Source organism: Leptidea sinapis, chromosome 9 (assembly GCF_905404315.1).
Source record: "Leptidea sinapis chromosome 9, ilLepSina1.1, whole genome shotgun sequence".
Lineage (NCBI taxonomy): Eukaryota > Metazoa > Arthropoda > Insecta > Lepidoptera > Pieridae > Leptidea > Leptidea sinapis.
The window spans coordinates 4,032,192-4,088,047 of record NC_066273.1 but is presented as its reverse complement, the minus strand read 5'-3'; the positions used below and the strand labels follow the sequence as shown (position 1 = coordinate 4,088,047).

The 55,856-nt window shown below is 34.5% G+C and overlaps 4 protein-coding genes across 6 annotated transcripts; 1 reads left to right on the top strand and 3 right to left on the bottom strand.

The window, feature by feature from the left end:
• Positions 1 to 8,758: 8,758 nt before the first annotated feature.
• Positions 8,759 to 23,569, bottom strand: LOC126965950 (ralBP1-associated Eps domain-containing protein 1). Its single transcript, XM_050809771.1, has 5 exons — positions 23,252 to 23,569; positions 22,757 to 23,170; positions 19,827 to 19,983; positions 16,003 to 16,162; positions 8,759 to 13,889 (listed from the first exon to the last, which is right to left on the bottom strand). The coding sequence occupies exons 1-5, from the start codon at positions 23,399 to 23,401 to the stop codon at positions 12,647 to 12,649; spliced, it is 2,124 nt and encodes a 707-aa protein (XP_050665728.1). The 5' UTR covers positions 23,402 to 23,569; the 3' UTR covers positions 8,759 to 12,646.
• A 4,044-nt stretch (positions 23,570 to 27,613) lies between these two features.
• Positions 27,614 to 30,150, bottom strand: LOC126965992 (glyceraldehyde-3-phosphate dehydrogenase 2-like). Its single transcript, XM_050809854.1, has 2 exons — positions 29,983 to 30,150; positions 27,614 to 28,815 (listed from the first exon to the last, which is right to left on the bottom strand). Exon 2 carries the CDS (start codon positions 28,808 to 28,810, stop codon positions 27,812 to 27,814), a length of 999 nt encoding a protein of 332 aa, XP_050665811.1. The 5' UTR covers positions 28,811 to 28,815; positions 29,983 to 30,150; the 3' UTR covers positions 27,614 to 27,811.
• A 2,784-nt stretch (positions 30,151 to 32,934) lies between these two features.
• Positions 32,935 to 45,454, top strand: LOC126965939 (uncharacterized). Of its 2 annotated transcripts, none has more exons than XM_050809748.1 (7): positions 32,935 to 33,058; positions 33,180 to 33,303; positions 35,613 to 35,728; positions 40,166 to 40,268; positions 41,795 to 41,955; positions 42,558 to 42,718; positions 43,625 to 45,454. In XM_050809748.1, exons 1-7 carry the CDS (start codon positions 33,014 to 33,016, stop codon positions 45,429 to 45,431), a joined length of 2,517 nt encoding a protein of 838 aa, XP_050665705.1. In that variant the 5' UTR covers positions 32,935 to 33,013; the 3' UTR covers positions 45,432 to 45,454. The 2 variants fall into 2 exon arrangements, with proteins under 2 accessions (XP_050665705.1, XP_050665704.1); XM_050809747.1 differs by having other exon boundaries at positions 32,949 to 33,097.
• Positions 45,444 to 54,609, bottom strand: LOC126965990 (PI-PLC X domain-containing protein 3). 2 transcript variants are annotated; one of them, XM_050809850.1, is made up of 7 exons: positions 54,440 to 54,609; positions 53,226 to 53,345; positions 51,792 to 51,954; positions 50,892 to 51,021; positions 48,661 to 48,819; positions 47,442 to 47,638; positions 45,444 to 45,865 (listed from the first exon to the last, which is right to left on the bottom strand). In XM_050809850.1, the coding sequence occupies exons 1-7, from the start codon at positions 54,468 to 54,470 to the stop codon at positions 45,631 to 45,633; spliced, it is 1,035 nt and encodes a 344-aa protein (XP_050665807.1). In that variant the 5' UTR covers positions 54,471 to 54,609; the 3' UTR covers positions 45,444 to 45,630. The 2 variants fall into 2 exon arrangements, with proteins under 2 accessions (XP_050665807.1, XP_050665808.1); XM_050809851.1 differs by lacking the exon at positions 54,440 to 54,609 and adding an exon at positions 53,514 to 53,663.
• Positions 54,610 to 55,856: the final 1,247 nt, after the last annotated feature.

Below are 55,856 nucleotides of genomic sequence, written 5' to 3'. Positions count from 1 at the left end.
AATCTTATAACTAACTAGGTATATTTACAATACTATGGTATATTAGGTACATAAAATTAAAACTATCACTACGGGGAAGCCAATTAAGTTAATTAAATAAATTAAGTTGCACAATGACGTTACAGCAAGAACGCCCCTTATTTTACTGTGGAAGTTAATGATAGTTGATATTTGATAATAATTATATTATATAGTTATACGGATACCCAGTAATTTCACTAGATACGGCGCCCTTCAGAACGAAACAATAATGCTTACACTGTACACATTTCTGCTTCACGGCAGAAATGGGCGTCGTTGTGGTACCCATAATCTAGCCGGCATCCTGTTTTTCCACCTCTTCGGCGAGATAGGATACCTAGGCTTCATACTGGATATTGATTACTGGGCTCTAATGTTTATATTATAAATAACAATATAATTATCTAGTTAGGTACATTTTGAATGAGCTACTTATATTAATGTAGGTATTAAGTTACGGACACTTCAGTAATATATTATGTTTGTGCAATATAAAAATAGTTTTTTTTTTGCTCTTTGTATAATATCTATGACGAGACGAGGAGGCCAAAAATATCTAAATTTTACCTACATCAAAGAATATTATAATAGCATACAAGTACTTACATTTTAACTTTGATCACCACGGCAAGAAACTCATTGCCACTTTTTTAATCAAAATTTACAACAATTTTACAATATTATATTGTTATCGTGTTATAGGATCGAGCAGGCACCACTAGCAGCTTCATCAGCAAGAACAGTGAGTACCTACCTACAACATGAATACGTCGATTTCAACACCGACTCACAGTTACGAAATCGATGTATTTCAGATGTCAATAAATTAGAAAAAAGCATAAAAGATTAATAAATGACACTCATAATATTATGTTATGCTCGATAGTCCGTTAAAGAAATTCTGAAAACTGCAACTTGATAGATTGATAGCTGGCATAGGTACTAGACACAGAACGTAAATTTACTTATGTGCTCCAAACAAGCATCTCAACGGCGCCCTTCTAGCGGCAATATATTATAATTACTAAATAGTGACTACCTTATGATAATAATAATATTATTTTTTGCTAGCCTATGTCCATATTTTACATTAAAAAATTAAACATTAAAGAACATAAAAAAGAGTGTGTGTACTTATGTACACGCGTTAGAAGTTATACTTCTTTGGCGTATGGAAAAATAAATAAAATTTTAACAGATAGTATAAACACTCAGCATTTAAGGTAAATATAAACAAGTATAGATTTTTTTTATTTATGCATAAAATTAGTATATATACCAGAAATAAAACAAAACGAAAAAAAAAAAATTTTTTAGATAATGTAATAATTTTTAATTAACGATGTAAATAAATTATACATACCGACAATTTAACTCAAATCTATAAATGCACTCAAAAGAGTTTATTCAAATCGGTTTTATCACTTATATTCAATATATATAGATATACTAATAAATTATTAGTAAATACTATCACCGTCGTATATGAAATTAATTTAATAAAAACACCAAAGTAATATTTATTTATTCCCATTGTTTAATTGTACTGTTACGAAACACGTGTTCTAAATATAAAAATACTAGAATATACAACTTGAACATAGGTATTGATTTTTCATGCCACCTAGAACTAACTTCACGATGTAGAATTCAGGTGTCGGTGTCCGCGCGCATCGTAAAAATTCACTCTCATCATTTTTCTCCATCGCGCCAAAAGAAGTATAACTTCAATAATATTAAAAAAATAACTTTTAAAAAAACCGACTTCAATCTTCGTATAAAATAACTTCATAGAGATTTAATTTAATACACATCTTATGCAAATCTTATTCCTTTAATATCAATAAAATACTATTATTTGTATGTGCTACCTATTAATAGGGTTTAAGTTGGTTAAATAAAAGAGATGACCCCACCCTGTCTGACACCACATGGCAGAGCATAATTGTCGTAAAGTGTATTCTCATAGTGTTTGTAACCAATAAGTAGGAAGGTCGACTCTATCAGAAGAGATGACACTATTAAGCACTTTTCCCCACAGAATGTTGTGATTCAAAGTGTCAAATGCACTGCTTAGATCTAAAAAACACGCGTATACACTAGTTTTGTGTTAATTATAGTAGTCTACAATTTCTTTTAAGGTAACTACAGCCATGCCAGTACCTACTTCAGGTCTGAACCCAAATAGGGCATCATCAAATAATATTAAAACTGGATGTCATTCTAGAATTTGCCTAATATCCTTACAATTATCTTGGCCGCGATCTCCGGTCTAATTTTTAGGAATAGGTACAACAAGAGTTTTAATGAAGTCTTTTGGTAAGAGACAATGTTGCAAGCGAAGATTATAAAGTCGCGCCAGAACTGGGTAGACATTCTGCCCCGCATAGAATATAATATGTTCAATACTTGCATTGTGACCTGGTGACTTGCCCTGTTTAATTTTTGTGACAATTTGAAAGATTTCCTTAGCTGAGAAGTAGTGTTATAGCACCATGTGAAGGATTAATAATCACACTGCGCAGTTGTGTTAGAGTTCAGACATTTATTTAAACCTTTCTTATTACAGTTTAAATCGAGTTTGAAACGTGTCTTAAAATTATTTGCTTTGAATTTTGGTTCTAGTTCACCTTCAATGTTTTTTTTTTATAATTAACTTTATTTTCTCTTGATTAATTTGTACGTATTTTAACGTGGTTTTAATCTATCTGCGAGCACTTGTCATACAGTTGTAATAGTATCCCGAGCACGGTTTACCTTATTACATCCATTCTATAAGGCTTTGTCTGGCTTTTAGATATAAACGTTTTACATGAAACTAATGCCGCATCAGATTTGTGACTTAGCTTATATGTAACAGTTTCATCAAATTTGTTTCAATAGTTTTTGCTTTACCTCTATAGAATTGAAGAATCTTATATATTATGTAAATAGGTTTGTACACAACACAAATACACTCATTAATACAGAGATTTCTTATGTGCATTGTAATAGTTGTTAGTTGCCCCCTCTTTACTATGTATCCCACCTAACATCTTAGGGAGTTGGGGAGCTGAGCCTACCACCCTTTGTCTTAATGTATGTTTATAATAAGTTGATTTTGTATATTAAAATTTTCTTCAAGGCAATAAATTTTATTAGTACTATTAATTTTAACTTTTATTTTTATAAAAATCGGCGCCCCTAGTTTTAGCTCAGGATAATCCAAATTCTGGTGCTTGTGAAACACTGAATCAAAATAAGATATTGTATTTTACTATACTTTATGAATCTACAGTACAAGTATTGATGTTACATGTGGGCATATGTTCTCAATTGTTATCAGCGTTATCTATTGATTTTCAGCTTACAATGATAACGTGCGTGTCTATATTTATATTCTACATTTACTAACCTACGCCTCGCGATGATCGGAAATAAAGAATGGATTACGTAGTAAGTACGCTATTTACCTAAGTTTAATAAACTTGACTTTAGCCTTAAATTTGTTAAGTTAACTTAGAAATAAATAAATAAATGTTAGGTTAGAGATTTGGGAGTCATTTTAGGTACAAAACGATGTACTTACACGTACTTAGATCTACTTACATATTAAAGAAAAACATTGTCACGTGAGCGTATTAGATGTAAGATTTATCACCCGATCACGTGTACAAAACTCGAATTACACACACAATTCGAAATAACTTAAGTCCCAATTAGATTATCTGTGCATATTTTGGGCCCATATACGAAAAATATAAACACGTTATAAACATTACTTTAAGAATTTTTTTGAAAATATCGCACGAAATGTCAAATTGATTGATCGTTTTATTCTCTTCCAATTTTTCGATTTCATTTTTGAATTTGTATTTTAAATATCAGTAGAGTGTATAATTATTGTACCTAGTTGATATTTAAATTTAGTGTATATGTGTAATATTAGTTTTAATATTTTCTTAGAGCCTACTAGAGTAACTAGCACCTCCAAAAGCTGTGTTGATAACATATTTACCAATTATAAACCCATTTCTCAGGCAATAATTAACAAACTGAGTTCAGACCACTTTGGTCAGTTAGCCTCTTTTAATATTGAGGTCAATAAATGTACTAAAATTAAAATGTTTACGTTTGTTCCTGTGAATAATAGGCGAATGGAGAAATATAGAGGCAATGTGTCAGTTAAACTCTCAAATTTGGATTTATTCAAATATAATATTAATCCCAATGAAATGTATGATATGTTATTTAAAATAATTAAAACAGAGTTTGCTTCTATATTTACTTCTAAGACAGTCAAATCAGGTGGTCTCCTGTCATTTAATTATTGGGCAACAGCTGGCATTCATAGGAGCAGACAAAGGCTATATGAACTATATAGTGAGAGATCATTGTATAATCATGATGCATCTTTTCTCGAGTATGTTAAAAAATACTCTAAATTATGTAGAAATGTTTGCTCTGTTGCAAAGTCTATGCATATCAGACAAATGATTAAAAATGCACCAAATAAAATAAAGATGACTTGGAATGTTATTAACTGGGAATCTGGAAGATTGAAAGATCGCAACAATCTATCAATAAACAATACAATAATTCAATCTCAGCAGGAAGTTGCTACTGCTTTTGAGAATTCTTTTTCTGAGATTCCAGTTTCTATCACAAATACTCTTGTCTCCTCCACCAGTGTTGCTGAGTCACTTCTTTTGGAAAATATTATGGAATGTCAACAAAGTTTCAATTTTAGTTTTGTTAGCCCTGAAGAAATAAATGAAACTTTTAAATCTCTAGAAATGAAAAAAACTGCTATGGGGCCATTTCTGTTAAAATACTAAGTTCAATAATTGATGTCATAGCACCATATCTTGCTATAGTCTTCAATAATTGTATTAATCATGACGTGTTTCCTGATCTTCTGAAACATAGTAAAATCACACCAATATTTAAGTCGGGATGCTCTTCTGACCCGAATAACTATCGTCCTGTATCGGTTTTGCCGACCCTTAGTAAAATTTTTGAAATAATAATTTCAAGCCAAATGCTTACTTACTTTAACTCTCATAAGTTACTTCATTTCTAACAATTTGGCTTTACTAGGGGACGTTCAACAACGGATGCTGGGAGGAATCACAGAATGCACTTGGCATTTTCTGTGCTTTATCTAAGGCTTTTGATTGTGTTCAACATTCAACGCTGGTCAGGAAGCTATGTCACTATGGAATAAAGGGAACTGCGCTCGATCTTCTGATTTCATATCTAAACAATAGATTTCAGAAGGTTGACGTGAATGGCAGGAGATCTCCTGGGACTCCTCTCAGTATGGGGGTACCACAAGGACAATTCTCGGACCGTTCCTCTTCCTTATCTATATAAATGATCTTCCTAATCTTATAGAGAAAAAACATAAGGTAGTATTGTTTGCGAACGACACTTCACTGATTTTCAAAGTGAAAAGAAACTAAGCTATGTATGACGAAGTGAACAATATTCTACCTGAAATCGTGTACTGGTTTAGCGCTAATAACCTATTGTTAAATAGCAAAAAAACGAAATATATAAAATTTACCGTACCAAATGTCAAAAATGTTGATGCAAGTGTTTTATTAAACGGAGAGGTGATAAAACCGGTGGAATCTGCTAAATTTCTTGGCATTACTCTGGATTCCAAATTACAATGGGGACCCCATACCCCCATATTGAAGGATTGGCGAACAGACTTAGTTCTGCAGCATACGCGGTTAAAAAGATTAGACAATTAACTGACATAGATAAGACGAGACTTGTATACTTTAGTTACTTCCATAGTTTTATGTCCTATGGTATATTGCTGTGGGGCAGTGCTGCCGATATTAATACAATATTTGTGCTGCAGAAGAGGCCTATTCGCGCTATTTATAACCTAGCCCCTAAGGAATCATTGAGAGCAAAATTCAAAGAAATTAACATCTTAACTGCTGCTTCTTAATATATTCTTGATAATGTAATGTATGTTCATAGGCACTACTACTTACCTACTACTCGGCTAAGTCGAGTTAGCAAGTCTTTTGTGGGGCGATGTATATGCTTTTAGAACAGGATCCCAGAAAATGTTCAAAACAAAAGTATTACGTTATTCAAAAGAATTGTTAAAAAACGTTTGTGTGGTAAAGGTACTATACCTACCATAAATGACTTTCTTAATGATACCACAGATTGGGAATAGAGTGACCGCCCTCAGGCTATTAAATAATAAGTTTAATTGTACAATGTTACTTTGTAAATGTTACTTTAATTGTAAAACATATTTTTGATGAAAAAAAAAGCCCGCTGAGTTTTTTGCGCCCATTTTTCTCAGGCCTGAGGCATTCATTTTGGAATGGGTGGTAGTTTTTTGACTTTCAATAAGTGATGTCCTATTTTCACATCCTATTTTGATATAAAATACATATTTGTTTTTGAATGTATATAGTTAGAGTCTAGGCATGAATAAGATTTTAAGTTTCATTTTAAGTTTCATAATAAGTAGGTATGTATATGAACGAGCCGTCTGACTTACGGGCTTCGGGGGTTGAGATGGTCTCCATCGCGATAAATTTTATTACAGTATGCACTAACAATATTTTATCAAAAGAATCAGAAAAATATACGGAGAGTTAGTCCGTTTCTGTTTAACTTATATACTTATGACTTGGACTCTTTACTTTCGAATTATATTGCTTAATATGTTTAAATACCAAACTATTGCTTAACTCATTATTTCATACTCATATTTAAGTTATTGGATACTCATTTTTAATGATTTCCTGTCAAAATGCAACCCATTGTATTCCTATAATAGCAGACAATTATTTGTCGGTCTCGGTTTTATAACCGAGTGTACTATAAAAGGTTTCTCTGTCAACATTTGTCTGGATACCAATAGCAACTGTGGTATATTAATTGACACTGAAAATTATTAGTCTTGAGAATGAAGCTGTGGTGTGGTGACAAATTCTCTTTTAAAATGTGAACCTATGACTTAACTGTTGACTCAAATGTCTGGGTAGAAATTAGAAACAAATTTCATATGGGTAATCCTTAGTTCTCTATCATAACATTTGATAAAATGATTAGCTACCACCATATTAATGAGAATACAACTTGGACACACCACTTGACCCGCCTAGCTTGATAGGTTTCATATACAAAAGATAATTAGATAGTCCACATTGTGAATGTACAGGTCTCCCACCTCTTTCACACACCTCTTCGAGCATACTCTTTCTCTTTCGTTCCGTAGGTTTCTTTCGCCGTTGTTTGTTCCATGTGGACCCGACCTTATATTGGCCTCTCAGGAACTGTTAGAAATTACGGGAAAATTTACCAACTCTTGTCTGTGTCTGCAGAATTTAATGATGATCGGTGCTGGTGATAGTTCAAAAACTTGAATTGTTACTAATTCATCATCATCATCACCCGCCGGAAGACGTCCACTGCTGAACAAAGGCCTCCTCCAAAGATCTTCACGACGATCGGTCCTGCGCTGCCTTCATCCAACGTATTCCGGCTATATTGACCAGAGCCGACCACTTAACACCAGGTGACCCGTACGCTAGTTTGTCCTGGTATTCCATAAAAAAAATTAAATAAATATTTTCTAAGATTTTACAGATTTCAAATACAGGGACATAGCAGTTCTGGCAGTACCGACCGGGAAAGCATTGGAATGAGTATCATGAAGTTTATAAAGTATTGCAGTTAGGCTCTTATTGTAGAGGAAAATCTTATCGGTTCGCGTCACCGACATGCTCATGACTGGCGCACGCGATAAATAAATAATAAAAATATTGCGTGCGTACAAAGTACACATATCAGAAGTGAAACCTGCAAGGTGCATGAACCTCTAAACTGCATATGAATTCCTGGTACGTGTTGATAGGATGACACATCATTTCAACCTCTATGAAAGACATTCCTACCACCACTAATATATATAATAATATGTTCTCCTGGTGTCTATGTAGTAATATGTCGTGCGCTTGGAGTCAGAATATATTAAGGTATACTCGCGCCATACTTAAGACAATCTCTTCTTTAACTATGATCGCCTGGTACCAAAACATTGTATTATGCTTCCTATCTCATTATCTCCCATGTTAAATATTATGAATTGATGTGACTGCTCTTTTTACTGTCGCGTTTTCGTTTCATCGACTTTCAAATCACAACGTTGATAAAGAAGTTTTCACTTCAATAGTATGCATATTTCTGTCTCATTCTATGCCGGCTTCATCCTACACATTTTTGTATTTGTGTCTCTTACCTGTCGGTTTTACGTTGCATCCGGTTTGAAATCACAACGATTCTAAAGAAGTTTCATTTCAAAAAATTATAATAAGAATATATAAAGTTCTACACTTTTTGGATGGATTAAATCACGTGAGTTCGCGTCACCAAAATGCTATAGCAGTATATCTGTAGCTATACAGCTGACGTATTGCGCAACATTAGTGCTGCATCTTATAAGTGAAATTGAATGAATTTAGTGAAAAGTTCAATGTGTTTATACTATGCATTGTTGTAATAGTGTATTTGTTTGATTAATATAATACTGAAAATAAGTGTTAAAAATAAATTGAGTGTTTTTAAACATTATGACATTTCAATTTTTTATACTAAATATTCTAAATTTCCACATCCATCGGCAGTCTCTAAAAATGCCATTTTATTATAATATGTAGGTTTGAATACTTTTTTATATTATTTAGGTTTCCATAGATAAAGTAAAACGATAATCCTGTTTTTCATATAATTTATTTTACATAGTTTAACTACATACAATAAGTAAAATATGCATTACTGTATAGTATACGAAAACACATAGGTACAGTAAAAGTAATGGTGAAAATTTGTACACACTAATTATTATTACAAAAATTGGACCGAAATATAAATTGTGTGAGAAAGCTTCGTGTTTACAAATCACAAATCATTTTATTATATTTACATTGATATTGTAGACAATCATTTTATACAGTGGAAATGTTTTTTTTTCAAAACAATTTCCATAGCAACCAAAGCTAATTAAATTGCCAGTTTTTTTATTTACTTTGTGTTGTCACATCTAAAAAAAAACATGATTAAACTTAAATACAATGCTCAAAGCATTGTTATTTCGTAATAATTTAATATTATGTGCATGGTTTATATTTCAAAAATAAATTAAACAATGCTTCGGTTGCAGTAAATTATAGGTTAGATAGTCGGGAAGTGTGGGGAGACTTTATACATTGTGTTGCCAGCTTAAAAAAATGAATTCTAACTATTATCATGATTCTTTACATTATATCGCAGCTATCCCAACGGGTCACATCACCTGCAATATTAACAATCCCGCATATAATTTACTTATACCAATACATTTATACAACACTTTACATTCATATAATATACAACATTCATAAAGTACAGGGAAGTCGAAATATTTTTTTAAAGATTTTTATACTTTCCACAGAGCGTTAATATAAAAAGGAATGCAATAAAAGCGACACTACCTCTTAATAAAATCAATAAATATAAAAAATATACAATATAGTATAACATTATACAGTTGTACTCTTCAATTTGATTTACATAAATGCTTCCTTTTGTTGTATTGACAGCATTCCAATTAAAATCTACTAATCAGTACTTTAAAATAATAGAATACGTAAAATTAAATATATTTAAAAACTTTTAATATTTTTTTATCAATGTTCATTACATACAGCCGGAACGTACTTAATTGTTCATGGCTAAAATTGACAACAGAGCATATACTCTGTGGTTAAAGAACTATGTATCCAGGCCTTTAAAAATTAAATATTTCACAATAATATCGAATTTTGAAGATTCCTAAAGTATATTCTAAATATATTACCATTATATCGCTTTTTAAAAAATAGAGTTTTTGACTTCCAATAAGTGATGTCACATCCTATTTTGAATAAAAATATTTGAATTAGAATTTAGAATAATTTCTATAGCAACTATCCGGATACTGGTTAAATAATTTGAGGTGTCTGAATTCGCCTTTAATTGTTAATAATAATTTTTTGAGGTAGATTTGTCGACACGTTTACCACTTTTTTAATATTACAATTGGATTTATTTTTTAATTTTGAATAAAAACGATTATGATTGTTCTGGTTAATGATAAAATAGATAAATAGCCTCTTTTTTCTTTTTTTTAACGTATTATGAGTGAACATTGACATTACGAACTAGTTATATTTGTTTATAGAACATATAGCAACCGGTTTAATGGCGGAATTTTTCCATATTTTGTCTTAAATGTATGAAATGTGCAATACGATTTCAAATAAGCTTACATTAATTTACGCACTTCAAAGCAAACATATATTTTTATGTATGTGATCTACCATCTATATTACACTAAACTAATAATAATAACATAATAATGCAAAAAATAATTTATGAGATTAAGAACTTGATAAAGGCACTTTATATAACCTTCTTTTAGTTGACAATAGCTACGATGACGAACAAACTACTGTTAGATACCAATACCTCGGGTCTAAAGTAACCTTAGCCTGAAATTCAGTAAGTTTTTAGATAAGTATGAGGAATTGTCCTATAAACGATAACCCGCCATTATCACAAAGAAACAAGTCGTTAATGGCTGTAGTTTAGTAGCAATATTTCATCATAAGTCTAGAATATTCTCGTTCCAAACAGCGAAACTCGAGTCGATGTCTTTTGGAACGCTTTTCTGGGTTGTTACTATTTTTTTTATGGAATAGGAGGACAAACGAGCATACGGGTCACCTGGTGTTAAGTGATCACCGCCGCCCACATTCTCTTGCAACAACAGAGGAATCACAGGAGGTGTACGAGCTTTTTTTGAAGGTACCGGAAACACCGCACAAGGAAGCTCATTCCACAGCTTTGTAGAACGTGGAAGAAAGCTCCTTGAAAACCGCACTATGGAGGACCGCCACACATCCAGATGGTGGGTGATCCTAACTTGTGCCGTGTCGTGCGAAGGTGGACTCCTTATGAACTGAGGTATCAATATGTTCTTCCTAAAACTAAAATAAATACAATTTCACAGTCCAGAATTTCGATCTAGATGGTACTGACATCTTTTTTGGAACAGCCCAAACAATCAAGATATCTCCAAACTATCCCATAATAGCCATTTTGACATTCCAAAAAAGTAAACGAGTTAATTTGCAGCACAAAATTGTTGTTGGCAAATAATTAGGGCAACAAACTTGGAAAGAGGGTAGAAAAATACAGGACAAAGTCCAAATACATACATACAGTTTTTAAATCAGACTCAAACTTTTTAAAGCAACACATCATCTACCTACAATCAGTTGAAACTTTGTATAATCTGAAAATATACAGACCATAGACGATCCGATTATAAATAAAAAAAAACTTATACGAGGGTAGTTCTAGATCAGTTGGCTGTTCATCACTACAGCAATTGTACAAATATATCAAAAACACCCAATAAAAAAAAACAAAAATTAACATTAGTTGAAAATCGTTATTTTCAGTATTACAGAATAAAATATAAATCTTTTGGCTCATTTAACAGTTATAAAGCTTTTATCTCATGATATAAATAATAAACTTAATATAAATGAATAATATGAGATTACCTAAACATATGGAACATCAATATCTATACATGAGGGATAATTAAAATATTATAAGGCTCTCAATTAATGATCTAATCATGTGTTTTTTCTCTCTCAGTCCTTATTTAGATAAAATCAAGAAAAAAAGAGATAAAACATTGAATAGCTTTACACTCATTCATATGTAGAATATATTGCCTAACTTCTAGATCTCTCTGAACTGGCTGGTTTTAAAATAGATGAATGACTAATTTATTATTATTTATACATAACTCATATTATGTGCAATAGTTTTAATTAATAATTAGTGGTCTGCTATGATACTTTAGAAAATAAATACTAAATTGTTTCCCCGGGATGTTGAATGCTAAGACGAACTAGGCGTTACTTCGAGGAAATCCATAATTATGCAAATGTTTTGGGTATTCTTTATTCTTAATTCGACACGTGTTTCGCCTCTACATGAGGCATTCTCAGGACATGTTGACTCGTCGAACTCTTGCACGAGACTACGACAAATATTTGCGGAATTAATACTAAAGACAGCTCAAAACATTTGGATGTCTCCATTACAAAGCCAGAATTTAGAAAAAAATACATTTCATTACAGATTTTCATAGAATAAAAACTGTAGAAAAAGATAACTGTTTGTTAACTCGTTGCAAATCACGTTTTACTCATACAAAAAAATTCATTAAATTGTTGTGGCACGTGGCGACTTGCCAAGGGCTTTGACAAAATCTTTGTAATTCAAAGTCAAGTAGTACAAAAAATCAAATCAACAGTCTCACTCCGGTCAAATCTTAACGGTGTCGCCATGACACTTAGTAAAAGGAAAAGTATGCAAACGAACTTTTTTTTTTCAGTTGCAATGTTTAGGTTGTTTTGAATTAGGTTTTTTGTATGTCAATTACTCGAGTATAAGGCGCAGATGGATCGTTTCTATAACGACGCTTATATTATTATAATTAATTTGTTACACTGGGATGTAAGTCAGTGTCGATCTAAAAGATAGGCCGTGCAAAGATGTAAGACTAGACGGGTGTGGAATGCGAGTCGAGTTGCACCCGCAACGTCTCGCGCTCTCGCTGCACGTCCGCGAGTTCGGCGCATAAGGCGCGACACACACGGTGCAACACCGCGTTCTGATCCTGCAGCGATTTGACGTCCGGGTCTGATTCGGACGACTCTCGCGATGGCTTCCTGTACACCTCGAACGCGCCGTGCATTTTCGGAGCGTCTTCTCTGTTATAACCGAAACCTTCCCCGTCGTACTCTCGCGGCGTGAACGCGTCGGGAGGAAACGCGGGCTCACCTTCGCTTCTCTGGTTGATAAGACGCTTGGATTGCGGAGATGTCGCCGATGGTGACATTCTGGGCGGAGGTTGGGGAGGAGGCGCAGCACCTTTGAATCTATTTAAGTCGAGGGAACTAGAGCGTGTGTGGTTACGAAGTGGCCTTGGAGGAGGCGGCGGAGGAGGTTCCTTTTTCGGTGCATATTGTAGGGACTGTGGACCATCATCTGCGTGAACTGATGGCTCCCTGGCGGGTGGAGGAGGGAGAACTCCGGCACTCTTCACCGGTTTCTTTGGCTGCGGTCGTTGAATTGACTTTATTTCACTACCGTTGGGTTGATCGTTCGGTTGTGGAACACGTTTAGGGCTCGTCAGTTCGAACGCATGCGAGAATTCGTCGCGACGCGGAGAGGTACTGGACCGCAAGTCGCCGTCGTGCGGTAATGTATTGCCGTCTGGTGTAACCCTTAGTGCTACAGGATGGAAAATTTTAGGATCTTTATCGAGCGCGGATTTATGGAAATCGAAATTGACCGGTTTTGGACCTGGACTCGAAACGCTCGACGTTGGGGAATCAACGAATTTAGTCCACTCTTTATTGTTGGCTTGTTGTTCAGGTTTCGGCGGGCTGAGTGACGGTTGCCTTTCCTCCGACTTCTTTAAAGGTTTACTTTCGTACGGATCGTTCACTTCTGGTTTAGGTGCGAAATTAAAATCAGCTGATGTGCCAGAATTGAACATGTCGGATCCTATATCAACTAAATCAGTCGTCACAGATTTTTGGGCGAAATGCGAATCCACTTTAGGTAGTAAACAGGCTGGCAACATTTCGGGTACTGGAATGTTATTTCTCCGAAGTATTATAAGATGCATTGCTATGCTAAATTCTTCCAGAGTAAGCATGCCGTCTTTGGTGATGTCAGCCAGTTGCCAGATTTTTCTCAGATCGGGCACGGAGAGGCGAGATTTCTCGAAAAACATCCTGAAATAGTAACATGGAATTGTATTAATGGAATGAAATGAAAGACTTCTTGGCACAATAATGTCGAATAGTTGGGTATAACAGCGTCGCCCTTTACCTCCGCGCTGTGTTTCGGTTCAACAGCGCCGTAACTAGTGAAATTAACATCTTTTATCTCATAGTGACAAGCCCAACTGTGATGCCGCTAAGACTACTACTATTATATTAACTACTATTTTTTCGATGGCTTGTGGCTTCATGCATTTAAATGCATAAGTTCAAGGTATCTTACCACGTTAACCTCACCTCTTTACCTATAGTTGGCAATCATAAAATTACCACATATTTTTTTCAACCGGTCTTCAGGAATTTTTATATTTAATTTCAGGTTAAATCTTTGCAACAACTGCTTTAGCGAAACGAATAAAATATGGCATAACCATAGGTCTTTCGTCTACGTTTATTGTTTTATATAACAAGGGGTAAACGAGCAAGAATCCAATTAGGCCTTTTTTTGACGGAACTATAGTATATGTGTAATATACAGGGTGGATTTTTGAGAAGGATGGCCAAGGCAAATAGAAAAGATTTACATCAAATTTTTTTTTCTCACTTTTTCTTAATTAATAAGTTGCTCAAAATGGTTTCTGTTGACTCCAACACATAAGTCTATACGTCAATCTAATAACCTTACTGCATTTGATACCATGACAGGATTTATCCTCGATAGAATATCAACAAAAAAAGTAAGATTTCTAACAAAAAGTTTGAATAGGAGGTGAGTTTTCTTCCGGGTAAAAATAATAAAACAGAAAATTTTCTATTTCCTCTAATTTTTAGTAACATATTTCTTTATTATCAGCAACAGAGTCCATTGGTCCAATAATACAGGCTATAATTTTTTTTTGAAAAATTATTCGGGTCGATTTCCGTCAAAAAAAACTAAATATGCAGTTATTGGTTTCTTATAAATCGAGGGCATGACTCCCGACTTTAGTCTCGTAGTTTCCGACTTGGCCATCACCACCCTTCTAAAAAAACCACCCTGTATATGTTATCATCGAGCTGTGGACGTATCATAGAATACTCCACATAAGTTAGACGGCCAAAGTGTCTAACGCAGTGGTCCTTGTCCGAATGCAGAAGAACATGGAGTTAATTAACTATCAAACTGCCGTAAGATCTCGTACCTAGGTCATATACTGCGCAACGATCGATACCGCCTGCTGCAAACAATATTGATGGGGAAAATTGCTGGGAAAAGATGTGTTGGAAGAAGTAAGAAGTCTTGGCTCAGAAATATAAGGGAGTGGACTGGCATCAAGAAGTCCAAGAACGATTCCACTAAGCCATGGATAAGGAGAAGTTTAAAAAGCTGACTGCTGACCTCCAGTATGGAGAGGAAGAGGAGGTGGAGGTGAAGAAGATATGTTGTTATGTAATAAAGTGATGGTACAGCAACTAAGCATTTTTCTCTTAGTCAACGTCTTTGCTCCAAATAATAAGTATGAATGACACCATTAATGACACTTATTAAAGCAATGACAATACAATATTGTATATTTGATTAAAAAGAGCGCAAAAAAAATGCTGGAAGAGTTTCTTGCGCCGCTTCTTCTCTCTCAGAGCGCCATTTGTTTCCGAAGCGGTAGTAGTATCTAGTATATTAGAAATGACATCAAAAAGAATTGCTTGCTCCACTATCCGATGACACAAGTCGCGGTTGGTTTGACAAGCGGACAGAGACAACTGATCTTTGCTCGGGCGTGGTCGATAGCACTACATATGTAAACCGTGTTTACCCTGAGTGATAACCAGTGGTCATCAAGTCTAGTAAATACAATATAAACTCTGCAAGCTTGCGATCGCCACCATGACGTTCACCTGGAACACCAGAGTCAGAACCGTTGGGAGCTGCTGCGCCGCCGCCACCTGAGTGACGTGGGAGTGTCCAAAGGTTAGTGGATTGCATTTTACTTCTTTCCTCATGATTCTTGGTTGATTGAAAGTGCCTACATAAATTCATTTATTTAACGAGCCAAAACCGGCGACTATAGAAAACCTTAATACAGTCCCAGATATTATTCCTGAGCCCGAACACATATAAATTATCTAAATACACCATAGCGTTCACCTAGCGGTTTGTCCGGAGAGCAGGCCTCTCTCGGGTCGGAGCTGAGCGAACTGAGATGCATAGTGACGTGCCTGGGCTTCCGTGATGGCGAACACGTCATGCCCCTCCCCTTCACCGTCTTCCTCCGACGAGTGCCGGTCTGAAGACTCCTCTTCGGTACCTGGACAAACAATAATTAATTTGACGATTCAAACTAATCGTTATTTAATAATTAAAATAATTCCACCTTCGCACGACACGCCACAAATTAGGATATCATCCTCACCATCTGGATGTGTGGCGGTCCTCCACAGTGCGGTTTTCAAGGAGCTTTCTTCCTCGTACTACTAAGCTGTGGAATGAGCTTCCTTGTGCGGTGTTTCCGGGACGATACGACATGGGTACCTTCAAAAAAAGCGCGTACACCTTACAACGCCCTTGTGATTCGTCTGGTGTTGCAAGAGAATGCGGGCGGCGGTGATCACGTAACACCAGGTGACCCGTACGCTCTCTTTGTCCTCCATTCCATAACAAAAATATCTCCCTATTAGTGCAATGCTTAAACTACCGTGGCGCTGTAGCACGTCGGGCATGTTTGCGGATAATAGGGTTGACGATTCCTATGCTGTTATTGTACGTATTTCCAGAAAAACGTTCCAAACCATAATCATGTTGATTGTGAAATGAAATTGAGTTAAGAACACAAAACTGGTCACGAGATTCACATTAACGGACTGATTCTTTATATGACATCATGATTTAGTAGCCCAACCCACATGTAATATGTATAATACACTAATATTTATTAAACTTTAAACACGAATTCCTTAAAATGTGATGGTTGTGACTTGGAACGTTTTTCAGGAACTACGTCCAATTAAGTAAAAGAGCAGCTTTATTTATGGACCCGCATTAGAAATTGCAGTAATTCAATAATTACAATTAATCAGACTATATTAATATGTATCTATAATTTATTAATTATCTTTTTAATTGTAATTACGTGAAATGTAATTTAAGATTGTTTGTAGATTTATTGGTGAAATGCCTGAAAATAAATGATTTACTATTATTATTAAGCAACAGATCCCAAGTTAGTTAAAATACAGTATTAAATTCTGGTCTAAAGTTGAATTGTATCTTCAGTTAAAAAACAATACCAACAAAAGAATACGCAGAATAGGCACGCAGCAAGCCCAATTTTTTTTATGGAAAAGTAGAACAAACGAGTGTCAAACTGATTGAAAGTGATCACCGCCACCCAAATTCTCTTGCAGCACCAAAGGAATCACCTGGGCATTAGAAAGGTATACTCGGTTTTTATGAATGTACCCATGTAGTATCGTTTTAAAACACCGTACAAGGAAACTCGTTGCACAGCTTTGCTGTACGTGGGAGGCTCCTTTGCACAGGATGTCGTCTAGATTATGGATACCACAACTGGCCTATTTCTGTCTAAGCATTGATTAATTTCGGTCTAGCTAGTGAAATTACTGGGCAAATGAGACTTAACATCTTATGTCTCAAGGCGACGAGCGCAATGATTGTAGTGCCACATAGAATTGTTGGGTTTATCAAGAATCCTGGGGACCTACCATGAACTCTTATTGCGATTCAAATGACAACCTAAAATGAACTGCTTTGCGAATGAACTATTTCGTACCACGACGTGATTAGAGCTATCTTATTTAGGTTGACGTCAAATCAACTGATTAAATCGCAATGATGTCAATTGAATGTCAAAAATGATGTCAATTGAATTGCAAACTGATTTAGTTCATTCATTCATGAGGTAATATTTCAACCTAAACTGGATAGCTTATGTGTCAAAGTGAGCGATTCGAAAAAAGTTGCTACTTCCTCAGAGGAAAGTAAATCGTGTTGTTAATAACTTTTAAAAAATAGTGAAAACATACAGAAACGGAACATTTTACTGATAAAAGATGAGATGAGAATACTTTATTCGACTTTTTTGTAAAACAATATACTGAAAATAATAGTTAAAAAAAAATAAAGAACACGCTTTATATAAAATTCAACTAAAAAATAAATTTAAATTGAAAATTGTATAAAAAATATTATATATTTCATTATAAAAAAAGCGTGGGATGTAGAAGAATTATTATTTTAATAATATCTTAAAAAGCTGTTGAAGCGCAGTGTGACGTCAGAATCTATCCCAAGCATCTATATTGTACTAATAAATGATTGGCCGGTTTTTTCCTTCGGTTATACTGCGAAAACTACTGAACCGATCAGAATAATTCTTGTACCATTAGATGCAGCGTGTTTCGGTGAACTTTAGTATATAATATGTTGGTGATTACTTATTTAGAACCTTTTTTTTTTACCCAGAAATGCCTATACATTCGCGATAAAACTAATTCAGTCCATGACATTTCATTACATGTGATAATTAGTGTCGGCTCAGCACTTGTCTTGTGTAAACAAATTTGTAGCAATTCTGGTGAAATGTATTAATTTTAATTACATGTTGTGATTTATAAAATAATGTATAGGCATTTCTAGTTAAAAAAAAATAGGTTAAAAAGTTTATTGGAAAAAACCGGCCATACATTTATTAGTAAAATATAGATTCTTGGGATAGACTCTGACGTCACAGAAACCCCGCGCAAAATGGCGCGTTTGAATGGCCGAAATATCTTGCCGGGAAATAATATTTATTTTTTAATTGAACAAGAATGTTTTTATCTATAATTTGATGTGTTTGATAATTTTTAGGATGTAAAAAGTCAAATTTAAGTATTTTTAAAATTCATGCATATGCCTTATTGTAATGGGCAGGCTGTATCAAATTCTATCAAAGAGAAATTGTCATAAAAAAAAGCGGAAAAAACTTCCTTAAAAACCGCACTGTACGGGTATGCCAGATGGTAGGGATGACATCCTAATTTGTGGCGTTTCGAGCGAAGGTGGAATTCGGCGGCAGAAATCCGGTCAAACTCAGTAGAAGACACACAATGAAACGATGTATCTACGCAAACCCAAGTGTTCTAGCTGTTCACAGAGAACTGGATACCCGACAATTCGAGCAGCTCTGTGTTGCACGCAGTCAAATGATACGAAATTTCTATGCTGTATTTATAATGCCAAGCTCCTTTAAAGACAATTTGGCAATTGACAATTTCGCCTTCCAGATAACCGCGGAATTTTTGGCTATTCCTCACCCCACAAGTCTGTGGGCATAGACAAGTGTGAGGAATAGACAACAAAAGAGTTAGTTCTGTTAGTTTTGAATACACATAATTAAGTTTTAATTACCTTGTTAGAATTTAAGCAAAATTGGAAGAAGTTGGGTAGAAAGTATGGAGGATAAAAACTAAAATTTTAAACTATTGTGGGAAATAAATTTGTAGTGAATGTTTATTTTCAAAGTTGATCAATTATTTAGATATTAATGTTTTTCCTTTGCCAGCCATTAAGTAGTAACTGGCCATCTTGATAGAAATAATAAATTTAATAGAAACCCTATCCAATATAGCAGTTATACATTGCCATTTGAGTTTATCATAACAATGAGATGTTGCAAGAGAGTATACATATTATATAAAATTAAATCCAATATTCCTATTTATCATGATATTCCATAAAAAAAATTGAGAATTCAGGATTAGTTTACACTGAAATGTGACATCAAAACTTCACAATCATGTATTTGTAAACATTGTGCATTATCATGTTGGAATTAGTAATTGATAGAATTAAAAAATAATACTTGATATTTTTGTATTAGCAACGTAATGTGCAAGCCATGGTTTGATTGTCACTGTGTGACCTCTAAAAGAACATAACTAATAACACATTAACTAATGAAATGTTTATACCAAGTAGTCTAGTATGTTCTTCTGTAGTATTTACAGGCCAGACCCCCCTGCCTGTAGCACTGTGCTCCCAAACCGGGTGAACTCTCTCTGCAACACTGTTGGTCGGAGTTGGACTCTCACTAGCTGTACTCCATGGTGAACCACTTTTTACTCGTCTCTGTAAAATATTACAAAAATGTGAGATAGTTATAATTGATTTTACAAAGTGTTGTCGGTAGAATAGATAGGGCTGCTCCTACCTCACCTACAGATATATTCAGAGCTTGTGTGTGAAGTGACCAACTGGCATTGGGCTCGAATGGCCAACAGAATATGACAAACTGAAAAGTTAAACCCAAGGCTTTCATCATCATTTCAGCCCGAAGACGTCCACTACTGGACAAAAGCCTCCCCCAAAGATCGCCATGACAATCAGTGCTGCACTGTCCTCATCCAACTTATTCAGGTGATCCTGACCAGATTGTCGTGGGGGGCCTACCAACATTATGTCTTATGGTAATGGTCGCCATTTGAGGACTTAACTGCCCCAACGGCAATCTGTGTGTCGAGCTATGTGGCCTGACCACTGCTATTTCAGTTTCACAAATATCTGGGCTATGTGTATTTGGTTCTTCTTGGGATCTCCTCATTTCTGATGATCTCACAAGTCAAATTTGAAGCATAACCGTGAGGAGTCATTTGTGGCAATTTGCAGCAAAATTAAATATAACAGTCAAAGTAATCAAAAATTATAAATAATAACCTTCCAAAAAATTGTGACTGATACAATGTATTCATTGAAAATGTTCTTGAAGCAAAAATAAATACTTGACTTCATTACAACAATGTAATAATGTAAGCAAAATGATAAGGATTGCAGATAACAATAGTTAAATGAATTTTATTCTTTGAATGTTTTTTTAATTTGATATTAAACGGTTTAAATTGGCCATGACACTATTTTCATACTTAAAGTACAATCTATGTATCAGAAGCACATTGGAAGACTGAATAGCTTGGAATAATGGATAGTGGAAGACCAACTTAAACGGTGGGAGTTAGTAGAGGAGTCTAAGTGACAACAGGTTGTAGCTGCAGAGAATGGAAATTACTCTCATGGAGTTTCTCTAGAGGTCTGAAGTAGGAGAAACTCAAAATAATGTTTTATAGTTTTATCTTACTATACTTTGAAATTATTGAATCTTTTGTCGAGGAAAAAGCTGCACTAAAACAAAGAAACCTAACAACCCATTGTTAGGAATGTCTGATTAATCTCCATCCAGTCCCACGATTATGTAAAATTTTAAATTCTTATAGCATAGCTAATATTGACATATATATATTTTTTTTTAAGAGTTAAATTCAAAAATTAGATCTATACTGCATTTATTTATTTATATTCATAGACTTATATTCATAATTATAATTTAAAAATTACTAGTCGCTGCTACTCCCAGACTCAATAATGTTGGGGCTACTGAAAACCAGTGCTACATTGGCACCACACCATTGCAGCTTTTTACTGAGTTAGCTTCATTTGGTGACATTCACTGCCGCACAGTACCTTTCTCGTTTTAAGCTATAAATTGTATTATTTAATTTGTTTTATTTGTTAGTTCTAAGAAATTATTACTTATTTTGGTTTGTATCATTTTAATAATTGTATGGTGGTGGTTTTTATTATCAATAAATTTTTATTCTATTCTATTCTACATATTTGCTGATTCCTTAGCCAAATTCCACAAGACCATTCGCAGCATCATTGGTAATCTTTAATATTGTTATAATTGGAAAATTTATGTAACTGTGTATACCTCATTTATTAATTTAAAAAAAAATCTTTGAAATAATAATAATATATTATTTAGTTCCTAGTTTTTAGTTCTACTTTTTATATATGTGTGTATTATTGTAAGTGATTGTAAATAAACCTAATAAATAAATAAAATAAACTGACATATATAGAGGATCTTGAGTTATGTAGGTTTCAAGGCTTCAAAGAAAGGGAAGGACATATATATTTCAATAAATATGTCATATATATAGTTGTGGACTTATCATAGTTCAACCTAAAGAAGTGCAACTGTATAAGATTTTCAGAATTATGTTATGTTATTATGTGATATAATTTATTTTATAGAAATACAGAAGAAAGAAACTCTGTCACCTCTTAACTGAACCAATATGTCTTATATCATAAGAAAATAGCTAATGGGCTTAACAAAATAAAATAACAAAGTTAGATCAAACTTTGTCGTCTAACTTGGGACTCAAAGCTAAAGTTCCGTAATTAGTCCCTTAAATCCTGAACAAAACAGAAAACATGGAGCACTGTTTTATACTCGAAATAGGTGTAGCAGCAATCCATGCCCAGACAAATGGTAGCAGTTCTAATGCTACATTATAATAGATGTACTAATGCTGTCTTAGAATTTTAATGATTTAATCTTATGCCAACATATTCGATAAAGATAGCCTTTATTTCTAGATTATTAGTTATGTAGTAACATGTTTATTTTTTTATTTCCTCTATTTTTTAACAATATATCTAGCTTGTCCACTGACATAGGCTTTCTCTAGGACCTAGAAAACAAGAATAAAACAACAACTTCAGAATTAAAAACAACAAAAATAAATACACATTTTGACAGGACAATAAGTAACTCAAACTTAAGTAAAAACAAACAACTGCCAACATATTAGACTATTCCAAATATTGGCAACATATAACATGCAGGTGATAATTATCCTATAGACAATTAGACACCTTTAAATTAATAAATAACCAATGAGAATAATAGCACAGATGGCATAGTAATAAAAACAGATATGTTGCCATAAAAAATGTTCATGGTTAAGCAGGAATGTATGACATGGAAGGCAAATACATCTACATTACAAAAAAAACAAATTTCTCTGAAAATATTCTATATTATATCAAGAAAACTTACTCCAATAGATCCTGATCTTTGTGACATGGTCTCCGATTCAATTTCTGAATCCGTACTCAATACTTCTGTGGCATCATGTGTCAGAGTTGGATTAACATCACTATCAGACAAGTTGGATGAAACAGTTATTGGCTCATAAGCTCCTAGAGGCCGTTCAGGATAGCTTCGCTCTCGTTTAACAATATGTTGCTCTTTTGGCGAGTTTGACAGTTGTATCAAATCGGAGTTTGTATCCGAATTCAGTGTCCATGTAAACCTTGGAAGAGGCAGATCAAGTGGTGTTATCAAAATTTCTGGTTTCAAGGTCTTATTTGTTTGATGAGCTGCTATAAGTTTTAAAGCTGAATAAAACTGTTTTCTATTCATATGACTAAGCAATGTAGAGTTGTTCGGTGCTACGCTAATGTCCAGAATCTGTAACACAGGTTCACATATTGAAATCATCACAACTAACTTTTCTTTCTAATGATACAACCATAAACCCAATTAACTTACCTGTTTTAATACATCGTTATGTATGTTTGATGATCTGAAAAGCTCAGTAGCTTTTAAAATCGGGATTTTCCCGTTTGATTCTTCATCGCAACATAAAAACAAATCACCGAAATATCTCATTTCGGTTTCTGTCAAATTGAGGTCCTCCATTTTTAAAACTAGGTAAATTTTCACTTAAATACTATAAAGCTATACAAATCACCGACGGCAACTTATCAAAAACCATTATCTGTTAATAAAAACCATATTATTAATTATTAGATGAAAAGAAAATAGGTTTACTTCTGCCAAAATTCTACACGAACACGAAGTCGTTTCAGTCAGTATGACATAAGACATTATTGGCAAATGGTTAGCTAAATAATGTGAACATGACAAATGACAACTGTGAAGTGTGAACTGTCATTAGATGTACCATAACGCTAGGCTCCAACGTGTCGAAACAGACTCAAAAATCAAAATAGTGAATAGTCCCATTTTACGTTAAATTTCTGATGCTCAAAGCTAGGAACGTTTATTATAACGTTTCTGTGAAAGAAATGCTGGCGGATTTGAAGTGGAAACTCCGTCGTTCACTCTCCAAAATTATTTTCCCTACCGAAAATGCCTTTTGTCGGATTTGAAAGTTTGTCACAATATGATCTTCTTCAGTTGACTTAAGTCGAGTTTTAGACTAAACCATGTCCTGTATAAAACTGGTCTAATTTATAAAGACGTTCTTACGAGGATCTCTTCAGTCTTGGGTCATTTTTCCTGGCATACTGTCTGAATCGCAATATCCAATTAAAGAAGCATCTATTTTAGACACCCATTAATAATGTTCTTTTTTCCACTTTGTACGCACCGAAATTGAGGGCTGACGCGTAACACATTGATAACTTAGATGACGCCAGTGCTAGCAACCTGAGGCCAGGCAGCTATCGTATCAGGCCCGTAAAATTATAGTATATTTGCGTATATGGGTCAAAATTATCGTACGCACCAGGATAATGATTATATTACAGTAAAAAAGTGTGTGTGTGTATACTTACGCAAGAAGTTATACTTCTTTAGCCTAACGAAGCAAAAATTATTAAAATGATTTATTCCATTTGCTACTGTACGTTTTTAGAAAGAACAATTTTGTAAAAATCATGCATAGATGGCTTTGACAATTAATTATTAAATAATGAATACGGCTGTATGGGCTTGAACCAGGCATAGGCCTGTCCTAATAATGGACGAAGAAACAAAAAAAATAATGAATGACGCAATTGTCAGAAAATTTTTGGAACCAACTTCAACCTGTAAATTTTGTGTTACAGTGATGCGCGCGTATCTTAAAACTCTCGTCGTTTTTTTTCATAACGCGCCTAAAGCTATATATATATACCTATAACACCAAAAAATCATATGAAACGTGACAATAATCGAAAAAAAACGATGATATATTAAAATTAAAATTTAAATATATCATCGTTTTTAATTTAAATTTAACATTACGTCCTCATTATCATTAAATGTTGTTACTTGTTAGGCTGGGTGCAAACGTTCGGATACCGCATAGGTTTCCTGATCAGGTATTCAGATTAGGAAACCTGAATGCTCTGATTATTTCAATTCAGATCGGAGTGAGCTTCGTAGCGAGTGGACGTCTATAGACTCGTCGTGGTAACAAAATGTGTGAAGCTGAAAATTTATTTTATTTTATATAATGGCGGTCGAACAATATCAATATATAAGACGTAAAGGACTTGGCTTGGGAACAGATATCTCATGCATGTGTTTTGCTTTTTAATTTTCTCTCGTATGCCATTATGAAGCTGATCAAATGATTTGATTGACATGCTGTAATATTTGAAGAATATTATATCTATCTGTTAATTCAAAAAAAAAATCGAAAAGAAAATCTCCGAGTATTCAACTGGTGTACCCAGTAACGACGATTCCTCTTCTTCTTGTTTAGCGCCAGTTACAGTGCATTAGTAATCAATTCGTCTTGGTCGTCCATGATATCACTTGCGTGTGCTTTCATAAGCATCTCTATTCGTACTGGTCGTAAAATAATCCGAACAAAAAAACCGGACGTTTGTGGTAGTCTCATGGAATTCCGAATCTAAATTCCTGATCAGGAAACCTAATCCGTTATCAGAACGTTTGCGCCCAGCCTTAGTCGTCGAGGTGTCAAAATACTATTTAGATCACAGATTAATAAATTCAAAGAAAATCGACATGGTATAGTCAGTATTGAACCGTGAACGTAATGTTTAAATTATCTTTGGTTAATATAGTACGCAACATGGTACCACCACTGATATTTGATATGTTGAATTCATTTCACCTTGATCCCCTTGAATATGGCCATATCTGATTACATAACTCATCTTATCAACTTGTGATAAGTCTGGAACATCATTTCGAAATATTAAGTTTTTAGTTCACAATGTTATTTGTCTGTGGTTGAAATTTTGTATCGTATTTATGGTACCGCCGGACCATCGGACGGACGGCGTCTCGTACCGATTGTTTCGTCGTCGTACTCCGGTCCGGACGGTGATATTAGACCCCTTATTCATAATAGTCTGCTTTCTTAAAGCATTGCTAATTCTCTCTCTGTCTTCTTCTATTGACCTAAGTCAGAATGAGAAAAAACACTCCTAAGCGGCTTTTTAAAGTTAGCGGACCATTATGAAAAAGGGGGTAGGTCTTTACCTATGAAATTGCTGTTTTGTATGAAAAAATTTAAACGAATCTTTTCTGGTATTGAATTTTTTTCCCGCCAAGAAGTTATCCAAATTCTGGAAAAAGTAGTAGTGTGTAGGCGCATGGTCTGGTGAGGAGGGCGGATGACGGAGAGCTTCCAACCCCAGTTTTTGCAACTTGGAGACCGTCTGCTGTGCAGTATGAGGTCCCACGTTGTCGTGCAAGAGCAGCGGAGACGAGCGATTGACCAATGCTGGTTAGAGATGTGTCAGCTTCTCCATCATTGTGTTCAGTTCTTCACAGTACACATCTGCAGTAATGCTCACCCCGTTTGGTAAGAAGCTGTTATGAATCACACCGGCGCTAGACCACCAAACAGTGACAATCAATTTTCTAGGGGTAAGTTTTCGTTTAGGTGCTGAACCAGGATCTAACCAACTTGCTGAGCATTGCGGTTATCAAACAGAATCAATTTTTCATCGCAGGTAACAATGCGGTTCAAAATTCCTTCATTTGTGTGTCTATTGAGCAGAGCAAGGCACGTCTCGACACGTACTTCGCGCTGGCGATCATTGAGTTCGTGGGGCACCCATTTGTCAAGCTTTTTTACCTTGCCAATTTAACGCAAATGGACCACTATTGTTTTGACGCTAACGTCGAAAGCTGCTGCTAATTCAGCCGTAGATTGTGTATCATCAGCTTCCACAATCGCCTTTAATTCGTCATTGTCGACCAAAATCTTCGGACGACCGCGAGGATAATTTTTCAGGTCGAATTTTCCAAAACGGGAGCAAACCAATAACAGGTGGTGCGTTGGTTTTTACTTTTTAGTGTTAGCTCCGTAAACGTCACGTCGTTGATGTTGCGTGCCGCTTTGCTGCCACGACGGTACGCATATTCCATTATTACTCGAATTTTTAACGTATCTTTGATGACGAAAAAGATTGAAACACTAATCTGTAAACAAATGCCTACTTTTGGAAAAAGAATTCCATGTTTTTAAAATGAAATTAGAATTCTTAGCTAGACAAAAATTATTTTGACTTGAAATGTCAGTACTGCAATTTCATAGGTAAAGACCTATTATTAATAATTCTGTGCGATGGAAAATGCAACATATCATCGAATATGTTCCGCTACCAGACCGCGTCCGATGGTTCAGCCGAACCAAATCGGATCGTGTTTAGCAAGACGGGGGAAGAGAGCAGAGAGAAGCCCCACTCACCCCAAGACTACAAGAAACCGCATGTACACACTACACCCAAAGAGAATATAATCACTACGTTTTAACTACACCCTTCAAAATGGAACAGCATAAGTGCACCATTATTAACTGGCAGATAATATGAGCTGTACACAATTCACTTTAAGTATTTCTTCCCAGTCCAAATAATTACTTATAGGGGCTGGTAATAGATAAGTTATTATCTTTCTTAACATTTACTTATATTTAATACTGGATTAGTGATAAATGTACTAAAATAACCTTGAAGTTTCAGCAGCCAGTTAATCTGGAATATATAATAATTACACAAATAAAATTGAAATTGAAAACAAAATTTTATGAACAATGCAGGACTTGAACTACCTCTTGAATTCGAATGATTTAGGTGATGTTAAGATTAAAATGGAGTACATAGAAATTTCAATAAGTACATTTTTAGGATAAATAAAACAAAATTCTGCACCTACATTGAATTTATTTCAACAGTGCAATGCAATACACAACTTTTAACTGCAAAATCATAAATAACACATACACACTACTTGTCTAAATAGTTTATTTTAAATAAAATTTAGAAGAAACACATCTATACTTAAACTTAAAATATAAGCAACATAAATCTCGACATATTAATCATATCTGGACTAAACTGTTTAATCTCTTGTTTGGATGTACTTGATGAGGTCAATGACACGGCTAGAGTATCCGTATTCATTGTCATACCAGCTGATAAGCTTTACAAAGTTGTCATTCAGAGAAATACCAGCAGCGGCATCAAAGATGGAGGAATGAGAGTCACCAACAAAGTCAGTGGACACAACTTGATCTTCAGTGTATCCAAGGATTCCCTTCAAAGGACCTTCAGCAGCTTCCTTAACCTTTTGTTTAATTGCATCGTAACTAGCAGGCTTGCCAAGACGGACAGTCAAATCAACAACAGAAACATTTGGGACTGGTACTCTGAATGCCATGCCAGTGAGCTTTCCATTGAGTGCAGGAATTACTTTTCCGACTGCCTTAGCTGCTCCAGTAGCAGCTGGGATAATGTTTTGCTGAGCACCACGGCCATCTCTCCAGAGTTTACCAGAGGGTCCATCAACAGTTTTCTGTGTAGCTGTGGTAGCATGAACTGTAGTCATGAGACCTTCGACAATTTCAAAGTTGTCATGAATGACCTTGGCGAGGGGGGCAAGGCAGTTGGTGGTACAAGAGGCATTAGAGATGACTTTGTGGGATGGGTCATAAGTCTCATGGTTAACACCGACAACAAACATGGGTGCATCTGCACTAGGAGCAGAGATGATAACTTTCTTGGCTCCACCATCCAAATGAGCAGATGCCTTATCAATAGTTGTAAATACTCCAGTAGATTCAACTACATATTCAGCACCAGCTTTGCCCCAAGGGATAGCCTTGGGGTCCCTCTCAGAGAATACTGCAATTTTATTTCCATTCACAATGAGCACCCCATCACCAGCCTCAACAGTACCCTTGAAGCGACCATGAGTTGAGTCATATTTGAACATGTATACCATGTAGTCTAGTCCAATGAAAGGATCATTAATGGCAACAACTTGGGCTCCTTTCTCAATAGAGGCACGGAGCACAAGACGTCCAATACGACCAAAACCATTGATACCAATCTTCGACATGGTGGCTGTAACAAAAATAAAAATGGTGATAAATATGAATCCTTTAATTAATAGAATACTTTACAGGAGGAAAAAAACAACATTGATGTGAATCTTAGGGTAAACTAATCTAACAGTACTGAATTGAACTTATTACACCAAGAAAGTTGCATTTTAACATGTAAAGGTTAGATTATTAATTGTTAAATGTACCTTATTTGACACGTTGGAAAACTATGCATTTTTTAATTGACTAACAATAATATTAGATACTCGAAACTAATAACAAAATATTCAAATAATTGTTTTCCAGATCTGATTTCATATTATAAAAATACATGTAAGGACAAATATATTATATTGTGTGTGAAAGTTAAGGTCAAAAAGTCATGCAAATCCGAGGGTGTAAAGTTATTAAATACATTGTAAAGATTAATTTAAGCCATTATACTAAAAAATACATATTATAGTGTAAATAATAAAACTAATCCCCTTATTCATAATAGTCTGCTAACTTAAAGCATTGCTAATTGTCACTCTGTCTTCTTCTATTGACCTGTGTAAGTGAGAATGAGAAAAAACACTCCTAAGCGGCTGTTTAAAGTTAGCAGACCATTATGAATAAGGGGGTTAGTCTCCAATAAGTATATATTTTTATTTAGTCTTTGGTATAGGTAGTTATTATTTTATTTAATGTTATGTATATTTTACATAAGTAAAGTGTTTTGTTTTGAACTTTACTAATAATTTCTAGATTAGATGAAAACGTAAGAGATTTAAATGATAGCTGATCCGCATATAGGTAAAATTATTACATCAATTTACTTATATGGGTCATCAAATACATATCCAATTGGGGATCAACCTACTTCTTACAAATCATAGCTATTATACTATATTACCGGTCCCCGGCATATAGAGGTCATCCTAAGGTCACACTGGAAAAATCATGAGAACTGAAGGAATAATGGATTAAAAAAGCTTCAATTAGAATAATTGATTGAAAGATATAATATTGGGTACTTTTATCGATTCTTTCCGTGAAAAATTTCATGAATTACAAAATACGCAGGTTGATGGTACTCGTGGAGGAATGACGCAAGTTAACATTAAAACATAGTTAAAATAAACATATTTTTCATTATTCTTACTTATTCAACGCAGTAAATGCTAATAATAATGATTTTACTTACATTTATTTTATTCAGTAAAGCTTAAAAATCTTCAGATACGTTCAATATCACCAAGATGAAGTCACGAAATGTCAGCTGAAGGACTAATAAAATCTCTTCAAGTTCGGCTTCGACGATGTGTCACTGTGTCAGTAACGCAGTGTTGCCACTAACAAAGATATATTTGGAATCCAATAATTACTTTTAATCCAGCTATACATGATTTTACATTTAGTGTACGACATAAATAATGAGACACTACAGAAGAAAGAGACTTATGTAGGTCTAGGCTGGGTCCTAAAGTTATAAAAGAACAAAAAGTATTATATAGATAGCTAAGAAGATCGCATATTTTCTCGTACAGACAAAAAAGCCGGAGGTGAACGACAGCGTACGAACGACCGGTGTGGACGTTGTCCGTTTGGGCGTGTTACGTTGTATTGTTGTTTGGGTGTTGTGTGACGTTTACCAACACGCCCTAATACTGTTGCATACTTATTGCTTAAATTCAACTCACACTTTATTATAACTTAAATATTATGTACACACCTATAATAGATCTTTCTATTGGCTCAATTTAATACCAGTTAATAATCCATCAAAAATTGCTTTAAGGAAATTATTATCCTTACGAGGCTTGCACTTAAAATAACATACATTGCTACAAAATTATAAACTTACTAATAGACTAGGGTGGAAATCGTCAACCTTAGACGGTATTCTGAGTATTTTGCTACGTTAATGTTTTAGATTGCTTAAGACGAGGTTCAAAATTACTCCTCCGGAATTTGAAATACAATTGAATTTGTATATAATGACGCGAGAGTGGGTCAGGGATTGGAAATAATAGTACTCCGCTTATAAGAACGAGTTTTTATTTGCATTCACTTTTTGAACCGACCCGGATCTGTTCTATTTTCAAAATGATTCTCCCATTCCATCTTTAATTTTGAATTGTTCTAGATATTTTTAACTATTTTTATCCTGCTTACACATTTTTCATTCTTTTTTTCTGTTCGATTTGATCCTGAACTTACTAGAAATTTCCATTATCTTTACAAAAATCCAAAAATAAAATCCATACACTGGTAGGTGTATCGAACCCGGCTCTACACAGTCTACACAGTAAACACTTTTCCGCTGAGCTACGAATATTGCTGACGGAGATATCAATGTATTGAAGTTTGACAACTCTCGTCATGTACATCGAAGTGTTGCTACGCGACAATAATATTGTCACAAGAAATAAAATCAATTAATTTACAGTCAATGTTATTTTGATAGATATTGTATGGTTGAAATTTACATCTACTTTCCACAATATAGAACGTTGGTTAAAGTCCCCTACAATATAGAAAATCATATGAATTTTCCATAACAATATTGGCACTTTCAACAAATTTATCTAAATAAACCAATCTGGCTAGCGGAAATTGGTAGACAGCACCAATAGCGAGGTTTTTTAAAAAAGTTATTATTTTTAAATTGTACCGCTACCCATAAATCCTCACATTCTCTAATTCTCTTTTGTGAAGATAATTTCGATTAAGTAGGTACTTATCTAATAAGTAAAAAGGGACAATATTAACAGAACAACCTGTAGCAGTACCTGCAACAATTCACTTCAATCAATATTAACGTCTAATATTTAACTTTAAAGTAATGCGTTGGTAGAATTATAGATCGCGGAAATATAAATCGTGCATAGTAGCCGTAATTGCGTTTGCAGACAGATTTGTTCTTAAAAGATGACAAATAAGATAAAACCTTTAGAATAATGGTTTTAATATATTTTATGAAAACTACTAAACAGATGAGGTGAGCATAAGAATAAAAGCAAAAAGGAAGAATAACAGACTTTATTCATTTTAATCAAAATTTCTATTTCTATAGATTCTTCTGAACTCTATTGTAACTATCATTCTGCACACTTATGGTGAAGGGATCTAGTTCTTTCATTAATCCCCTCGTTTTGTTCTGAACTTCAACATAAAGAATATGCTCTGTCATTGTCTTTCAATCTTCTGGTGTTATACTTTCAAAAGCAACTTTTCTGTTTTCATTTGAGCTGCTGAAATGTATGATTCATCTAGGTATATATTTTTTGTTTCCCTCCAGCCCAATTTTGAATATATCTCATAAGATCTTTATCGCCAAGCAGCGATATGAAAACGTTTAATGAGAACCTAGCGTTCATTTTTATTATCTTTGAACCATAGCCATTTGCTATTGGTATTCTGTGTAGTTTCACGGCAGTCTGGAAAATTTATGATTTCTCTTAGCTCTGCTTAGAGGTTTAGATGTAAGGTAACTTGGTGAAACACAAAAAATAAATATATTTTGAATAACGATCTGCAATCAAGTATCAAATTACACCGTACTAACCTACGAATTCATCAAGATGTCTAGACATTTACTAATTTGCCTCACTATCGTTCCTTCGTTGTAACATAACCTAACCTAACGAATTTTATAAATTATCATAGTTGATAGTGATTTGGTCCACGATTATAGTGCTACTAATCTTATTACAATTCACAGTTTTCAATAAATTATCGAAAAAAAAATAACAACCTCTAAACGGGAAAAACACGTAAATAAAACACAGAACATGGTTTGAATAGGTAATTAAAAATCAGATGAATGTGTTATGATAAGTTCTTTTATACCTAAAAAAGGAATCATAAAATTGAAAAATCCCAGAAGAAATTTAAAAGACCCAGCATCCACAGTCATGAAATAAGTAAATAAAAATTCATAAATGGGAGATGTTGATAAAGGTTTAGCGGACTATTAATTTAATTTTATTCATCCGATAATCGGACGACCAATTAATTTTATTCGTCATTCGTTAAGCCAGACTCAAACTTTTATACTCATTCAATCCTGTTTTATGACTTAATCTATGGACACCACAGAAGCGCGGTAATTTTAAAATGTCAAGTGAAAGTCAATAACATTAAAAAGTATGCCTTTTTCTACAACACTTGACGGGAAATTTACGTTGATTTAATAATAAATGCATTTACCTACATAAATATAAAATTGTGTAATGGTCAGTAGGATAGGAATAAATGGTTTCGGCCGTATTGGCAGGGTAATATTTCGTACTTGCTTTCAGAAACCAGATATACAAGTTAGCACCTCTTTTATATTTATATTAAAATCCAGAAAATAAGCTTCCATGATTTCCTAAATATTTATTAAAATTTTCACAGGTAGTTGCAATAAATGATCCGGCTATTGATATTGAATACATTTGCTATCTAATTAAATTTGATTCGACACATGGCAAGTTCAAAGGAAATGTTTCATTTAACGACAATGAAATACACATCGATGGTATGGTGTTGCTTATTTTGCTATTACATTATTAGATTGTAGAGTATTCAACAGCCAATGGCAAAGACTTCTATGCATACTACTAGACAAGCTCTGTGGCCATTCATAATTGCTGAGTTTAGGTTCCGACGCCGTAACTCATTTAGTCCACTGTGACCAAGCGAGAAGACCAGTGTACTGATTTGTAATCCGAGAACCATGTTTTCAACAAACTAACATCGATTTTATGATATACTAGCTGACCCGGCAAACGTTGTTTTGCCATATAAAGTATAATTCATGCGATAGTTTTATAAATAATAGCCTATGTGTTATTCTGGTGTGTAAGCTATATTATTGTAAAGTTTCATCAAAATCCATTCGGTAGTTTTTGCGTTAAAGAAGTTCAAACATACATCCAGACATACAAACTTTCACATTTATAATATTAATAGGATTATTACATCTTCGTTAGCAAGGTATATTCACCATGCCTGCTCCCCTCTCCGCCCGCCTGCTCTATCCGTAATTGAGACACAATAATTGTTATTCATAACTTCGTGTCCAGACATAGAAGACTTTGGCCAATGGCTAATTTGGTATTGCTTAGTACCTAAATGGTGCTTCATTATTTGTCTTCTACCTTACGGCGTCCACTGCTGTGTTCCAAACCATTTGACTTGGTTCCTGTCGCCAAGTCTAGTACACACACGCATTACAAAGGTTTGTTATAATGAAGCTTTTTACTAAAAGGCAACAAATCTGTGAAATAAACTTCTTATGCGGTGTTCCCAGATCGATGTGATATGGGTACCTTCATACTAGCGCGAACTTACAATAGGATGGCTATGTTCATTATATTCAGATTTATTTGGTGTGGCAAAAGATCATGGTTGGCGCAGATTACGTTACCCTTTTTTCCGCCTATCCCATTAATATTTTTGGACACATTTTGTAGGTACCTACAAAATCAAACTTGTGGGGTGTGCTGGAGAATGAAGCTGCACCTCACTAAAAGTGTTCTATTTTTTAAATACTAGCTGTTTAATTTTGTTCTGTTAAAATTGTATCTCTAGCTGCACTATTTGGCTATACATATTTCCTCATACTTAATACCTTACTTACCTAACACTTAATATTACTATTGTAAAGTCGAATATTCCAATAAAAAATTGACTTTTTTATTCTTCAAGTAGGAAGCCCTTAACAGAGTTTTAAAATGGGTAAAATAGTAAAACTTATTGCTTGTAGTTTTTCTGGTAGTTATTTTGGTCAAAATTCTAACACCACGATGGATATTTTTTCTGTAAGACATGATAAGGTATTGATAAATAAAAGGTAATTTAATAAAATAATATTTTATGTTTTTTGACCTAAACTGGGATAAGAGGACAGATTTTTCCGATTGCTTCATTGCCCAAAAGTGATGCTGAATTGGGTGGATGGTGCTCTCTTGGAAACATGCTGCTGTCCATCCTACGTTCCTTTTTTTTTTGATAATAAGGGACGAGACGAGCAGGACGTTCAGCTGATGGTAATTGATACAGCCATGCTCAGGATTCTCAAAAAACACAAAAATTATGAGCGGCACTACAATTGCGCTCGTCACCTTGAGACATAAGATGTTAAGCCTCATTTGCCCAGTAATTTCACTAGCTACGACGCCCTTCAGACCGAAACACAGTAATGCTTACACATTACTGCTTCACGGCAGAAATAGGCGCCGTTGTGGTACCCATAATCTAGCCGGCTTCCTGTGCAAAGGACCCTCCCACTGGTAAAACTTTGTATCCCTTAATTGCCAATTTCGACACCCGTGGGAGGAGATGGGGTGGTGCGTTTCTGGTGCGAGACCACACGCATCTACTTGATATAATAGTTTGCTGTTGTTACCCATGTGTGTATAGTGCAGTAGGTATATCAAAACCGACAAGTGTGAGTTGACTTTACATATTGTCTTAAGGATCACTACAATATTGTATTTCCTAACAGCCGTTTCCAATATACTATCTACAGATAGAGATAAATTACTACCTTCTATTGTCAGTAATTAGCTGTCAATAATTAGAAGCCTTATATTGGGACGCGTGAATTGAATTTTCCATAGAAAGTTCTATCGCTGGTTAGCTATACGTCGTCCCATTGACAGACAGCGTGCACTGATAAGGTGAGTTACCGTCGATTTGTTTATTGGGACAGAAAAGTCAGCGATAGTTACGATTATTATCTCAAGTAAGAGATTGACTGAATATTGGGAACGGCCGTAAGATTGTAACCTATTTTCTATGCATTAGGCAGATAGTCACAGATTCCTATCGATTTGGTTTCAGATAAAGTGATAAAGGTTTTCCGAGAAAAACTGCCTGCAAATATTCCCTGGAACACTGTAGGGGTGCGTTATGTCGTGGAAGCCTCTGGAATGTTCACGTGTCTCGAAAAAGCTTCGGTATATGATTACACTTTAGTACACCCATAGATAATACACTAAATACTAGAGATTGATGTGCAACTAATGTTTTTATTTTGTAAAATCAGTGTACCCAGGCTAAGAGATGGCGCTGCGTTATTTTTACGCTCTTAGCGTACCGTCGCTAGATGGCGCTAATCATGCTTAAGTATAGTTTTTACTATGGATGTACACCGTATTGAATGATGATTGTTTTGTGTGGGTGGAAATTCTTATTCGCCTATTATGTTCAGCAGTTACCTTTAAATAAGGAGAGGCATTCAATGATTACAACACGATAGTCAAGTCTTGTTTTAATAAGTAAGTTAAGTGAGTTTTTTGTCATCACTAGCTCCATCTATCATGTATGTTAAATTATTGCCATCGTGGCGAAGTAGCAGCGTACCTAATAGAATAGGTGGCAGCACTTTCAATGCAAATTTTAAATTTTTTCATGTGCCAATGTAGGGAAGTTGCACCCCCCTGAGTACACCTATATACTTTACTTATAAACTGTATGTTATGTACCAGTATGTTTTCAATATCCGTTTCAGGCAGAAGTCACACAAAATTATTAAAATATATAACATACTAGCGGACCCGGCAGCCGTTGTACACACATATTAAATTTTAAAAATTGGTCCAGACGTAGAAGCTAGAGGTCCCGGGTTCGAATCCCGGTAGGTGCAATCATTTATATGATGAATATAGATGTTTGTTTCCGACTCATGGATGTTAAAATGTATTTATGTATGTTTATATGAATTTATGTATGTTTAAGTAAGTATATTGTATTAAATATATCATTGTCTTGTAGCCCATAACACAGGCTATATATGCTTAACTTAGGGCAAGATAATTTGTGTAAAAAGTGTGTCAATATTAAAAAAAAAGACGTTAGGAGGAGATCACTAACATACGTAGGAGAATTATATGTCGACTGTATTGAGAATCAAAACCAATCTCAAATTCACTGGAACACACAAAAAAATCATCAAAATCGCTCCAGCCGTTTAGGAGGAGTTCAGTTACAACAGACGTACAAATTAAGAAATATATATATTAAGATTATATCAAACCAGATATTACGAACCATGTGTATAATATATCAAACAGCTTTACTAATTCAATTTAATACTACTTATATGTATTACTAGCTGACCCAGCAAACGTTGTATTGCCGATATTAAAATCGCGATACAAAAGTAATTGTTGACCGTAGATGGGTGAAAATTGAAGTTGTATGTATTTTTTAAGGCTGACTCATAATCAAACAAATTTAAAAAAAAATGTCAAAAAAATTTGGTGTTGACCACCCTTAACATTTAGTGGGATGAAAAATTGATGTTTTCCGATGCTCAGACCTACCCAATATGCACTCAAAAGTTCATGAGAATCGGTCAAGCCGCTTCGAAGGAGTTTAACTACAAACACCGCGACATGAGAATTTTATATATTAGATGTATTTCAATGACGGCAGGTGTAAAACATCTGTTCGCCCAATATTTTCTATGATCTTTGTCGCTTGAGATTTGAGGAAATACATAAGGTCTACCAGGTTTTACCAGTGGGAGTCTCCTTTGCACAGAATGCCGGCTAGATTACCACGCTAGGGTACCACAACGGCGGCTATTTCAGCCGTGAAGCAGAAATGTGTAAGCATTACTGTGTTTCGGTCTGATGGGCGCCGTAGCTAGTGAAATTACTGGGCAAATGAGACTTCACAAGCTATGTCTTAAGGTGACGACTGCAGTTGAAATGCCGCTCAGAAAATTTGGGTTTTTCAATCATCTTGAGCGGCACTGCATTGTAATGGACAGGGCGTATCAATTATCGCTATCAGCTGAACGTCCCGCTCGTCTCGTCCCGTATTTTCATTAAAAAAATTTTGGTTGCGGTCCGGCTTTGTTGTGCATAACGCATCATAATACGACCTACATCGTAGCGTACCGCGCCACGAGTCCAATTGACGATTACATCGCGTAATGCCTCTTCTCTGCCATGCTTCTCATTTGGCTCACTAAACGGGATACACTCTAAATATTGTATACAGCAGAAATATAAGTTAACATGTACAGGGCGAGTACCTCCTTCTGAAAGTGCATGCTTTTAAATGTGTTCTAGATTTTATATAAAACTAAAAACAATAATTTAAGCTATAGATGAACAGAATTCAACCACACAGCCCCCAAACCAATAATCCGCTTTTTCTCGCAGAAGTCTTCTGAAAGCCGTGACGGATTGAATATGTCTACCTTCTGACAGACTTCATTATACAGAAAACAATTAATGCGATATAAACAAGAATGTTGACAAAAATTTATTGAATTAGGCGTTGCTTTGCGGAAATCCATAATTATACAAATGATTTAAGTTTTCTTTAGAGTTAATTCCGCCAATATTTGTTTTTAAAACAATTCGACACGTGTTTCATTATATTATATCACATATTAGATATCACTTAAGTACTTAAAGTCAAAAACTACCATCCATTCGAAAAAGTATGCCTCAGACCTGAGAAGAACGGGCGCAACAAACTCAGCGGGCTTCTTTTTTTATGTACAAATACGTATTAATATCGTACAATAAGAATAATGTGCTGTAAACCAGAGCTGATTTTCAGCATCTGCCGGGGTAACTAACTGTTGGAGTGCCAGTAAACACAAAAATAAAAAAAAAAACATTTTATAAGAATGTTTAAATACAAATACTGTTTTTGAGTTTTCTTATAGGTGGTATATTATTCCCACACTTAGTCGCATTATATTTAAAGTGGTGCTTTGGAAAGCTTAACATGACCTGTGAAGACCTGATACCTACATTTATATACCTACAGTTATTTTGTTTGTGGAATATTTGATCAGTTATTGCTGTCATGTAGTACCAATAACAACTAATCTAAATATAATAATATTTTTGTTACAATAAAGCAATAAAGATAAGGTACAACGCCCATAAATTTGAAAACATTTGGTAAGGTCAACGAATTAGAGATAAAATGGTATGATAGGATGACCCTCAGGGCCAACACACCCATTTTTAAGATAGTTAGGTAGGTACCTAAACGATATGATTATTGTTTGACGTCATAGCAGATATTGGAATGGTGTGAAGATTACAGTCAAATCAAGAGATGGTGTTAGCTCGTGTTGTAAAATCTCTTAGCAAAACGCTTTTAAAAATCACAAGGCACGAACTACCCAAGCTTGGTTGGAAGTCAACGTTCCAAACTTTATAACTTTTGACATCAAATTAACTGACTGTAAACAACACGCCAAAAATTTTCACAGTCTGATCTAAACGGCAGAATCAACTCAAACCGAGCAAGGCTCTATCTTCCAGGTATTTTTAAGAACTAGCTGTACCCCGTGCATTTCTTCGAGTCATTATTTTCATCAGGAAGACGTCCACTGCTGGACAAAGGCCTTCCCCAACGATCGCCATAAAAAGCGGTCCTGCGCGTGCGCTGCCCTCATCCAACCTACCACCTAACACGTACATGGTCACCATTCGAGGACCTTAATGCCCAAACGGCCACCTTTCCGTAAAGCAATGTGCCCTGCCCACTGCCACTTTAGCAACCATTCGATCTATGTCAGTGACTTTTGATTCTATCTCGCAGGGAAACTCAGAACATAGCCCTCTGAGCGACCATGAGCTTCTTCATAAGGGGCCCATAGTTAGCAACCACGATTATTCGAGTATAACAAGTTTTTGTAATGTGTAATATGTACCAGAAATAGGAATTGGTGTTACTTAACCATTTTTTTTAGATACTATACAATATTTATGTAGAAAATTGTATTTACGTTTCTACCATGTCGTCGTTTACATTTCAATCATTTCACTAATAAAAACATTCCAGCGCACAGGAATAAAGCAATTCGTGAGCGCTTTTCCTTCCAAATTACTTCACTAAAATAATTAAATCTAGCTGAGAGTGTCGCTAATATGTTAGACACCTACACTTATTTCTTATGACTCTGGCTATCATGGTATGATATGACATCCTCCGCGTTTAGTTCCAGGTTTCCGCAATTAGGTTTAATTGTGTAAATAAGTGGTTACTTATTGTGGTCAGTAGGTATTAGCTAGTTTCTCCAACCAGCCCAGCTCCTTCCAGAAGTTCAGAACACTCCTGGGGTGTTCGTAGACTTCTAGGAGCGACCTCGCATTTACTACGGTTTTTGCCCGTTGGTTGGCCACCCCCGCACAGTCTAGGATTTCATGAGTGACCGTTTCTTCCTTGGCTAGACAACCTCCACAGTTAGGAATGTCGTTACGCCGATTGTAAATAGGTGCTTGTTTAGTGATGTGTGACCCGTTAGGGTGCCCACCATGATTCGGATGTCATGTCTGCTCAGGGTGATAAGTCGACGTACCAGTTTGACATCAGTACCTACACTGATATATTTAATATTTTTGGATAAATTGCAGGGACATTTATCGAGCGGTGGCGTATACAGGGTGTTCGTAACGGCACCTAGTGTGGATATACCTATGTTTATAGTTGGAGTAAACGATCACATGATTGGGGAAGGTAAGTAAATTCTTTGGTTCTTACGTGAGCGATACAAGTCTGCGTAGGGCTATTTGATAGAAGTCATCCATGAATTGCATTCATAATGTGATTAAACATTTAATAATACTTTAAGTGAACAAAGATGTTAAGTGCACTCAGACACAGTGGGAAAAAAGGCTTTTTTATATCAATACGGGACGAGATAAGCAGAACGTCCAACTGATGGCAATTGCAACGTACATTACTACACATTACTGCTTCACGGCAGAAATAGGCGCCGTTGTGGTACCCATAATCACTGGTAAAAATAAGTGGGTAATAAAGGCTAAATGGGAATTACGGCGCCTTTTTAGACACCAAAATGTGTTTAAGCACTATATTTTATGGTGTCGTAGCTACTCAATTTACTGAGACAGAGGTTAAGTACAACCCATGATCAAAAGTATCAATTTTGTCTTTTTTATGCACAGGTATAGGTCTAAAGTTTTAGGGTGATGCAAACACAATCACATCAATTCCCGGTACCGATCTGAATATATTTAGTTTTTTTTGGCAGTTCGTATAATTCCCGCACGTTGAAATATTCCCATCTTATCGTGCGGGAAAGCCGCCATGTTGGTGACGTCAGGTCACTTCTCTGGGATCGAATGTCGATTGTTTAATAATAAGATAAATCTTGCATCACATTATTTATATAATGATACGCCAAGATCCGTTTCATTTGGTATTGTTGTTAAGCAATATGTTGTTATTTAAAACACTGTTTTTTTAATGTGTTGACGTTTTGCGCCACTCCTTACACTCTTTCATTTGTGTTCCTTTAGTTCTATGATTATAGTCTCGACGTCTTAGCGCTTCTGCCTTGCTCTGTTTTTGGACTGCCTTTTCCATTCTTGCCTTCTCAATTGTACTAAGGGGCTAACCGCTAGTTGTAGAAAGCATTCTTAAAGTTCATGTTTAATTCTATCACATGCTATCTTTGACTGTCAAAATGAAAAGAAAGTGACGGTATTATATTTAATGAAACATTAACTTTAAGGATTCTATCAGCAACTAGCTTTAAATTTTTCTTTTGATCTACGGCGGAACTAGATAAATAAAAATAAAATACTATTCACATTTACTAATATATGGATATATATTATATATATATATATATTGTGGACGTGTGTGTAGGTATCGCTTTAATACTCGCTTTGGACCACTATAAAAAGCTAAAAGAAAGTAAATACTTATATTTTTGTCGAAGGCTCGCTGTAAAATATGTACCTAATGAGAAAATTTTCCCCTATTCGGATATTTTTTGTCATAAAAAGGTCTATTGTAGCATTACATGAGTAAGTAACTTGTCATATGATTAATATCTTTGTAGATTAAATAAACCAGCGCGTAACAACAGTTATGACAATTTATTTCCTTGTATAACCCACGTGCTGTGGTGTAATCCCGGACACCAAGCTTTTTTTTTATATTTCATTTTTTAACACAGTTTTTGCGCGTTAGTAATTATCCCACATACTCTCCTAGGCACGTGATTGTTTCAGATATAAAAGTGATTTCTTGCGCTTCAAGCACTCTGTACTGCTTGGCACCCATAATGAAGATACTGGAAGAAAACTATGGAATATCTGAAGGCTTCATAACGAGCATTCATTCTATGACTCCATCCTTGAAACCTCTCGACGGACTCTGTTTAAAAGGGAAGGTAGCATTTTTGTTTCAAATATTATTCTGTCATCATGTCTGAATATAAATGTTATAGAAGAACACACAGCAAGTATTCTTTTAGAAGAATATTCATTGAGTATTAAGTACAATTTTATTATACGTATGGATAATAATTTTATCTAGATATTATCTTAGTAAAAATAAACGCCTATACAGTTTAATATACTTGACACTTGTATTAACTCAACTATTATGGCAATAGCAATGACACTACAATATTGTATATTTGATTAAATAGAGAGCAAAAAAAAAGGTGGGAGAGTTTCCTGCGCCGCTTCTTCTCTTCCAGAGCGCCATTTGTTTCCGAAGCGGTAGTAGTGTATAGTATATTAGAAATGACATCAAAAATAATTCTAAATGAATCAATCTTGAGAAGATAAATGCCTTTTTAATAGCCACTTACTTACCCAACCGTAAAACTCGTTTATCCTCAGATTCTATTGAAAACGCGACCATTTGCAAAATGAATATTATAATAATTATTATACCAAGACAAATGTAAAATACTCTGTTTCACTTTGTCAGCTTACTAGAAATTGCAACTTTTAATGACATTACCAAGATATCCCCGTCTTTCAGCACTGGCGCGATCACAGAAGCATTCACCAGAACATAATACCAGCAGTAACGGGAGCTTGTAAAGCTCTCGGAAGAATAGTACCCAGCGTTAAAGACAAGCTGTCTGGTGTTGCATTCCGAGTGCCCATCGTTAACGTCTCCGTCCTTGATATATCAATCAGGTAAAGGAATTTACTTTGACTTTGGAGTTTTTAGACCTGATTCCTGGTTGCAACTTTAGGAACATCACGTTACTCGGCTCTGGCGCAATCCAAATACATACCTGGTGTTTTTCTCTCTAGGATCATCATCACCATTATCATAAGTCGGAAGACGTCCACTGCTGGACAAAGGCTTCCTCAAAAGATTTCCACGATGATCCTACCTAGGGGGCGTACCAACACTCCGGTTACTTCCGGTACGTGATCGCCTCGAATGGCGACTTTACTGCCCCAACGGCCGGCCGGCATGTTCTGCCCACTGCCACTTCAGTTTCGCAATCATTTGGACTATGTCGGTAACTTTGGTTCTCCTACGGATCTCCTCATTTCTGATTCGATCTCGCAGAAGACAGAGAAGTAAAACCAGCCACTATGCTTGGCGTTCGTGGACTATGAGAATGCCTTTGATCTGGGCGGTGCTTCAGTCTCTCCAGAGGTGCCACATTTCTGTAGGTTACTCTCGAGGAAATATCTTCCACATACCGATAAATTAGAGAATGTAATTCTTTTTCCAGGTCGCGACGAGGCATCCATGTGATGCCTTCAAAATCTTCTCTAAATTGGTTGTTAGCAGTATTGGTGGTAGTGGTCAGATAAACCGTCAAGAGTTTGACAAAAATTGTGAATTCTGAATTTATTGCTTTTTTTCCAAAAGAGAAAATATAAATATTTTTGGTTCTATTGTAAGGAACTAAGAACATTATAACTGCTCCATCTCCTGGGTTGATTGCTTATCGACTGCGTAAAATTTTAAGTTATATTACAACCAGGCAAATTTATTTACGTTGTAACGTAAACAGCCCATATACCTTAACTAATTTCGACTAGATGATATAGCTCTCTAACTATCATAATTACTAATTTTAGATTAATGCAGAACACAACATTGAAGGAAATTGTAAATACTATTGAAAATCACAGCGTTCTGAGAAAGTTGATAAAAACTTGTGATGAAGAGGCTGTCTCTTCGGACTTTCTCGGCGAGGAACATTCCTGCATTATTGACATAAACTCAAGTATACAGCTAAAGCCCAACTTCTATAAACTTATTTGTTGGTATGAAAATGAATTCTCTTATGCGTGTCGTGTTATTGATGCCATAATGTTTTCTGATAAACAGTTAAGGTACAATCTCAAGTCGCTAATTGCAAGATTTCAGCCAATTAATGCTCCGTCAGAAGCTTTTCCAACAGGAAAATGTAGTTGTGGTTTAAACCCTAAAATGTTCTCTAACACCGTTCAAAATATTGGGTTAAAAAACATATACCAGACGCAGAAGGCTGATAAAAAATGTACTACTTTGTCAACGGAACAATTGCCCCTAAGGAATTTAAAAAAAACTAATGAAGTTCTTAAAAAATGGAACGAGAATAACAAAAATGGAACATGTCACAACGAAAATCCACTGCTTCACAATTTAATTTCTTGTGAACTTAACCATTTGCAAAGTACACACTATATGAAAAGTCAAGAACGTCTGCAAAAGGTAAAAGAAAAATTTAATAGAATGTTGAATATGACTGAGGATCTACTGAAGCAATCAACGTCTAGGAAAAGTGTAAATGTGGGCGAAACTACCACGCATAAAAAGGCAATAATTGACAATGATTGCAATAGCATCAATTTAAAAAATGAAGGAATACAGAAAACTAATCCTATGAGTGGTGATTGCAATACTGATGATATGCACGAATTAAATATTTCTAATAGTATAAAAGATAAAAATGACATAGAAAGCGATATTTTTGGAGCTGCAACTGGAGATTCCATAGTAATTGAAAAGGACAATGATGCAGATATACGGAGTCAATCAATGCATGAATCATTGGTCATTAAATCAAGTGAATGCAAAAATTCAACTAACCAATTTGATAAATTGGCCATTAGTGGTGAAATTCTTGGCGACTTATCAATATCTAACGTAGCACAAGATATTTCAGTAACCGATACCATACGGTACGGGTTAGATGAAAGCAATACAACATCTAAATGCACAGAGAGTCCTAGTAGCGCTGGCAATAAAGAATCACTATTAAAAATAGATATGGTCAATGTATTAACACAATCTGAACCAAATGTCAATTCGATTGCGCGATATCAATACAGTGTAACAGAATGCAGTTTGAATAATGAAAATCTTCCGAGTTCGTATTCATCCAAATATTATTTAGAAAATACTGAATCAACTAACAATGACATTGGTTTAATTACCAATACTAGCTATGACTTGAAAGCATTTACACAAGCAAGAAATTCTGGTGTTGAAAAAAGACTTGACAAGGCAGTAGTTGAAAGTACAACTTCCGTAGAAAGCTCTACTTTTAAGAGTCTAGAGAAAGAAATGAAGAACAGCATTACATCAAAGAGGCATTCACAAGATATTTACGATAAACTGGACAGTGCAAGTGTAAGCGGTTCCGAGACATCATTTGATATGAATGGGAGAAAGTCGCAAGTTATAAACATTAACGATTTAACGAATTCATTAGAAGATTTGTCGCGTCTAGATAAAATTTGCAAGATCATGGAGATTTCCGATGAATTGTCCGATAAACTATTTTCGGCTTTGAAAAATTCTACATCAACCGATGGTGGTAAGAAAAAGTGGTCTTTTAAAGATTTGTGTGAACGAATTAATTTGGATGAGTTTTGTAACAATGTGTTTGGTAAATAACAAATAAATTCCTTGTCAATGTAAAATAATATATTTTATTTAAGGCACTTTCTATTATGCTTATCCTAATAATTATAAGGTATAGGGGCGTGGGAAAATATAAAAAGTAATACAAAAATATCACAATTAAAATATGTAAAAGGCAGGTACTTGTAGAAAACAGATTCTTGTAGCTATATGTGTTATAATAATATCAGGCTTACCCACTATGGTTGAAAGAGCGAGTATTTTTAACGAGTTTGAAATTAAGTTGAATAACAGTCTTGGAGAATACAGCATCATCCAAATCTACGAAATCAGCAATGACCACGTTAACAGGGGATGCATCGGTGGAATGGAAGTGACCAGGAGGGCCGGGCACGAAACCTGTTAGTTTCGGATAAACCTCTTTCTTTACTGGCTTTGCGCATTTCTCGCGCAATGTTGACACCCATCTAAAAACATCAAATAGTGAACTAAATGGTAACAGAATATATAATAATGTTATATTACCCAAATGTTTTCAAAATTGGTGGGATCTTTGAAATTAAAACTTTTTTAGGCGTGCCTGACACGTTATTATGTAGATTTTGAATAAGGGGGAAGCTCGTTCTAGTAAAGTCGGGTCGAGTCAAGTAAGAGTATAATTAAACATATATATTTCAAATGTTCATTCTTTATAAATATAGAAAAAAACATAAAAAATGTAACAACACAATCAAATACAGAATACGACACCAATATCTTTTTTAATAAATTTCCGTTAAAACAGAGAACAATAGCGATAAAAACACTAAAATTAAAACGCGGTACTTTTTGACAGGAGACTAACGGACACTAAATTGTTTCAAAACAGTTTTATGGTCTTGTCTCGGTTATCTCACTTTCATATATGGTTCGTCTATTACGCTAGTATACTAGTTTATGGAAAAAACCTAGTTGTATTTCGTATTTTTAGCCTCGCAATGATGAAGTTTTCACTTCTTTGCAGAAGAGAGCTATTCTTGCCATGTTACATCTTGGTCATAGACAATCATTTAAATCCTATTAATATTATAAATGTGAAATTTTGTATGTCTGGATGTATGTTTGAATTTCTTTAACGCAAAAACTACTGAATGGATTTTGATGAAACTTTACAATAATATAGCTTACACACTAGAATAACACATAGGTTATTATTTATAAAACTATCGCGTGAATTATACTTTATATGGCAAAACAACGTTTGCCGGGTCAGCTAGTAAAAAAATAAAATTTTATTACTGCTCATATTCAGTAAGTATATTTATGAACATATTAATATAAATTCACAGAAATCGTCACCTTTTTGCTATAAATACTTATTTGCATTGTTATAACACTATAATTAGGTACTGATCAGACTTTTACTGTATACAGGGGTGGATTTACACTAGGGGCAGTTGGGGCAAGTGCCCAGGGCGGCAAAATTTTGAAAGTGAAATATTTTTTTTAGTCTTATCAATGTTGCTCAATATAATTAATTAATTATGTTAATTAATAATTCCTGGTTTAATTAATAATTCAAGAAATTAAATTTATCCATTATTTGTAAATTATAATTATGGCACGGTTAGTAAAAATTAACAATTAAATCGATTTAATCAATTTATTCCCTTGGAGATTTAAAATAATAATCGATTTTTTTTTATTTTCTGGAATTACAAAAAAAATAATTAGTATTTGTTTGCATAAAAATAAAATATATAAACTATAAGTTTAAGTAAAATTATTGGGGCGGATTTTTTTCCGGTGCCCAGGGGCGGCATTAAGTTTAAATCCGGCCCTGACTGTATATCTTACTGCTCTACAGTGGAACATGTAAACGATCGGTCAGAATTGATCAGACAAGTATAATTTGTATTTTTTCAAAGAGCACAAAAAATCCGTGATAATAAAGAGCGCCATTTGTTTCCAAAGCAGTGGAAATGCTTAAATTTATATCAATTATAAAGTAATAAAAAAAATCCTTTTAACTATATTATGTTGAGTTGAAATTGTACAAGTCACCTGAATAAAATAAAAGAAGGTGTCGGCGTCAACACTGCTTGATGAACGAATCCCATGCCGGGGTGACGTTTGACATTCCTCAGAAAGTTCACGAGACCAATGACAGAGTCCTGCTGTGGCCACGGCGAGGGCAACATTTGGGGTTGCCAGAACTCATTCGTGGCGTACACCGATTGGTGACGGTACACAACTATAATCTGTAGTAAAAATTTATGAGTAAATAATGAGGAATATATGACAAGTTAATAATATTTTAGTATATTTTATTTATTCAATGCCAACAGTCTATCCACCATTACAATTTACTCAGAAAAAATATTTTAATATGTTACACTCGCATTAATAAAAGTAAATACAACATTGTAATGGAAGGCCTTGTTGTTTATGTAATGGTAAGTGACCGCCACCCAGAGTCTATTAAAATTAAAGAAGAACCTAGCGTCCGACTGGTAAGTTTACCACTACAGGAGGGATGAGCTCAGCTGGTAGGAGCGTGTACGAGTGGGAGGCTCCATTGCACAGGATGCCGGCTAGATTATGGGTACCACAACGGCGCTTATTTCTGCTGTGAAGCAGTAATGTGTAAGCATTACTGTTTCGATCTGAAGGGCGCCGTAGCTAGTGAAATTACTGGGCAAATGAGACTTAACATCGAATGTCTCAAGGTGCTGATCGGCACTGCATTGTAATGGGCAGGGCTTATCAATTACCATCAGTTGAACGTCCTGCTCGTCTTGTCCCTTATTTTCATAAAAAAGAGCGCTCGGATGGAGCCCGAGCGGTGCGGGTTCGAGTCCCGCATCGTCCATGAATTTTTGTGACAAATTTAATTTGTGTTTAATCCCAGAAGTGAGAGATATCACTTTAAAATTATAAATTCTTTAGGAGTCTTAATGTTTGTTGTTTTCTAAGCTTAATTTGTAAAGTAAAGGACGACCAAGCCTTGCTAGGATTTTTAAGAAGGTACAACTTCAACAAAAAAAATCTTAGAGGACATCTGGATTCCAACCTTTGTTTTCTAATGTTTTTCTAGCAGTTTCTCATTAAAAAACGGATAACACTACATTTTTTAAAATTGAAACCTTGCTAGAATTGATCTTCTCTCGCCCCCAATACTAAATTTCACTAAATGCGTTGGAGCCATTTCCGAGATTCAGATAATATATATACAATAATTGCTCGTTTAAAGATATAAGATAAGTCAACAATGATAACAAACCTGCTGACCAAGCCTTTGAACATAATCAAGTGTAATGCTCTCCAAATGATTTTGTCTTGGTACGAGTTTGGGACCAAACATGTTCAAGAGAAACCGAATTAGCTTTCTGTGGTCATCGGCAGTGAATCCATAGAAGTGTTGCAAGTCTAATATCACAACCTGCAATTATGTATTGATGGTGTTCATAAACATAGCATTTTAAAACGAATCCTTAAGGACGCGTTTGCGAATCCGACATTAATAAGATATTTTTCGGTAGAGTTTGTGATGAAATGAAACTAAATCTAACAAAACTAAAAATTGCCAAATTGATTACTTCTTTATCTCCAATTAAATTTTTTTCTTGGAAATTTTGATATTTTATGTCGTAAAAACGATTATCCGTTACCTCTTCACACACAATTGATGAAATGGGGCTTCATTCGGGATAATTTTTCTGCTACTACTTACATAATTTTGTCTCTTAAAAAATACGTAAGTAAAGCAGATACAATATTGTATTCAAAAACACGGGAAATAAATTAATGAATATGTTATAAATAATCTCAGAAAAAAATTAAATGTATCGTCTAAAATTCATATATTTTTCTGATAAGCATGAGCTTTAATATGTGGTATTAAAGGTTATTTTATCTTGTCACTCCGTACGCATTGAACAGAAAGATCTATCGAAACTACGTCAGTCCGCGCTCGGCCGCCGTCGTGGGTAGACCCTGTATCGGTTGTAAGCAGCAGCTCGTGCTCGGAAAGATCGCTGTACGAAAATGAATATTTTTTATAAGCTCTACAATACTGTCTTTGATACTTTACATATTTTGTACGCAGTCGGATTTTCTAAAATTATGTTTTTGCATTTTTTGAAGAATTAGTGATTAATAAGTTCATCACTAAATATAAGGTCTGTCTATGGACTGTCAACAAAAATAATATATCCAGAAATAGTTGTAATGTTTTAAATTCAAATATTTTTATTCAAAATAGGATTTAAAATCATTTATTGAACGTCAAAAACTACCACCCATTCAAAAGAGACTGCCTCAGACCTGAGAAGAATGGGCGCAAGAAACTCAGCGGGCTTTTTTTTTAAATATAAAATATGGATTACAATGTGATATTGTACAATAAACTCGGTGTTCTCTTGATTCCCAGTCCGTGGTGTCATTAAGAAAATCGTTTATGCTATAGTAACCTTTCCCACAAAAACGTTTTTTAACAATTCTTTTAAATTTCGTAACGTAACTCGACCCCACCAAGTAGTATGCATAACAAGTTTATGCTTGTTCTTCGTGTTAACATTACGAGTGTCACAGTTTCTAGAAAATTCCTCAATGTGCTTATGAACATACAGAACATTATCAAAAATGTATTGAGAAGCAACAGTCAAAATGTTTATTTCTTTAAATTTTTCTCTTAATGATTATTCAGGACCTAGGTTATAAATCGCGCGAATAGCCCTCTTCTGCAGCACAAAGATGGTATTAATATCGGCCGCACTGCCCCATAACAATATACCATAGGACATAATACTATGAAAATAACTAAAGTAAGTTACTAGTCGCTCCGTATCTATGTCAGTTAACCGTCTAATTTTCTTAACCGCATATGATGGAGAACTAAGCCTATTCGCCAATCCTTCAATATGGTGGCCCCATTGCTTTTTTGGAATCAAGAGTAATGCCAAGAAATACAGCAGATTCCACTGGTTTTACCACCTATTGTCTAGTCCCTGGAAAATCAGGTTTCCAGGTATCCCTCTCTCATTCTCATCTCATTCTTCTCATAATGCTCCATTTCACTCATTACTTTGGCACCCATACGGCAGTGGACCCATTAATCTTTTATATTCCACCTTGTTTGGTCTTTGGTGACCAATATATAAATCCCAAGTCTATATGCTATTGTTAAACATTGCGGTTGCGATCATAAATTGCGTATTAGTGTAGTAATTAGTGACATTCTATTGTATTTACTATTTTGATTCTTACCCTTCTAAACTTTGATATTGATGATATCATGACTCATTACATGTTAATTTTTATTTAGGATATCCGGTAGTTTCGGTTATGGTTTTGGAGCTACATAACCTCTAGTTATATAACTCGTTCCAAATGTGAATGAAAAAGTACGAATTTCAAGTTTTTATGTTGTAACAATATTTATGGCCAGACTAGTTCAAAATTCAGAAACATACAACAACTGTGCTTGTTAGGAAATACTTATAAAAATAATACCTCCCCAGGATGTTTGTCAACAAACTCCATAATTTGATGCAAAGGTTCTGTGATCTCACCGGCATACACTCCATGCGTGAAATAAAAACTTTCTACACCAGTTTTGGTTGCTAGCCTCAAATCAAAATATCTGAAAGTTTTTACGAATCTTGATAAGAATTTACTAAAAAATATATGCTTTTGATTTAGTATAATAGTTGAGCTTATTAAGGCAATATGCTATCTTATCACATATTATGGATATTACACAGACTGGTAAGATATAAAAGTTGAGAGCTTCGGTATAAGCAGGGGCGTGCATTTTCTAGCAAGGTAGGGACTGTAGATCTAACTAGTCATTTTGCGCTTTATTCCGACATTATGACATAAGTTGTATCAAATGCCGCTTGCTTCGTATATGCAATCTGTAGACTGTCTACCGTAGGTAGTAAATTAACTTTAACACTAGTGCTATATATACATAGATTCAAAATAAGGTAGGCCTAATTGCCTATATGATATGCACGCCCCTGGGTATAAGTAGGCATCAGGCGGATATATTGTTATGTGCAGCCCAAAAAGCCCTTATAGAGATCCATTGATTGAGATTGGTAATTACTTCCCATAAGGCGAACATAATTTTATAGTTTTTACATTAAAAAACCTACCAACCATTTTATTAAAGAACACCATGGAAAAAAAATTTTAAGTAAGCAGCTATTTCGGTCAACAGGTCAGCTTAGCTATGCAACACAGCAATGCTGCCTGTATTCTTCGTACACTTTCCCATAATGATAGTTTTAATTTAATAAATGGTATTGTAAATATAGTTATAAGATCTGTTTTGTTTGAATAAATAACTTTTTATTGTACCCTTAACCAAAAAAGAAGTAAGCAAAGTTTTGAAATAGAAATGTATACCTAATGCCAATAAGGAGTTGTTGATAAGCATCTACGGCTTGTGTGATTGTCCATCGTAATATCGTACCTTTAAACAAGGGATACAGTCTTTTGAGGATGGGTTCCGCATCTGGAGCTAAGCCACTTGATCTTGTAATACCATATGTCATAGAATCATGACTTCCTGAAACATTAAGCGGATAATGTATCATAAAATTTAATTTTTAGTGCTTTCACTGACTTCTGGAATTAAATATACTTTTTTAGTATATATACCAAAACTTATGATGAAGCTGGATTTGTGTAATTGGCTAAGTGGTTTAAGCGCTGGGGATTATCCTGAGAGGGGCAGGATCGATTCCAGCATCATCCATAAGTAATGATATACATATATCAAAAATGTAAGGAGAAATAAGTGGTCAAATTTCAATCCTGTACATATATTTTACAATACAGATATGATAGGCAATGTGTTTCCGGTGCAATAATTGTATCTATCATTGTGTGATTATGAAACTGAAGTGGCAGTGGGTAGGGCACATAGTTCAAAGGACAGATGGCCGGTGGGCAGCAAAGTCCAAAGAAAAGTTTTTGTTTGGCCCATTCAGTTGTGAGTTTGAAGAAGATTTGGTACATCTTGTGCAAGCTTGGTGGTTAAAATTGTGTATGAATTTTATGATTCCAATCCTGAAGTTCGCCAGTGTTCCACCAGTTGCATTGCCCAATTATGATCATAAAACAGTTTTAAACCATTTCTTTAAAGCTGGATTCAATAACAATCCTAATATTATAAATATTGGCAAAACTTATTAAACTCCAGGAATGTAAGAGATTTAGTGTGATGAGCTCTGTGTAATGAGAGAGATGATAATGCGATTGGGGTTGTATCTGATAATACTGAATTTTTTTTATTACTGAATGCACTAAATTATGTCGTGTTATGTATTGTTTTAACTGTTCTAACATAACCTAACCTAACCAATTTTAATGAATTGTAGTTGACAGAGCTTTGGGGATTGATGAACATGAACCCTTTTATAATTTTTTTCCTTTTATCAAAATAATTATTGATGAAGCCGTCTAATCTGTCACAGACTATTTTTTACATTTCATTTCACTGCTTTTCATACAATTTATGGCTGTATGGGCTTGAACCCTTTGCCTGTCCTAATATTTTAAGAAGAAACCAAAATAATTTCATGACAGTTTTTAGCCTCCCGCCGCGATGTCAGATGTCATGTAGTGTTTATTTACGTGATTTTCCTGTTTTAGGTTAGAATTTTTTTCGTTATTTTCTTGAAAACTGTGCATTACCTTGTAATAATAGTGGTATCATTATAATCGTGGACTAAAGCTCTATCAACTACAATATTTTTAGCCTCCACATTCGTGGCTACGGGATACTAAGTCCAACCCCATAATTGTATTATATTATTAAATATTTAAGTAATGTACCTGGAATAGCCAAATAAATTATCGGATATTGTTTTATTTCATCTGGCAATTCCGCCATCCAGTGTCTTAGGTTGAGCTTTTGCATTGTACTTTCTTCACTCATAGTTACAGTTACTGAAACTAAAAAAAAACAATTTTAATGCCACATAACAATTCAAGTTTAAACTTATATTATATTAAAAATCAAAACAGTGAAGCAACATGAAATGTTTTGTTAGAAGTATCATTGTTCTTTGTCCTAAGAAATAATAAACACACGATTGATTATGAGATAACTGAATAGCTTACCTAACTTATGTTACACCATTTAAATTTAATATATTTAATACTATATTGGTAATCAAAAAAGACAAATTTTTTTATTGTTTTTATTTTGTAAACAAAGAATTTGGATGATACTGATAAAAGGGCGAAGGCTGATATATTTGACATTTCCTAAGTCAAAAATGACGTCACTGAGAAAAAAGACATAGGATACGTCATATTGACATTTTTTTTTAATTTATCTAGTGACACGGGTCGTATTGACATTTATATCTAGTGTGACTACTGGCCAGTTTAAAAAAGTTACAGACTATTTATACATTTGACTAACGCATTTTTTTCTATCAAATATTAGTGTTATTATCAATTTATTAAATAATAAAAATAATATAGAATACAAAAAAAAATTTTTAGAAAGATATAACTAGCTCCTCCTGTAGGTAAGTTAGAACACTAGTTTAGTTAACAGTTTATAATTTCATAATCATTTGAGTAATGATTATTTTAAGTACCTATTATAGTTATAATTGCTTATCACTGCAAAGTATTTTATACAAAGGTTGACCATGACCGAAGGAAACCTACTACGAGAAAATATTTAGTTTTATCAAATTACAAACCTTAATCGCGTACCTATCCTTAGGTATGTTTATATGTTAAATGTATATTAACAAAAAAAACAACTTCTCACACATACCTCGAGACGAAATACCCCGTAATGCTAGCAATTAAATTGCTACTAATAGGAAGCTGTGCCTTATAAATATAAGGAATTATTTAATAACTTATACGTATCTACTGATTCATACTGCGTATAAATTTATTAAATTATGATATTACGGAGTCTGCAAGGCATGAATAAAATAATTAAACAGTTTGTTATGAAAAGCACTATAGTACTTCCTTACCTTTTTATTTGTGATTAAATGATAAAAACACAATGTACTTACAAAAACACAGCATAAGAAACCTTTGTCTCATGTCGCGGATTTGATATCACTTTACGAATTTAAATAACATGCGGCCGACACTTGTCACCATGGGTAATATAACGGTTATTTAAAACATACTGTAATTATTACTACCCAAGCCACAAGCACACATGAACCTGAGTTGAAATGAGAATGAACATGCAATATGTGTATAATCTCGGTAATCAATGCAAAAAGTCTAGTTGTTTGATATTGGATTGAATCTTTGTTTGACGCTAATCGTAGGCTTGTTTTATACGGAGTGTGAATTCTAATTCAGGCGAAGTGAAGGTATTATTTTGGTGACTGGTTATTTTGAAGATTTGACCAGTTGGACATTGACCTTGATGGTAAAAGTGTCTCACGCGTAATTTAGTCTTTATTGGAGACAAAAACGGCAGGTTACTACATTTTGTAAGCGAAGCGAAGATAATTAAAAAGCGTTTTAGAATAAATAAATACAACACTAATATCAAATTCAAGGATTGTGTATTTCTTTAGCGGTGTCATTGGTTTCGACGAACTTCAATATGAGGTAACAATGAAATAAGGGATGTAGGTAAAATAATTCATGCTTAGGCACCTTTGCGATTACTATGCCATGTAGCTAGTCCTAGCGTTCATGGTAAGATAATAATGGGTCAACCACTTTCATTGCAAAGATCAACAGCTTAATCTTCGTCTAAGATTAGGTATTTCCGTTAACTGGACACTGAAATACCTAATAAATACTGGCGTCTCATACATTTATCTAACCTGAAAACGAGAGCTTTACCTAATGAGAAGAATGTGGTAAAAAAAAATCATTGATACTATGTACCCATCTACAGTTTCATTTTACAGATAATTATGCATTCTACTGCAAATAAAAAAGTTAATAATTAAAAAAAAAGCTTTAATAGTAGGTATCAACCCACGGATACAGTACATAAATAAATTTATTTTGTGAATAGTGTAACGTTGCAAAGAAGGTTAATCAGCTTATTACCAAGAAAAGTAGATTTCTCAATGGTAGGTACTGAGAATACTGGGTCTCCAGCACACTAATTATTTATTAATTAAGTACTATTATAATCTTAATTCTGATTTTACATAATAACCAAGCCATTCATTTATTATATCTGGCGGTAAAATGCATAACAAATTAGTTTGTAAAGTGCTGCTTTTGATATTCGAATCGTGTTCAATATTAAAAGCGTTTTAAATATCATATATTTCATATAAAGTAATAAAGAATAAACTATATAAATATAAATTATCGTATATTTTGGGTGCATCAACCTTCAGTGCTTGAGCACGCTTGAGTTCAATGTTTGTGTAAGGATGATTTGTGTGTGTGTCCATGATGGTCGTGATTACTGTCTAAAGGGTAGTTTTTTAAAAGTAAACGGCGTGT

Excerpts from the sequence above, each read along its gene's own strand:
- LOC126965950 (XM_050809771.1), bottom strand. The coding sequence starts at position 23,401 with ATGGAGGACCTCAATTTGACAGAAACCGAAATGAGATATTTCGGTGAT. Across the intron at positions 19,984-22,756 it reads AAAGATCAGGATCTATTGGA|AGACGAGTAAAAAGTGGTTC; the intron begins GTAAGTTTTCTT and ends AATATTTTACAG. Across the intron at positions 16,163-19,826 it reads AGAACATACTAGACTACTTG|GTACCGAAGAGGAGTCTTCA; the intron begins GTATAAACATTT and ends TTGTTTGTCCAG.
- LOC126965992 (XM_050809854.1), bottom strand. The coding sequence starts at position 28,810 with ATGTCGAAGATTGGTATCAATGGTTTTGGTCGTATTGGACGTCTTGTG.
- LOC126965939 (XM_050809747.1), top strand. The coding sequence starts at position 33,014 with ATGGTCAGTAGGATAGGAATAAATGGTTTCGGCCGTATTGGCAGGGTA. Across the intron at positions 40,269-41,794 it reads CGATCACATGATTGGGGAAG|ATATAAAAGTGATTTCTTGC; the intron begins GTAAGTAAATTC and ends TGATTGTTTCAG. Across the intron at positions 41,956-42,557 it reads GACTCTGTTTAAAAGGGAAG|CACTGGCGCGATCACAGAAG; the intron begins GTAGCATTTTTG and ends CCCGTCTTTCAG.
- LOC126965990 (XM_050809850.1), bottom strand. The coding sequence starts at position 54,470 with ATGAGACAAAGGTTTCTTATGCTGTGTTTTT. Across the intron at positions 51,022-51,791 it reads CAACTCCTTATTGGCATTAG|ATATTTTGATTTGAGGCTAG; the intron begins GTATACATTTCT and ends AAAAACTTTCAG. Across the intron at positions 47,639-48,660 it reads TTCAAAGGCTTGGTCAGCAG|ATTATAGTTGTGTACCGTCA; the intron begins GTTTGTTATCAT and ends TTTTTACTACAG.